At 35.9% G+C, this 72,089-nt stretch overlaps 2 pseudogenes; both read left to right on the top strand.

Moving 5' to 3' along the window:
* The first annotated feature begins 7,620 nt into the window (after positions 1-7,620).
* On the top strand, positions 7,621-20,997 carry LOC149228538 (RNA-dependent RNA polymerase 6 pseudogene; annotated as a pseudogene).
* Positions 20,998-22,153: 1,156 nt separating this feature from the next.
* On the top strand, positions 22,154-59,620 carry LOC149228539 (putative RNA-dependent RNA polymerase SHL2; annotated as a pseudogene).
* The last annotated feature ends 12,469 nt before the right edge of the window (positions 59,621-72,089 follow it).

Genomic DNA, 72,089 nt, shown 5'->3' on the forward strand with positions numbered 1-72,089 from the left:
ACTAACAAGGGTGAAAATAGGAATAGTACATGAAAATAGTTTGAGATTGATCACAATGAAAACTATTTGTAATTGATTATGTCCTTATTATTCACATTTTCTATCATTAAACACTATTACATTGTCACTTTGCATTCAAACTTTGTATTTCATCATTTTTCATTAGTTACATTGAGGTGGCTAAACAAATTTAAAATTAAAATAACTAGATAAATCTCATATATATTTAGCATATTTAAAATGATTATATTAATATTAGATGTATTTACATATTATTAATAAAATTAATCATATGTTTGCTAAATTTTCCTTGGCGGCAGACGATTGAACCCAGCCTAGATCCATCTTAACTCCGGATCTATCAACCACCGAGAGGGATCAAATCTCGTGTTGACAGTGGCCGCCAACGCCGTCAACACTACATTGTTCTCTTTTATTTTCCTTTCTATGTCCTGCATCTGGTCGTATGGAAACAATGCAACAAATGACCTAGCTCCAACACTTTTCTATCAAATTACCTTTGTCAAGTTGATATATTAATACAACCAATTTCAATTAATGTATTAATTGTTAAGATAATAAGTAGTAGTAGAATTTTTAATAATTTTAATTTTTAATAATTTTATTAAAAATTATTAACCAATTAAAAAAATGAATTTAAATTTAAAAAAATAAAAATAAAAATTAATATATATATATATATATAAAAAATTATATATTTTTTTCTAAAAATTTGTAAAATAATTAAAACTCAAACACCATTGCAACGTATTGTCATGGGCAGATTTAATCTCCTTTTATTCGTCCCAACTCAGTCCCATTACATAATTCGCTTAAATTTAAAATAAAATAATAATCTAATAAAAAAATTACTCATTTTAACAATAAAGTCCTTTTTCTATCGATGGTTATAAATAAATAATTTAAAAGACAAAGTTTTAAGATAAATGTGAGGAACATTTTAATGAACATAATAGTGAAGGATATGATGTTAGAGAAAATGCGAGAAAAATAATCCAGAACTTTATGTAATGCTTAAGCTATGAAAAAGTTGACGTATTAAAAATACATATAAAAGCTTAAAATATATTATATATAGTTTACGTTTCATAGTACATTAATATACAAATTTAAAACATATTATATATGGTTTAGGGTAGATTTGTAATGTTAAGGGTATATTATCATGGAAGTAGTTTATGTTTAGATATAAGTTGAGAGAGTACGTAAAAGGATACTTGTAAGGTAACAATAATTTTTTTAAGATGAGTAAAAAGTAAATTTTATCATTTAGGTAGCAAATGATCATAAGACAAATTGTAATAAGGAGAATCAAACTAGCAATGATATGCTCAAGAGATAAAGGGGAACTTATGGCAATAAAGAAAGTGAGGATTTGGTTTGTAAATGATGGGAAACATTTTTTAAGAGAGATATTTTGAGATACAAGATGATATGACCATAAATAGCAATGATAATGCTCAAGAGATAAAAGGGGACTTATGGCAATAAGGAAAGTGAGGATTTGGTTTGTAAAAGATGGGAAACATTTTTTAAGAGAGGTATTTTGAGATACAAGATGACATGACCATAAACAACAAATATATGGTACTTTACTCAATCCTCATGGAAGTAGCTTTTGACTTTTATCCTAATTCTACTAAAAATTACACCCATAAAACCCATTGTTGCCTCTTACCCCATGAATTGATGATTTGATGATTAATTTAAATCCATCCACACAACATCTTTGTCATACCCTTGGAGACAGAGATGCACCTTATTTTTCAGTGTACCTTATACTCTAATATCGAAGGACACTATCACTACCCCTCTAGGGACTCATAGGGCTCCCTCTCTAATTTCTTTTAGCACCAAGACTAGAGATGCTTAGCCCTCTTCATCAGGGAGATTTTCTACCCCAAATATAAGTTCTTGCACACCATGCCCTATAAGGAAAATTTTAAGGATGGAAAATTTTCTTGAAGTTTAAAACATTGGCGAATCTCACTAATCCCTAATATGCAAATTATAAATGTTTATTGATATATTTGTAAAATTAATCAAATTTATAATTATTTTATATATAGTCTCTCTATAATGTTGGCGATTTTTAAGGTAAAATAATTTATATTCTAAAATTTGGCGAATCGTCTTTTATAAAATTGGAAATTGGCGAATCTTTTTTGTGGAAAAATCATGGAAAATTAGCCCACTGGGCGAACATTAGCCCCTAAAATTTTCCATGATGCCCTAGCTTGGGATCACCAGACCAATCACCTCATACATCCTTATTAATCCACCAAATTAGAGCAGCAAACGATGGACAGAGTCCTAGATTGCACTAAACAACATAATGGTGAGACCCTACTTTTCTCCTCAACCTCCCGCTATGGGAGGCCAATTGATATTATCAACATCGATTCATAGGTACTAGTCTATACATCATGCCACATGTTCTCGGAACATTAGAGAGATAAGTTGTATACATATTTACAGTAGAGAACCTCTCACCTATCAAACTACCTCCTAGACCCATAGGAGTAGCTACAGATCCATTTAGAGTTTATTTCCATCGACCTCGAATGCTATAGTATCCCTCACTTGTAAATTTTCCCCAGGATCATACAAAAAGAACCCCTCGATGGCTCTAGAGGACTCTAATAGTGAGATAGTGGCCTATTCCCTTCCTCCCCCCCCCCCCCCCTCCCCCGACCCTCATCCTCAGACATCAGACCGAACAGGCCTTGACATCATCAACTTCATTGTCCAATCTCCCTCTCTCTTGATAGGTTCTTGATTTTTCCAAACTCCCTTAGTGTTTTATATCATCATACCTTTCTCATAGGTTTATACATATGTTTTGATGTAGTATACTTATGTAGATTTATTTCTTTCTATTACTTTGAACACGAGTTATGCTTTCACTGCCACACTACAGCCCCATTGACCTATTGTTGTCATCATTAGTTGGACATTAATATAATTATCTTATCTTATCTAAGTTTGTCCACCTTTATTAGTTTGGGTTTTTTAATAGGAGGAAAAATCATGAAGCCATAACCTTTGTCAAAGAGGGTCTCCACACTATCAAGATCTCTTAGTCTCCTACTATAATTATCAAGTTGGACCTATCCAAAGATTGTGATATGGTTTCCTAGTTGTATCTTCAGCTCTTGTTGAATCATTTAAGCTTTGCTCTTCCTTTGGTAAACTATATTATGGGGTTTGTGTCTTTTCCTTTTGTTGTGGTGAAAAATGGGGTTACCTTTTCATTCTCTACGCCTTCCATATTAATTAGGTGGGGTTTCCCACTATCCCCATACCTCTTCATATTGGTGGCTAAAGGAGGTTAATTAAGGAAGCTAAGAGAAAGGCAACTTTCAAGCATCAAGGTCGGGAGGGGTGAACTATTAGCACATCACCTTTTTGTTGATGATCTATTTCTTTTTTGTTTTGGTATTGATGGTGAAGGTAGCGATTTCAAGGATATTTTAAAATTTTATCGTATTGCTACTAATATGGAGATTAATGAGAATAAACATGCTTTGTTCACATTGAAATTGGATAACGCTCAAATATAATATGTAAAGCATATTTCCATTTCAACATATTGATATTAATAACAGGTAAAATACATTGGCTCTAAAACCAAATAATTATGGAAAAGTTGATTGGGGATGGATTTTGACAAGGATTGGAAATTTCTTTCTTTCTAGCACAATAGGTGGATCTCCAGAGGGGGAAAGTTAGTTATTATAAAATTTTTATTAGAGGCAATTCCAATCTTCTAGCACACTTTAGCCCACATCTCGAAGAGGAGTTTTGAAAGAATCGGGAAAAAATATTTTAGCCTTTTATGGAAAGGAAGCAGTGAGTATAAGGGATCTCACTTAGTCAGATGAAATCTAATAACTACACCCAAATATTAGGGGGGTTGGGGGCTCAAATATATTCACTTGTTCTTTTAGTCCTTTTCTACAAAGTCCCCATGGAATTTATTTAAAAACATAGCCGTTATAGGAAGATCATCATAGAAAAATATGTTGCACCAAATTCACTTTGGATTGCATAAGAATGGAAAGGAAAAGTATTTAGAATGGGTGAAATAAATGGAAAACCATGAATGATTAGCCTTCCTTATGATTGGTAATTTCTTAACATGGATGGTTGGAAATAAGGGTAGGATAGGGATTGATGCAATTATGGGATGTGGCCAGGAGGCCTTTTTTGTTAAAAATATAGCCTTAAGTTTATAGGAGTTGGGGAGGTGCACACTAAATAGTATCAATAATCCATCTGAAACCACCATATGGTCGTAAGGTTGGTTATCAACTCAAGAATTAGGGTGATCCCATATAAGGTTGAACGAGGATGCTAATGCTTTAGAGTGGGAAATGAATTAGACTATGGGTGATTACATTGTGAAGCTTGACTATTTATCTGTATAATCCCTTAGCATTACCAAGATTAGATGGTGGTGGTCAAAATTATGAAAGGTTAAGGTTCCATCCAAGAATATATTGTTCATATGCCAAATTTGAGTAATAAATTTTTGACTCGACTTCAAAAGAGTAACAAAATCTCCCTAGGAAGGTGTTCACTGTGTAAAGAAAATGAGGGGACTGCCACTCATATTTTTTTGTCTTGTACATTACTTATACGAGCCTAAAAGGATTTGGAGATTTTTTTTGGGTATCGGGATTTACGACTTTAGGGACTATGGATATGAATTTCCAAGAGTGGAATATAAGAATAGAGTTTAATCCTTTTAGTGAAGTTCCATTCTTAATCACTTAGGGAATATGGTTGGTCCGCAACTTTAGTTTATTTGAAGATAAATCAATCCTATATTTTCAAACTTTTGCTTAGGTATTGGCTTTATTATTGATTTACAAACCTAATGTGAGTATAAAGAAACATAGAGTTGTGGGAGAACTTCTGGTGGATAGGTTGTATGCTTGGATTTTCTTTGATGAGGCCTGTCAAGGGCTAGGGTAGACTTATAGTTTGAGTTTTATTTTATTTCTATTAGATTCTTGGTTCTTCACTCCAAAGACTAACTTGGGACAAGAAACAAATAATCTTGGGGAATTTAATGTTTTTCTTATCCATATGAATATCCAATTAACAAATGGATTGTCTTACTTTAGATTTATGGGGATTTGGCTTTCACTATAAATTAGATGTCGGAAAAACTCCAGTCCATGGTACTAGTTTATCCCCATTGGCTAAGCATTTGAAGGAGCTTTCAAGGTAGTTTTAGGAGGTTTCTTTCAAACATGTTTACAAAAAGCCCAATATCACGCTAATTCCATTCTAAAAATGATTTATAGTTGATGGAAAATCATATCATTGAAGATGAATATCAAGAAGATATTTTAATCTCTTTTATGTCCACTAATATTTTCGAGCTTTAATTTTTTTCTCATAACTCAATTTCAATATAATTTTTTAATAAACTTAGATTCCATACTCAATAAATATTTTGATAAAATATAATATAATTTCTAATGAATAATTAGTAAAATTACAAAACTATATATAATCGAATAATATATATATAGATAATGGCATAAACTTGATGAGTGTATATCATACATATATCAATGTCAAATGTATTTTAAACTCTCCAGAAATGAAAATCATGCATTATATGAAATGTACTTTTAATTTTCATGTAATGAAATGTATTTTCTATTCTTTTAAAATAAAATTATACATGATATGGAATGTACTTTTAAATTTCCCGAAATGAAATGTATTTTAATTCTCTGGATATGAGAATCATTTATGCATCATATGAAATGAAATGTATTTTAATTCTTGTGATATGAAAATCATTCATGCATCATATGGAATGTAATTTTTGTAGAAATTCCCACTGTAGATCAACAGATTATGCAATATACTAAAACACAATACGAGATCTACTTTTACAACACTTTGCGGAAGCTTAATCGAATTGAGCAAGATCAAGAGAACACATATAACTGAGAATGAGAAATCAATCACACATAACATAGAACAAATAACCCGGGGAAAGCCTCAACCTAAAACCCCAATCTCTATATTATCATACAAGTGGAAATCTTGTTCATGTTACAAAAAGAATCAGCTCTCAAGCTATCTTGCTCTCTCTGCAATCCAACTGTTACTCATAGACAGTCAAAGGCTTCTCACAAACCTTCTCCTCTGCCCTTCAAGCCTCCTATTTCCTTGCGCAGTTTTCCTTGGGGTCCAGTTCTGCCACCTGTGTGAATTGGCCTCTTCACACACTCACTAACCTCTGATCTAACTATGCAATCCTGAAGGAGATAATTCCTTCTGCATGGATGAGTTTCCTATATAGGAAAAATCCTCCAACTGATAATACACTTTCCCTTCCTCTGATCTCAACTGGGTCTCTGACTAAACTAACATGCATGAGTTATTTATGAGAGATTATTCAGTTATCTGGAGAGCAGCAGTTACATGCATGCAAGCATTAACTAAATAAACTCACAATTAATTCAACAAACTATTTAAACTAATCTAACTGGACTTAACTCAATTAACTGAGCTAACTAATTACAACTCATCCTTATCTCTTTAACTAAGGGATAAATTCCTCAATTAATGGAGAAACTGTTGCATGTCTTCACGTAGACTTCATGTTTGATTTCCTACAACTAATTAACTCAAGCTAAATTAATTAATTATTTTACAAACAGCTGCTAAGATCAAATTCAAATTTTTACTTCACTATTTTAGTTCAGGGACTGACTAAAATAGGAAGGTATCCCGAAATCCTATTTTTAGCAATGCTATTTATAGCACTTCCATTTTTCATTCCTTGCTACAATGTCCAACACTAGTACCCGAACTACTATTTATAACAGTGTTATTTTTAGCACTTCTATTTTTAGCATTTCTCGTTGCCATTTTCAACACTTTTAATTGTCATGAAATGAGAAAACACATTATTTTTGGTTGGAAAAATATTTTATCGCCACTTAAGAGAGTGGAGTTTGGGCAACGTGGTTACACTTTGCAATTCCAGATGATCACTAGATTTCCCCTTAAAATTTCAGATTGTCAGAAAGATAAAAATGAGCAGTAGAAAACATATTCAATGAAATAGCCAGACGAATCGCCTGCTTTATCAAATCACTAACTACTTACCAATTATCGATCAGAAAGATAAAAATGAGCAATAAAAAACATGTTCACTGAAATAGCTAGACGAATCGCTTGCTTTATCAAATCACTAACCACTTACCAATTATCGATCAATCTAACATGGCAAACACATTTGGAATTTCAGGAAAGGTGAGGTGTGACAAAAACTTTGCCATTAAATAACCTCAATTTGGCCAGGTATATGTTATCTTACTTCACTGATTTGTTTTAGTATCGAGATCGGATCTAAGATCGCTACTTCTGTGAAAGGTACTATGTCAATAGTAATATTTATAATTTTGTGTTACATTTATATATGGGTGACCCATGATAATTGATAATCAACAACATTTATTTGTTATATTTATATGGGGTGACCCATGAAGAATGATAATTGATTGGAGGTTGAAAAAGGATGGTTTCAAGAAACACATTGTTTGTGATGTTGTTGAGTATAGGATGGATCCAACACAAATAAGTTTGGGTGGATGTAGAGAGGGTGTGAGTGCAAAAGAGCTTACAAAATTCCTAGAAAATAATGTTGGAGTGGTATTTAGATGTAAATTGAAGACATCCTGGACTTTGCCATTTACATATCCAAACTTCACAAACTCTAAGGTCCCTCCCAACAGCTTTGTTCAATTCACAACTCCTCGTGTTGTGAAGGAGGCAATAACTAACAGTGATCATGGGAAGATCATATTCCACAGTCATCTTCTCAAGGTCAAGGTTGGTACTGAAACCCCCTCAAGCTTACACAAAAGAAGAACAACTCCCCTCTTTAGATTTTCTCATGTTATGCATGAGATCAGTTCACTACTAAATCTCAATGAATTTTCAGTGGCCTAGAGAGCACCCACTTCTAGTGTTGATTTTCATGTGGACCCATTTGATAGAAGGTGCGTGAGTTTATTAATTTGGGATCAATTGTTTGGTAATGACACACTAATAAAATGTGATTTTAAGATTGAATTTCTTGTCACAAACATTAGGATTGTGAGCGTTGTCAATGACAAAGGAACTATAGTTATGTTGTTACAACTTTAGGTGTCTTCCTAGATATATTACAAGACCACAGACGATAATATATATTTGGGTGTCCCTTTTGCTTTGTTGGATGACGAGGATCCTTGGTTTCAAACCTTGAAATTCATCCCTAACAATGCATTGGGAAAATGCCTAACCTACAAAATTGTCTTGTCTCTTCGCATGGGTTATACAATGGAAAAATCCATGGATTATTTCTAACAAAACCAGCTATTGGATGAAAAGGCACCTTCTTGTATTTTTAAAGTTAACCAAGAGCTAGATGTGTATGTGTCTAGAAGTGAAATTTTTGTCACCTTGCCACACTGCCTAAGAATTCATTTTGAGACCATGTTCCTTCTAAATTCTCTTGTGCACAAGGGTATTTTCAAATATCACAAAATAATTCATGAGATCTATAGTTTAATAAATCCCTCTGTGACACCATCCAAGTTGAGTATCCTAGCACTCAGGCATATGCTTGCCTACACCAACCTAGTTTTTAATTCCTTTGGAAGATTTAAAGTTATCCTTAGCTAGATTTAAATGAACCTGAAGCTCTGGAAGAACCCTAAGATGTTGAGGAAACAATTGAGGTGAGAAGGTTGGTCATCACTCCTACAAAAGCTTATTGTCTTCCTCCAAAAGTGGAGTTGTCAAATAGAAGTCTTAAACCAGTTCAAGACGTTTGCAGATCGGATTATGCAACTAAATTTCATGGAATTATGATAGCATCCAAGCAATGTCTTTGATGGTGCTAACTATGGCTATAATACCCATCATTAAATATGTTTCCTCCAGTTCTACTACATATAAGACATTTATTTTTAAGTGAGTGAAGTAAATACTAAAGACGCTCTCCAATCCAATATGGTAGATATGTTTTAATGTCTTGTTTAACATTTTGACTCAGTCAAAATAAAATAAAATAAAACACATAAAATTCATAAATATATTTATAATTATAATTAATAACTAAATTAGTCTAGATCCATCTTAACTATGCACCTACCAAGTGCCGAGAGGGATCAAATCTCTTGATCAAGAGATTTGATCCCTCTAGGCACTTGGTAGATCCAAAGTTAAAATTGATATAGGCTAGTACTAAGAATCTCTTAGAACACTAGTTAAGATGATATTATATTTGATAAACTATTATTTAAAATCCTTAGACGCTTAGAGTGAAATCACTTTATAATTAAGAATGGAAAGAATATAAGAAAATAGATATGAAAAGGGAAAGGATAAGATTGAAAAATATTCATTAAAGATAGGGGAGAATAATAATAATTAGATGGAAATAAGTGAATATATATATATATATATATATATATATATATATATATATATAAAGAAAGAAAAAAGGAAAAAAAATTAGGCCAATAGGCATGTCTATTTTAAAATAATGTTTCCACAATTTTAATTTAATTATCAATAATTATTAAGTGGATGGTAGGGATTTAACCTCCATAAAATATTATAAAATATTCATAATAGTATTCCCAAATCAAAAGTTGTTATGTATTAAATAATTATTATAATTAATCTGAGTATTATGAAATTATAAGGATAATTACTATACTGCAAAGTTAGGAGAATTAAAAGTGATTTTACCAAAATTATTAGGGATAAAAAGATTTAAACTTAAAGATAAAAGGAGGAAATCAAAAAGGCAACACAAGGAAATTAAGAAATCAAAATTAGGGAATTATTTATTTTAAAATGTTTGATTGGGATGTTAGTTGACCAACATTTAATTGGTGGCATGATAATTCCATCTTGCGACATGTAACTTTTCTGTCATGGCCATTAAACACTCTACGGAGAGACATTAATGTTTTATAGGTTCTTTTTAACCAGAATGAAAATTTTATATTTATATGCAAGTGAGTGTAAGGACCGCATGAAATACATCATGTGGTACAAAGGAATATCTTCAAAAAAAAAAAATATTGAGCCCTCTTATCCAGCAAAACAATAATTTTCCCAGAGGGACTCCAAATTGGACAACGAAAAAATGACATTTTTTAGGTATATACCTAAAAAAGATCACCCACCAAAACATAAAATTACATGTCAAATAATAATTGATTGATAATGTAATCTTTCATAATTGTGCAATGACAATCCATTCATCTCTAAGGAATAGGAGAGGGCTTGATTCAACCATTGATTTTTAAATCTCCCAATCTTAATTTATACCCTTAATTATCACATAAGTCTACATCCTTATTGAGATTATGGAGAACATGGAAATATGTTATTGAAGAAAACTCTTATGTTGCTTTCTTAATTCTTTTCATAAGATTTTTTGATGTTTTGTCGAGGAGCCCTTCACCAAATGTTGAATAAGGATGGAGTCTCCCAAAACAATGAGAGAAACTACCTATTTTCTTTACCTAATTGTATCCCCTCGTAAACAACATAAGCTTCAACTTGGTTGTTTTTCATGCATCCTAAGCCACATGAATACTCTGTAGCTCTAAATTCATCGAGGTCATGTAACACCCCTCACCATATTGCTAACCCTATAAATATATATTTCATATGTTAATTTCACTATTATTTTTTAATTTCAAAATTATATTTTTTTAACAAATTCCCAACTTTATTATTAAAAAAAAAAAAAAATTCTAGATATATTATATATGTGAAACTCTCATTCCAGGAAACAATTGAATCCTCATAATCCAAAATCATAAATGTTTATACCTCCCACACTAGGAACATTATGCCATCACCAACCTCTTATAAAAGGAAATGAGCTTGATGATGATGATGATGGTTAACGTCCACTAAGACCAATATAGTCTATCGGACCTAGAGAATTAAGTGATTAATTAAGACTCTTTAATATTTATTTCTATGATCAAAAAAAAGAGAGAGAAGCATCCCAAGATCATTGTAGTTTTGTTGACTTAACAAGTCAAGAGAATTGGTAGTGTGGAAAATGTTTTGAAAAAAAAAACGTATATAAATAATGAAATGTATTTTTTCTTCTTTTAAAATGAAAATTATACATGATATTAAATTTATTTTTAAATTTCATGAAATGAAATATATTTTAATTCTACTAATATGAAAAGCATTCCTGCATCCTATGAAATGATATGTATTTTAATTCTTCTGATATGAAAATGATTCATGCATAATCTGGAATGTACTTTTAATTGTCATGAAAATGATTCATGCATAATCTGGAATGTACTTTTAATTGTCATGAAATGAGAAGCACATTTTTTTGGTTGGAAAAAAGATATTATCTCCACTTAATAAATTGGAGTTTGGGCAGGGTGGTTACACTTTGCAAACCCAGATGGTCACTCGATTTCCCCTTAAAATTTCGTATTGTCAGAAAGATAAAAATGAGCAGTAGACAACAGTTTCACTGAAATAGCCAGACGGCTCGCCTACTGGACAAATTTTGTCTCCTTCTTTATCAAACCACTAACCACTTACCAATTATCGGTCAATGTAACATGGAAAACACGTTTGGAATTTCAGGCAAGGTGAGGCCTGAGAAAAACTCTACCATTAAATAAACTTACTTCACTGATTTGTTTTGGTCTCGAGATCGGATATAAGCTTACTACCTCTGTGACACGTATTATGCCAATAGTAATATTTATCATTTTCTGTTAGATTTATATATATGGAGGACCCATGAAAATGGGTAATTAACAACAATTATTTGTTATATTTATATGGGGTGACCCATGAAGAATGATAATTGATTGGATGTTGAAAAAAGATGGTTTCATGAAACGCATTATTTGTGATGTTGTTGAGTATAAGATGGAGCTAATTCAAATAAGTTTGGGTAGATTTAGTAATCTGAAATTAAAAAATTGAAAGTTGCTTGTAAAATTTTGCAAACTAGTTTATGTCTTACGGGCAATGGATCGAAATTGCAAAAGCACATAAACTAGTAAACTTAGTTAACTTTTGCAAATTTTAACATTGAAAAATAGACAACATGTAACATCACAAAACAACAATTTGATGATGGAGTTCACCTCTCCTGGGCTACATCTCCGGGTCCAGCTTCCAATGTTGGCCTTTTAAATTATATGCTCAAATGTCAAATTATATCAACACACAATGCTCAAATCACAAAAATAGCACTGCCATTGTGTCCCGATAACTCAAAAACCCCTTTGTAAGCTCTTCTTGGGCTCAAAAAGGTTGAAAAATGGCCAAGTTAGGCCTCCTTCTTCATTTCCTTGCTAAATGTCCTACAAAATTGACCCTTTGTTAAAATTGGCAACGAATTATGCGTTTGGCATATATGAGAGGCAACAAACTCGCGTGGGTTCGACGACAATTCTGCCGAAAATGGTGCAAATTGTTGGACATTTAAATTGACACTACGCCCCTAACATCCACCCTTTCGTTGGTCCAATGGCATGCAATACGACCAAGGGCATAGGCCAGAGGCCACGCGATCCGCCAACCCCACTCTTGGTCGTGTGCATTGTCATATGGTCGTGTGTTGGAGTATGGACAAAGTGCCATGCACCCCACCCCACCCCTTCCGCGATATTCATCAAAGGTTACGTGGTATACGTTGGAACCAGGTGTTGGGGCCAAATCTCCACCCCTTGCGCCTTGCGCTCAATCATATAAAAATACAAAAAACTCAGGGTTGGGCCGAATGGATGATCCCACCGGTCATCTGGACTACCTCACCCCCCCCCCCCCCCTCCCCCCCCCAAACTCCCACAAAAAAAATAATGGCAGAACAATTAAACAATAAATACTACTCGCCCACAATTTATAACAAGAGACATAGTGTGGTGTAGTGGTAAGTCATTGGTATGTGTTGTTGGAGGTCTTGGGGTCAAACCCCGCCGAGTTTGGTTAGTCGATAACCATAATTTTAGAGCCAAAAATAGAGCCACGTGGCACCTTTCTACAGGGCCACGTGTCGGTCAATGATTGGGCTAGGTGGTGGCCTATAATTGGTCGAACCTGAATCACAACAACCAATATAAACTTGCCACTTGTCCTGTCCTGATTGGTCCTCTAAAAAATGTACTGCACAATCACCTATTGATGTCAATTCGATTTCATCATACGATTTTCCCAATCAACCCTGTAAGTTGATTTTTTTATTGTTTGCCAAAAACTTCAAAACACGATAACTTTCTCATATGATGTCAGATTGAGGTGATTCAAGCATCATTAGAATCAGAACGATGAGATCTATAATTTGGCATTAGTTTCAAGAGAATTTGAGCTCTTTTATTTTTGAGCATATTTTTTATCCCCTAGATCATTGCTCCCCACTTGAAGCTTTTGGTCCTCTAAAAGTCTGTTTTTACTTAGAAAGTAAGCGAGGGTACAAATATATCACTTTTCTTTTATCTCAATCCACCTTACTTTACTTGGATTGGTACCTTTGAGCCCCTCTCGAAGATACTCCACATTGCTTCTACATGAAGTCATTAATCTCCTATCAAGAATTGAGTCTTCATGCAACTCATTTAAATATTTAGGAGCAAAATATTCTATAGATGGAATTTGAACATTCTCTTCATGATCATCAATCATTGGAGGCTCATACAATCTCAAGTTTTCCACATTCACAATAGAATAAATTTTCATATAAGGTGGAAAATCTAATCGGAAAGCATTGTTACCAATCTTCTCTAAGATTTTGAAAGGACCATATCTGATTGGCTTGAGCTTTTTACCTTCACCTTGAAGTATTTCCTTGTTGATGTACAACCAAACTTGATCTCCCACTTGGAAATCATGATCAACCCGATGCTTGTGATGTCTTTCTTTGTACTTTGCTTTGCTGTTATCTAGTTGTTTTTGTACTCTTTGATGCACTAGTTGAATTTGTTCAATGAAATGTTTGGCTTTGTCCTCATCTCTATGTCCATTTAGTACAATATCTTTACCAAAGATGAAATCCAAAGGAGAATTTGGAAAATAACCCAAACAAACTTCAAATGAAGATTCTTTCATAGATTAATGCTTGGCACAATTGTAGGCATATTGGATGTAATGTAAATGCTCATTCCATAGTTTAGGATGCTTACAACAATATCCTCAAAGGAGATGTACGATTGTATTTTTCACTACTTCTCTCTGGCCATCGGTTTGTGGATGAAATACAGTGCTCTTCTTCAACTTAGTGTCCATGAGTTCCCATAAACTTGACCAAAACTTCCCAAAAAATCAAGAAGCTCAATCAGAAATAATAGAAGTGGGAAACCCAAAGTTAACCCATACTGGAAGAACATATTTGTGGTTTTTTCCCCTGTAAATAGTTTCTTACATGGCATCAACACACACATTTTTTTGAAACGATCCACAACAACATATATCTAATCATGACCTTTCCTAGACATTAGTAGTCCTCCTATAAAATCCATAGAAATACTTTCCCATTGATGAAAACGAATAGGAAGTGGAGTGTACAAACCCAATTTCCTATTGCTAGGCTTGCTAGTAGCACACATGGAACATTCTCTCACATATCTTGAAACAATTTCATTCATGTGAGGCCAATAACAATACCTCTGAATATGTGTAATTTTTTTTCCTACACCAAAGTGAACAGCAATAAGAGAAGTGTGGGCTTCCCTTATGAGATTGACTCTTTCACCCTGTGGAACATATACCTTACCAACACGATACAATAACTTTTTATGAACATGATAATCCAACTCTTCAACATGATTTCTTTGACTCAAAGTTGCATAAACATCCTTAAAATATTCATCTTGAGCATATTGTTCAATATAACTTTCATGCATGAATGAGTTATGCTTAAGAATGATAGATGCATTAACATTAGGCCTTGATAACATATCTGCAACTTTGTTGTATATATCTTTCTTATAACTGATTACCAAATGAAATTTTTGTATGAATCCCATCCACCTGAAATGTTGAACTTATTGTAGCTTGGTTTGCGATTGTAAATACTGAAAAGGTTTATGGTCAGTATGAATACTTGTTTCTTTACCCATTAAATAATGCTTCCATTTATTCATGCTTCATACCAAAGTATACATTTCTTTATCAAAAGTTGGATAGTTAATTACTGCATTGGTAAAGGTTTCATAATGATAACAAATAGGCTTACCATGTTGCATCTCAAATGGATGCTTAATATCTGGAAGTGCTAGAATTGGTGTTGTATTGATTTTCTCTTTCAAAGTTTCGAAGGCTTTCTGTTTCTTTCCTCCCCACTGAAAGACATGTTTCACATTTTTCAAAGCATGTAATGGTATTGCAATGAGTGAGAAGTTAGCAATAATTTTTCTCCAATATTGGGTTGCTCCCAAAAACCTCCTAACTTCTATTACGTTTTTGTGTTTATGCCAATTCATAATGACTTCAACTTTTGAGGGATCAATCTTCAATTCACCCCCTCCCCGACCCAAATAAACCAAATAGGTTTTCCCAAATTCACACTTAGACATCTTCAAAGATAAATTCTATTTTTTCAAGACATCTAAAACTTGTTTCACATGCTTAACATACTCTTCATGAGTCTTACTAAAAATCAGAATATCATCTAAGTAGACTATGACAAAATCATCAAGGAATGGTCTCAACACATCATTCATAACTCTCATGAATGTTGTAGGTGCATTGAAAATCCCAAACGACAGAACTAACCATTCAAATAAACCGTGTTTTGTCTTGAAAGCAATTTTCCATATATCATCTTCAGAAATCCTTATCTAATGATAATCGCTTCTCAAATCTAACTTAGTAAAGTAAGAAACTTCCTTTAATTGATCTAGAAAATCATCAATGCAAGGAAGAGGATAGCGATTCTTTACCTTGATCTTGTTCAAAGCTCAAAAATCCACACGCATGTGCCATGTACCATATTTATTTGGAACCAAGACAATAGGAGACCCACAAGGAGATGTGTTAGGCTTGATGACCCCTTTTTCAAGGAGCTCTTGAATTTTCTTTTTGATTTATACATTATCTAAAACTGAAATTCTATACATGCCAATATTCGGAAGTGGTGCATCCTTCCGCAAGTGAATCTCATGTTAGATTCCTCTTTTAGGAGGCAACCCTTTAGGTTCCTGAAATATCTTGTCATAAGTGTTAACAAATTCAACCAATTCATGCTTGAGTTTTGAATCACATCCTGTGAAAGCTTAAGATTCAACAATATCTTTAGCTTTAGTCATCATCAACACACAATTCTTACTGGCATTTACAAGCCTTTTCATCTGACCAACACTAACAAGAGATAAGTTCATCTTCTTGCGATGTGCTCTAACAATATACTCAACTCCATATTTAAAAATATGATATTTTTTCTCATGACAATAGAATATGGCTTTTCGGTCATACAAATATGGACTCCCTAAAACAATTCCATGAATATCAAGTGGTACAACATCAAGCTCTACCTCATCTATAAAATTAACAGTGATGGCGAATTTGAGTTTACATTTTCTTGTCACTTGTAATTTGGCATCATCACATACCCAACCCAAAGGGTAAGGTTTAGTATGAGGTGTAGTTTCTAGATTTATTTTCTTGACAATTGCTTCAGAGATAAGATTGACTTGGGATCCACTATCAAACAATGTATCAACTTTTGTATGTTTTTTAATGACCCTGATATGAAAAATCTCACTTCTTTCTTTATCATTTTGAGATTCAATAGGCTTACTAGAAGAACTAGTACTTTCATTAGAAGCTATAACTTTCTTACCATGGCTGTGATTTTGGTTTCATCACCTAAATCAGATCCTAGATCTTGTTGAGTTGTAGCAACGGTCTTTTGTTTCCCCTTGTTATTAAACTTCTTTGGTCTCATTTCTGGATGTAATTTCTAATAGTGGTATTCATCATGGCCTTCTTTTGAACAATGTTTAAAGGTAAGTTTATCTCCCTCTTTCTTCACTATAGCATTATTTTTGCCTTTGCCTTTAAACTTGCCCTTTCCTTTGTCTCCGGATTTGGAAGGTTTCTTGCTAGTCTCTTGAGGAACATTTTTGAATTTTGATTCTAAATGAGTTTTCTGAACACATACTTCATCTATATTGGTGGGATTAAACATAAGTATAGTATGTCTCAACTAACTATGTAATCCACCTATGTATTTAAGGAGAGTATCTTGTGAAGAAAAATCAACACCCAAGATTAAAGCTCTTCTTCTAAATTATTGTGTGTAAATTTGGACACTCTGACCTTTAGCTTATCTAAATTTTTCTGATCTATAATCTCTTTTTGCATGTAAGCTAATGGATAAAATCGTCTTCTTAATGCAACTATAAAATCATTCCAAGAAGAGATAATTTTACCAATTTTCTTCAAATCTTCTTGAGTTCTGGCCTCCCACCAAATGAAGGATGTGCTTTCCAAACAAAAATAAGCAAGCTAAATATTTTTAACCTATCATCAATATTTTGAATCTTATAATAGACTCCAATTTAACGAACCCAATTATCCAACTTTTCAACATTTACTTCCCCATTGTACATAGGCAATTCAAACTTTCCATCAAGCTTAATCAAAGGAGACTTAGCATGTACTTTTGGATATGGAGGAGGAGAAGGTCTGTGAGATGAAGGAGGTGAAGAAGGAGGTGAGGATGGAGGTGTAGATGGAGGTGAAGGAGGAGGTGGAGGTGGAGGCTTTCTCCCATCACCACCATTACCTTTTGGATGATTAGAACTTTCTCCTTGCAACCTTGTTTTCCTCTCATTGTACAACACTTTTACCATCTCTGACATATCATAGAAAACTTTCTAAAAGCTATCTCATCCTTATACATCAGCTCATGTCTTTCTTCATGTGCCATGACTGGTGGAGTTTGTGGAGTTTGTGACCTCCTTGAACCAATTTGAGGGTTTGGTTATTCAAAAACTCCTTCTCCTCTTCTCAATTTAGACCTTGTAATCATTCAAGAAAACACTTGCAAAAATTGTCAAACCTTCAAAACAACCATGCTCTGATACCAAACTAATATGAAATTAAAAGATTGAAGGTTTCTTGTAAAATTTTGCAAGCTATTTTATGTATTATGGGCAATGGATTGAAATTTCAAAAGCACATAAACTTAGTTGAGTTTTGCAAATTTTAACAATGAAAAATAGACAACATGCAGCATCACAAAACAACAATTTGATGATGGAGTTCACCCCTTCTGGGCTACATCTCCTTGTCCAGCTTCCAATGTTGTCCCTTTAAATATTATTCTCAAATGTCAAATTACATCAGCATACAATGCTCAAATCACAAAAATAGCATTGCCATTTGTCCAGAACACCCAAAAAACCCTTTGTAGGCTCTTCTTGGGCTCAAAAAGGCTGAAAAATGGCAAAGGTAGGCCTCCTTCATTTCCCTGCTAATTGTCCTGAAAAATTGACCCTATGTCAAATTGGCAACGAATTATGCCTTTGGCGGATATACAAGGCAACATACTCATGCAGGTTTGGCGACAATTCCACCGAAAAATGGTGCAAATTGTTAGACATTTAAGTTGACATTGCGCCCCTAACTTCCGCCCTTTGTTGGTCACGTGGCATGAAATATGACAGGGGGCATGGGCCAGAGGTCACGCGCTTATTTGGTCCCGCTCCTAATCATGTTCATTGTCATATGGTTGTGGGCTAGGGTGTAAGCAAGGTGCCACACGCCCCGCCCCTTCCGTGATATTAGTCAGAGATTACGTGGTATATGTTAGAACCTAGGGCTGGGGGCCAACTCTCTGCCCCTTTCGCCTTATGCTCGATCATATAAAAATAAATAAAACTTGGGGCTGGGCCGAACAGGTGAGCCCGCCAGTGAGACCCCCCCCCCCCAAAACAACAAAACGATTAAACAATAAATACAACTCACCCAAAATGTATAACAAGAGACATAATGTGGTGTAGTGGTAAGTCGTTGGTCTATATTGCCGGAGGTCTTGAGGTCGAACCCTGCCAAGGTCGGTTAGTCCATAACCACAAATTTGGCACCAAAACTAGAGTCATGTGGCACCTTTCTACAGTGCCACGTGTTGACCATTGATTGGGCCAAGTGGTGGCCTACGATTGGCCGAACCCAAATCACCACAACTAATATAAAATTTCCACTTGTCCTATCTTGATTGGTCCTTTGACAATCGTACTGCACAGTAACCTACTTACATCAGTGCCATGCCATCATACGATCTTCCAAGTCAACCTTGCAAGTTGACATTTTAGTTGTTTGCCAAAAACTTCAGAACACGATAACTTTCTCATATGTTGTTGGATTGAGGTGATTCAAGCGTCATTAGAATCAGAATGATGAGGTATACAATTTGGTGCTAGTTTCGGTAGAATTTGAGCACTTTTATTTTTTAGCATATTTTTTATTCCCTAGATCATTTAGAGAGGGTGTGAGTGCAAAAGATCTTATAGAATTCCTAGAAAACAATGTTGGAGTGGTATGAAAATGCAGATTGAATACATCCTAGACTCCGCCATTTACATATCTAAACTTCACAAACTCCACTAATGACAGTTACAATTACTTTTTAAATAACAATGGCATCTCTAAGGTCTCTCCCAACACCTTTTGTTTAGTTCATAACTCCCATCGTTGTGAAGGAGGCAGTAACTCTCGGTAATCATGGGAAGCTCATTTTTTGCAGTCATCCTCTCAAGGTCAAGGTTGGTACTAAAACCTTCTCTATATTACACAAAAGAAGAAAAAATCTCCTCTTTATATTTTCTCATGTTCTACATGAGATTGAATCACTACTAAATCTCAATAAATTTTCGATGGCCTAGAGAGAACCCACTTCTAGTGTTGATTTTTATATGGACCCATTTGATAAAAGGTGCAGGAGTTTCCTTATTCGGGATCAGTTGTTTGGTAATTACACACTGATAAAATGTGATTTTAAGATTGAATTCCTTGTCACAGACATTAGGAATGTGAGCATTGTCAATAAAAAAGAAATTATAGTTATGATGTTACAGCTTTGGGTGCATTCCTAGATATATTACAAGATCATACATGATGATATCTATGTGGGTGTCCCTTTTTCTTTGTTGGATGATGAGGATCCTTGGTTTCGAACCTTGAACTTCACCCCTAACATTGCATTGGGAAAATGCTTGGCCAATAAAATTGTCATGTCTCTTTGCATCGATTATACAAGGGAAAATTCCATCGATTATTTCTAACACAACCGACTGTTGGATGAAAAGTCACATTCTCGTATTTTGAAAGTGAACCAAGAGTCAGATGTGTATGTGTTCAAAAGGGAATCTTTTTTTCACCTTGCCACACCGCCCGAGAATTCATTTTGAGACCATGTTCCTCCTTAATGCTCTTGTGCACAAGGGTATTCTTAGTTATCACAGAACAACTCCTGAGTTCTATAATTTATTAAATCCCTTTGTGACACCATCCAAGTTGAGTATCCTGGCACTCAAGCATATGATTTCCTACACCAACCCAATTTTTAACGCCTTTAGAAGATTTAAAGTCGTCCTTAGCTAGATCTAAATGAACTTGAAGCTCCTAAAGGACCCTACGATGGTTGAGGAAACAATTGAGGTGAGGAGATTAGTCATCACTCCTACAAAATTTTATTGTATTCCTCCAAAAGTGGAGTTGTCAAATAGAGTCTTAAAGTAGTTCAAGACGTTTCTAGGTCGAATTTAACAGGTAAATTTCATGGAATCGTGATAGCATCCAAGAAATTCTTCGATGGTGCTAATTGTGGCTATAGTACCCATCGTTAAAGATGTTTCTTCTAGTTCTACCGCATATAGGAAAATTATTTTTAAGCAAGTGAAGCAAATACTAGAGATGCTCTCCAATCCAGTATGGTAGAGATGTTGTAATGTCTTGTTTAACATTTTGACTGAGTCAAAATAAAAATAAAAATAAAAGCACACACACACACACAAAATTAATGATTATATTTATAATTAATAACTAAACCAACCTAGATCCATCTTAAATCTAGATCTACCAAGTGTTGAGAGGGATCAAATCTCTTGATCAAGAGATTTGACCCCTCTAAGCACTTGGTATATCTAGAGTTAAGATGGATCTAGGCTAGTAGTGAGAATTTCTTCGAACGTCGGTTAAGAAGATATTATATTTGATAAACTATTACTTAAAATCCTTAGATGATTAGAGTGAAATCAATTTATAATTAATAATGGAAACAATATAAAAAAATAGATATGAAAAGGGAAAGGTTAAGATTGAAGGATATTCATTAAAGATGTGGGAGAATAATGATAATTACATGAATATATGTGAAAAATAATAAAATAAATAAATATAGTACAACAACAAAAATATAAAGAAAGAAACAAAACTAATAATAATTAGGTGTAGACATGTGTATTTTAAAATAGTGTTTCCTCAATTTTAATTGATGATAAGGATTTAAAATTCATTAAATATTCATAATAATATCCCCAAATAAAAAAATGTTATATATTAAATAATTATTATAATTGTTGTTTGGAGACTTCTGTAGTTGATATTTGAAGAGTGAAATTTCAGAATTGGATCCAACAGTGAGCAGTGAAGTCAGGCAACAAGTAATATTACATCGAAGCAATAACGAATAGTCCCTCTTGAATCATCGACCGATATTTCCAGCAATGAATATCCACATCTCTGTGTTAAAACATCGATTAATTCGCCCAACAAGAAGTCCAGAAATGAGCAACACTTAGCAACAGTTAAAAAAAAATAATGAAATCATTAATAATAAAAATAAAACCATTGATTTGTCATTGACTACGTCCGTAGATCACATTAGCAAAGCACATCCTTCTTCAAGCAACAAAGTGGTCAACATATCTTCACATATATTAAGCAACAATGAAATAGATGTGCTTAATAAGGGCCTAGGGTTCGCCATTGCCCCAAAACAAATCCCCTTTAAAAACATCATATGTAGTGTGGAGAATAACATTCAAGGATTAGATGATGTAGACAAAATTCTCACCATCATCCAACGCAAAAAATGGGGATTTTAAACACACTCATCACTAGAGCCTCAAGGTTATCTGATAAAGAACATTTCCAGCAAGAAATTGACCACCTTACGAAAGTGTTTCTTGACAATGGCTACAATTACAAAGACATTTGCACAGCTATCAAGAAAGCCGGAAGAAACTCTCCTTCTTGCAAGTCCCCTTCCCCTTCCCCTTCCCTTACAGGTAAAGCATTCCTCCCATACATTCGTGGCACCACTGACAAAATTGCAAAAATCCTCAAAAGAAATGGTATTATCACAACATTCAAGCCCCTTGAAACCATTCGACATAAGATGAGATCTATCAAAGATAAAGTTGATCAATTTCAGTTCAAAGGAGTTTATAAGATTAATTGTTCATGTGGAAAGTGCTACATTGGGGAGACTGGTCGGTCATTCAAAATAAGACTCAAGGAACATGGGGCTGACATAAAGAAGGAAATAATTCACTCCTTTGCTCTTGTTGAACACTCATCAAAAACTAAGCACCACTTATGCCTTGAAAACACTGAAATTATCACTAGGGAAGATCATTATTTCAAACGCAAGTTTAGGGAAGCTTTGGAGATCATCAAACATCCCAACAATATTAATAGAGATGGAGGGGCCGAGATCAACAATAGTTGGATACCGTTAATCTCAATCATTTAAGTATGTATTCTCCCATCATGAAACTTTCCTTCCTGCTTTCCATTCTCCTCCTTCCCCTTTTTCTTCTTCTTTTGTTTTCTCCTTTTCACTTTTTCTTTTTCCTCCTTTATTTTCATCCTCTTTTTTTTTCTCAATGGGAGTGTACTACTTCCTCCCCTTCCTCATTCTTAATTCTTTATGTTTCCTTATTATCTTTATCTTAGTCATCCTTCTTGTTTCCCCTTTCCTTTTAAGACTTTATTCATGTTAATTTTATTGCTTGATTTTTCTTCGAGGATCCTTTTTTCAAGTGTTTCTCCTTTTCTTTGGCTTAATTCTATTAATTTATTTTATTTTTATATTATTTTATTGTTATATTATTTTATTTTATTTTGTTCTTATGTTTTGCTTTATTGTTATTTGTTATGGTTTAATTGTCTTTTGCGAGTTTCTTTTCTTACTCTTATTATTCTTATTATTAATTGTTTATTTTGTTTGATTTCAATTTTTATTTGATTTGATTTATTTTGTTTTTGTTTTATTTTATTTTAGATTCTAGCATTATTATACTTTATTTTTGTTTTTGTTATTTCAAATTATTTTATTTTTATTTTTATTTTATTTTTTAGTAATGTGTTTCCATTCTTTTTATTAATACTTTTTAGATTTATTGTTTTTTGGATTATTAATTCTTCATTAAATTCTTTTAATTATTATTATCTTTTGATTTTTGTTTTTTTCTTATTTTATAACCGATTCTTTTATTTTCTCTTCTTATCTCTTCCTTCCTTATCTTATTTATAACCTCGTCATTTTTCTCTTCTTCTCACAGCATAATTGTTTTGATGAAAAGTCCAATTAGTGACTTGAAATGTAGACCTTAAAAATAACACGTCTAAATCCAATTCTGAAATTTCACTTTTCAATTATTATAGTTAATTTAAATATTATAAAATTATAAAAATAATTAATATATTACAAAATTAATAAAATTAAAAATGATTTTACCATAATTATTAAATACAAAAGGAGCTAAACTTAAAGGTAAAAGGAAAAAAACAAAAAAGTGAAACAAAGAAATTAAGATTAAGGTATTATTTATTTTAAAATGGTTGATCCTACCCAGCAAGGGCGTTGGTTTACCAACAGATAATTGGCAGCCTGATAATTCCATCTTGTGGCATGTAGGAGACACTACTAGTTTATAAATAAAATCTTAAAAATTCAAATTTATTTTTAATATATTTTATATTATCTAAATTAGAATTTGAAATATATATAAAATTTAAATTTATCTTTAATATATTCTATATTATTTAAATTAGAATAAAATTAGAATTTGAAATATTTGATTAGAATGATAATTTTGTATTTATATGTAAGTGAGTGTTTGGATCGCAAGAAATACAAAATCATATTTTCAAAAAAAAAATCTTGAATCCTCTTATCATTCAAAACAACAATTTTACTAGAGGGACTTTAAATTGGACAACAAAAAATATGGTTGTGTAGGTATATACCTAAAACACTCACTCACCAAAAAATAAAATTTACATGTCATATTATAATTGATTTTACATGTCATATTATAATTGATTGATATTGCAATCCTTCATAATTGTGTAATGTCAATCCATTTAGCTCTAAGGAATAAGAGAGGGTATGATTCTCCATTGATTTTTAAATTTCCCAATCTTAATTTACACCCTTCATTATCACATAAGTCTACATCTTTATTGAGGTCATGGAAACATGGAAATATGCTATTGAAAAGAACTCTTATGTTGTTTTCTTAATTATTTTCGTATGGTTTTTTAATGTTTTTTCGATGAACCCTTCACCCAATGTTGAATATGTTGAGAGAAGCTACCTATTTTCTTTGCCTAATTGAATCCCCTCGTAAAGAGCATAAGCTTCAACTTGATTGTTTTTTATGCATCCTAAGCCCCATGAGTACTATGCAACTTTAACTTCATATAACACCCCTCACCATCTTGCCACTCCTATAAATATATATTTCATATGTTAATATCAATATTATTTTTTAAATTCAAAATTATAATTTTTAACAAGTTCCCAACTTTATTATTAAAATTAAAAAATCAAATTAAAGATATATTATATGTATGAAACTATCGTTCCATGAAAAAATTGAATCCTCATAATACAAAATCATAAATGTATATACCTCCAACACTACCAACATTATACCATCACCAACATATTTTAAAAGGAAATGAGCTTTATGATGATGATGGTTAATGTCCACTAAGACCAATATAGTCTATTTGACCTAAAGAAGTAAGTGAATAACTTAGACCCTTTAATATTTTATTTCTATGATCAAAAAGAAGGGAGAGAAGCATCCCAAGATCATTGTAGTTTTGCTTACTTAACAAGTCAAGAAGGTTGGTAGTGTGGAAAGTGTTTTGAAAAGAACGTATGTAAGGGTCGGGCTATCCAAGAGAAATTGTTTTTCATCTTCCACTCTCTTAGTATCACAAAAGGGTAGATTCTTTCATCCCAAGGTGTTTTCAGAATAGACCAACACTCAGTTTCACTCCGAAGCTCATGAGAATTAGTTCTTATTTTCGTAATGTTCATTTTCTTCTTAGTACTAGTCAAAACAAAAAGATAATTTTGGTTACCAAAAGTGGGGTTGATTACTTCCCTATAATACCTTAGCTTCATTTCACTCTAACTCCTTATCATCCCACATCGTATCCTGAAATTTGGAAGTGATAGTGTTTTTAATATTATCCTTATTCTCCCAGATCATCTCCTCCTTTACCCCCTAATAGTCGAGCTAGAACTGGGCATCCTTATGCCCACTACTTGTGCCAAAAGTGAGGAGTCGAGCCAACACTAGACATCCTTATACCCATTACTTGAGCTGAAAATGCGGGTTTTGACTAGAATTAGAAGTGATTTATTGATTAATTATCATTCTTAATCTTTAAAGATATAGAGTGGAATAAAACCTCATTTTCATGTTTATATATCCATTTCATATTTATATATCCCAGGGGTGAGTCTCTGTCCTCCCTTTTACTTTTTGCATTTTAATTTAAAAATAACAAATTAAAAATAATAAAAATGAGACGTGAATAGTAAATCCATAAAATAAAATATATGTGTACAATTATCCATTTTTAATATAAATACAAAAGCATAAAAGAGTTGTCCCACGTTAACACGACAGTGTTCTCTTCTATTTTCCTTTCTTTATGTTGCATCTGGCATGGGACCTGCCCAATAAATGTCCGCATGCTCCACCACTTATTTGATCAAATTGCCTCTGTCAGATTGATGTATTAATCCAATCAAAGACCGCCACCGAATCCAATAATGCACAATTCAAGTAAGAATACAATGAGGTTATTATATACATAATGTACAACCTTGTGCATAGACAACTTTAATTAATGAGCTAATTAACTGTTAGGACACTAAACTCGGTTGTATTAAAAAATTTTAAATTTTTAAATTTTTATATAATTGTATTTGTAATTATACTATTTAAAATTCGTTAACCAATTAAAAAATGGAATTTAGGTTTTAAAAAAATTATTTTATTTTTATTATTAAAAACTTAATTTTTTTTATAAAAAACTCAGTTAATTTTATATATTTTTCTTAAAGATTATAAACTAATTAAAAATCAAACACCGTGTTGTAGTGGCTACAACCATCTTTTAAAATTTTGCCTTCATTTCGTTTTGGAGCTGTCCTACTAAAATCTCAGCAGCTTGTCTTACACTGCCCAGGTATTTGTGCTTTCATTGAGTTTTATCTTTCTCTTTACAACTTGTGTTTGCTTACTTGCTTTGTCATCTAATCACAAGCTAACTTCGTGACTTGGTTACAAACCGGTTCTAGCATTGCCTTGATGATCTGCGTAATCCTTGAGGGCAACCAGCCTTGCTCTCAGGAAATGTGCAATGCAACCCAACAGTGAGCTTCAGCTCCATAATTGCGCAGACCCACCTGGGAGCTTCTCTTCAGCAGGGAAACTGCGCAGAGCAGTCTAAGCTGGCAAGTGAGCCTTCAACTCCAGAATTGTGTAGACCCAACTGGCAGCTTGCTTCAGCTGGGAATTGCGCAGAGCATGAGAGGCAACCATAGCCACTCAGCCCAAGAATTGCGCAGAAGCATTCCCTCAGCTATTGTCTGATGCATGTGTCGGTGAGTTACTCAGTTCCCCAAAATTACGCAATTTTTCCATGCATGCATGGCAACCTTTCCCGAAGAATCAAGAAGCTAAGAGGAAAAGAATCCATAGGAAGTAGGGATCTATTATTAGTTTCTCGAAGGTGACACATTGCCATCTTTAGAAGTTTCTGCCAAGTGTCGTTGTTGTCCTTGATCTCAAGCATACGCATCATGAACTCCATTTTGCTCAAATATATGTAATGGACGCCTCTAGAGCTCTCTTATACATTTGATCATCAAGTTTTAGCTTCCCTAGGAGATCAAGGAGTGTTTGGAGCATTAGCATCGTTTTTCGGGGTGAGTTTTGCTTTTATCGCCTTTTGTTGCTTTTCATGTCGCTTTTGTTCATTTAGTTTGTGAGAGTGTTGTTTCACTCGTTTTGTTGAACAATCATTAGCTTTTTCACTTGTTTTAACTTGTAGAAGTGTTGTTTTAAGTTATAGATTGCCTTTCTTAAGTGTTGCATGAGTTTTCATGTTTTTGCACCAACGGTCGTCGTTGCGGTGACTCCCTTCACATGCTTCATGTTCCTTTAGTTTAATCGATTGTTGCACTTGTTTTACATGCATATATCTACACTTAGTTAGATCTGCACTCATCCTTACACCATCTGTTAGATCTCCTTGTTTGCACACTCCCCAAGGATAGATTTGGGCTCCCCTTGCTTGGATCTCACACTTCACTGCATGCACTACGTAATTTGGGAGCTCAAGGCCTCTGCCTTGGATTCTGAAATTGCGCAGATCATGTCCTGGGCTGGCTCCAACCGCGCATTGCGCAGTTCTAGGAGCCAATCTCTTAGCTTGGTCACTGAGAATGCGTAATGTGCAGTCTCTCACGGGCCTTAATCCAGACTAAACTGCGCATTGCACAATTCCAGTCATCAAGCTTCCTCACTAACTATTGGGACTGCATAGTGTGTAGTCCCCGCAATGACGCAAGCGAAAGCAGAACTCAAGAAACCTCAATAATCACCCTGTGGTTCCCCTTTTAATTATAACCCGACCTTTTTCTTTTATATCGGAATACCTCTGAAAACTGTAGAAATTTTGAATAATTTAACACATATTCAATGGAGATTATCCTGATCATGTACTAATGCGGAAAACATACACAATACATAAGCTCCTCTACGTTGATCAAGAATATAGCAGCATCAATAACAATAAAACATCAAGAGCATTCACACATTAACACAGTATGTATCACGGGGAAAGCATCTCGCTAAAAACCCCAACTATCTGTATATTAATGATTGAGTCATGTAACATTACACAGCATAATACTTCTCACAAGTATCTCCACCTCTGTTACACACAATACAGCTCAGATCTGATCTCCAAATCTCTTCCACTGCTTGCCTGCCTCCACTGCTCAATACCTGCTCAAGAACTGATGAGAATTGCTTCCCAAACTCGATTTTCACCTGCAAAATAGTCACTCACTCTTTGTGGACGTGAGCAAAGGCTAAAATGCGGGCCAAATACGTGAGCAAACTCATTGGCATACTCAATCCTTTGATTGTGCAAGATCTGTTGCACAACTATAGTCACAACTGATAGCAATCTGATTCTCTACCACCTGTCCCTGTTGAACTGAACATGCACTGACATGCAACTGAGTTAACTGATGTATTCTTTAGTTGTATTATGAGTTAATAATTAGTTTAACAACTCATCATTAGTCTATCTGCAGTTAGACTAACTACAACCAGTTTAACTAAGTTAAACTGAACACAACTCCATCAACTGTACCTCCAGTCCACTAAACTCAACTCACTTGAGTTCTAACTGAAGTCATGCATGCAACAACTCAACTGACTCATAAGAAAAACGAATTTCCTTCTGACAGCTGCATGTGCCACTTCCGTAGCTCAAACTGAAGTGCTCCAAGAGAATAAGATTAAGTTTATAGTCCAAATATTATTGTGAGATAATAATATTTGACTTTTCTATTTTTGACAGCCAGTCTAAAAATAGACTTGATCACTCACACTGTGATCACTCACACTTTCATCAAAAATAGAAGTCCATCTATTTTTCCCAACTTGATCAATCATCCATAAACATAGACATGATCCATATGTCTAAAAATAGACATAGTCTAAAAATAGACTTGCGCCAAAAATAGCCTGCGGGCCCACTTAGTGAAGGCGACTCTTTTCACTAAGCTCCATCATCTTGTTGCAATCTCAACACTCCCTCTCAACAAGATATGGATTATCAGCAACCCCTATCCTGCCTCGGTGGTACTCGAATTTGCTCCTGGTGAGAGCCTTCGTCAGAATATCAGCATCCTGATCCTCCGTTGGAATGTACGAAAGTAACATGATCCTCCGCTGCACACAATCTCTGATATGATGGTACCTGATGTCAATATGTTTAGATCTATCATGAAATACGGGATTAGCCGAGAGTTTAATGCAACTCTGGTTATCACAGTAAATCACAGTAGGATCCAAATGAGAACCGAACAAACCAACCAGGATCTTCCTCATCCATATAGCCTCGCATGCAGCCAAACTTGCTGCCATATACTCGGCCTCCGCTGAACTGAGTGCCACAGATCTCTGCTTCCTGCTGTACCAAGAAACTGCTGTCGATCCGATACTGAAGACCCCTCCTGATGTGCTCTTTCTGTCTGTTGGGCTCCCTGCCCAATCTGCATCCGTGAAGCCACATAGCTTCACCTCATCCTCCTGTCTGTACCACAAACCATATCCCGATGTGCCTCTCAAGTAGCGCAATACATGCTTGCCCTCCTTCCAGAAGAGCTTGGTAGGCTTAACCATAGCTTGTGAAAGCTGGTTAACTGCATAGCATATATCAGGTCGTGTATTGACCAAATACATCAGCGACCCCACCAACTGTCGATAAACAGTGGCATCCACTTCTTCTCCCGAAGTGGCATCCTCCTTCCTCCAACCTCCAGGAAGAGGAGTATCAACAGGCTTGCAGCCATGCATGTTGAACTTCTCCAGTATCTCCCGAGCATACTTGCCCTGAGAAACAAACAATCCACCACTGCGCTGCCATATTTCCAATCCTAGGAAATAGTGAAGGAGGCCCAAATCCTTCATCTCAAACTCTGTAGCAAGATCCTTCTTGCATGACAGTATCAACAGCTCATCACCCGTTAGAATCAAATCATCAACATACAGTACAATGATAAGCAACTTACCCTCCACCACAATCTGGTATAGGTTCGGATCCGCCTCGCTCTTGGAGAATCCAAGTCCTGTGAAATAGCTGTCTATCCGTGTGTACCAAGCACGTGGTGCTTGCTTCAACCCATACAGCGCTCTCTTCAAAGCCTTCGGGTTGCTCAATGTACACCTCCTCCTCAATGACTCCGTTGAGGAACGCAGTCTTCACATCCATCTGATGAATGTGCCATCCCATCTGCGCTGAGAGAGCAAGAATCGTCCGTATGGAAGAATACCTTGCGACAGGTGCAAAGGTCTCCTCATAATCGATCCCCTCAATCTGTGAAAAGCCTCGGGCAACAAATCTTGCCTTGTTCTTCTCCACACTCCCGTCAGCTGCCTGCTTAACTTTGTAGATCCATCTCGAACCTACCACTGATTTCCCTTCCGGTCTAGGAACAATCTCCCATGCACTGTTTCTGACAATAGAATCATACTCTTCCACCATGGCGTCTACCCATGCGGGATCCTCCACAGCTTCCTCGAAAGAGGATGGCTCAGTCACAACACACTTGCTCATAAGAGCCATGTATCCAGTGTACCGATCAGGTGACTATCTCTGCCTGCGTTGGGCTGTAGGTGGTCCTACAACTTTCTCTGCATCTTGAGCCAGTCGCTCAGCTTCTGTCAAGCGCTTTCGCCCTCTGATGGTTGGCGCTGCATGAGTGGTCTCTTCCACTCCATGAACCTCGTCCTGTGGCTGATCCACGTCCTGAAGCTCATCCTTAGGAACTAATAGCTCCTCATCTGCATGCAAGTGTAGCTCCCTCTCAAGCGAACACTTCATGGCTTTCTCCTCCTGAAATTTTATATCCCGTCGCACAACAGTTTTACCACTATCTGGCAAATACACACGATAGTTGTGGGGCGTATCAGTGTACCCCACAAATATCCCAACCTCTGCAGTCGGTTCCAACTTCTTTCTGGCATCCTTCGTCACATGCATGTAAACGTTAGCACCAAAAATCCTCAAATGAGAAAGATCAGGCTTCTTACCAGAATAAGTCTCCTCAGGTGTACTCATGCCAAGTATCCTATGAGGACAACGGTTCTGCACATAAACTGCTGTATTGCATGCTTCCGCCCACAAGTGAAGGGGTAGGCCCTGATCATGCAACATTGCCCGTGCAGCACCCACAATCGTTCTGTTCTTCCGCTCAGCTACCCCGTTCTGCTGTGGGTTATGGGGAGCTATGAACTCTCTACGAATCCCTTCTGCCTTGCAGAAATCCTTGAACTCGTCCGAGATGTATTCAACACCATTATCGCTCCTAAGAGCCTTCACCTTCTTCCCTGACTCCTTCTCGACCAGTGCTTTGAATTCACAGAACTTTGAATATGTCTCGCTCTTCTTCTGCATGAAGAAGATCCAGCACTTACGAGAGAAATCATCAACAAAAATCACATAATACCTGTGTTTTGCTGTCGAAGCAACTGAGAAAGGTCCACACACGTCTGTGTGAATTCTCTCAAGGATCGTCGTGGCGCGACTATCCTTCTCGTGAAAGGTGGCTTTCACAAACTTCCCCAAAGTACACCCCTTGCATTGATCTGACTACGCAAGTGTGCCTTTAGGAAGCCCTGTAGTGATCTGCTGCAGTATCTTCAAGGCTCCATGGTGAAGGTGACCCAATCTCCTGTGCCACAACTCGCCATCATCCCGGCTCACCAATCCTTCTGCCTTGCCTGCCATTGCTGCGCATCCATCTACATGCAACTGATAAAGGTTCCTCACTCGAACCCCTATTTTCCGGGTCTCACCAGTTGTCTTGCTGCGCAGGAAGGCCTTTCCCTCGCTGAAAACAACATCATACCCCTTGTCTTCTAACATCGCCACTGAGATGAGATTCTTCTTCAATCCTGGAACATGCATGACTTCCTTCAATACAAAGGGTTTACCAGACTCCCTCTCAAAGGAAATGGTACCGATACCGGTCGCACTGTATCTACCATCATCGCCCATCTCGATGTGCACTCCAAGATCTTTGTCCTCCAGATCAGAGAACAAATCTCTATCTCCCGTCATGTGAAAAGACGCACCACTGTCCAGAAACCACACTGATCCCATCACACTTGAAACCAAGCATGCGATCAATGAAAAATCAAGCTCAAACTGAGAAGCTAAAGCTTCTCCCCCTGCAGATCCAGCAGCTTGCTTGTTCTTCTTCTTCTGCGGACAATTTGTGGCATAGTGTCCATGCTGGTGACAGTGAAAACACTTCACCTTGGACATATCCTGCTTCTTGCCTTTCGCACCAGACTGAGAAGCTTTCTTTCTCTTCCCTTTCTTTGCTTTGGCAGCCAAAGCACAATTCTCTTCATCAGCTCCCTTTGACGAAGATCCGTCCCTGGTACTCCGCCTGATCTCCTCCTGCACAAGATCTGACCATAGTCTTTCCCATCCTGGCAACTTCTCCCGACCATTGACAGAGTCCTGATAGGAATGCCAACTCTTCGGAAGACCAAGGAGAGCCAAGCTCACCAAGTCCTCATCATCGACAGTAACCCCCACACTTCCCAGCTCATCTCGACACTGAGTGAACTTCATGAGATACTTGGGAATACTGTCTCCCTTCTCGCATTTGATGTTTCTGAGTTTATCTTTGAGCGCCAGCTTCCTCTGATCGCTCTTGCTTTGGAATAATTCTGTTAATGATTTCCACATCAAATATGGAGTAGCCTTTCCATGGAGGCTGGACACAATGTGATCCTTCACGCCCTCCAACAGAATTCTTCGACATTTTGCGATCTTCTTTTGCCAAGCATCAGCTTGAGTAGCATCAGTAGGCTTTGGGATATCCGTATCTATGAATTCCTTCAGCCCGTTATCATCCAATACTGCCTCCATCCTGTCCTTCCATGCAATATAGTTTGAGCTGCCCTCAAGAGCATACTCCAATCGTAATCCGTTGAAAGACATTGCTGCGTTGTCACCAAGAAAACACTGTTGCAAATTCGAATTCCACCAGCAACCAACTCAACTGCTTCCGATCAACCCTCGCTTGATATCCTGTAAAAATCTCTTCTACAAATCAAGCTGCTCCGATACCATGTAGAAACTTTTTCTACAATTATCTAGCTCTGATACCATGTAGAAATTTTGAATAATTTAACACATATTCAATGGAGATTATCCTGATCATGTACTAATGCGGAAAACATACACAATACATAAGCTCCTCTACGTTGATCAAGAATATAGCAGCATCAATAACAATAAAACATCAAGAGCATTCACAAATTAACACAGTATGTATCACGGGGAAAGCATCTCGCTAAAAACCCCAACTATCTGTATATTAATGATTGAGTCATGTAACATTACACAGCATAATACTTCTCACAAGTATCTCCACCTCTGTTACACACAATACAGCTCAGATCTGATCTCCAAATCTCTTCCACTGCTTGCCTGCCTCCACTGCTCAATACCTGCTCAAGAACTGATGAGAATTGCTTCCCAAACTCGATTTTCACCTGCAAAATAGTCACTCACTCTTTGTGGACGTGAGCAAAGGCTAAAATGCGGGCCAAATACGTGAGCAAACTCATTGGCATACTCAATCCTTTGATTGTGCAAGATCTGGTGCACAACTATAGTCACAACTGATAGCAATCTGATTCTCTACCACCTGTCCCTGTTGAACTGAACATGCACTGACATGCAACTGAGTTAACTGATGTATTCTTTAGTTGTATTATGAGTTAATAATTAGTTTAACAACTCATCATTAGTCTATCTGCAGTTAGACTAACTACAACCAGTTTAACTAAGTTAAACTGAACACAACTCCATCAACTGTACCTCCAGTCCACTAAACTCAACTCACTTGAGTTCTAACTGAAGTCATGCATGCAACAACTCAACTGACTCATAAGAAAAACGAATTTCCTTCTGACAGCTGCATGTGCCACTTCCGTAGCTCAAACTGAAGTGCTCCAAGAGAATAAGATTAAGTTTATAGTCCAAATATTATTGTGAGATAATAATATTTGACTTTTCTATTTTTGACAGCCAGTCTAAAAATAGACTTGATCACTCACACTGTGATCACTCACACTTTCATCAAAAATAGAAGTCCATCTATTTTTCCCAACTTGATCAATCATCCATAAACATAGACATGATCCATATGTCTAAAAATAGACATAGTCTAAAAATAGACTTGCGCCAAAAATAGCCTGCGGGCCCACTTAGTGAAGGCGACTCTTTTCACTAAGCTCCATCATCTTGTTGCAATCTCAACAAAAACAAGGCTAAAACAATGAATTTTACCTTTTTAATCTGCGCGCTCATCGTACACTGAAAGTCAATGCACCGATCCTTTGTGACCGTCGATCTGGATCTATTTGATCTGATGGTTGTCGGAGATTTCGGGCGGAACAACAAACCAGGTTTTAACTGCCCAATAAACGGTTTTCTATCTCTCCTCTGCTGCTACGTGTCGAACGTTCAGTGGGATCGGGTGGCTGCCCTTCGAAACCACTTACAACCTTTAATGCACCCGAAATACCACTCACTGTAGCGAAACTACTTTCGCGATCCAACGGTTGTGATATATCGTGATCTAACGGCCACGATTTAATCGCCTGATCGCAAGTCACAATGTCCACTTGCCAAGCTCCTTCCACTCCAATGCGCTGATCCGATCAGTCTTATGGACCCGATAAGGGTATAGGTTCCCGTCTATAAATTTTCAAGTCCGGATTTCAAATCCGACTATGTTTTGCACCGATTCTTAGTGTAAGTTGGGTTTTTCACTTGCGGAACAAAATTTGTGTAATAAACTCTACCGATCCGATATGGAGGATCCAACGGCTGGGATTAGACAATGAGATTTATGATAAAGCCTGCGGATTCTATCAATCACATGATTTAGGCATGAACATAGAAACAAAGGGAATAAACACTTTGCGTGAATACGAATAATCTGAAAGCATCACAAGGGTTTCCGCAGGTTGATAATCAATCATACACACAATATTATTCATTCACAATAAAATACTTACAGAGTCTTAGCCTTGGCCCGATTACACAAATGAAAGACCTTTGTTTCAAAATACAATCCACACTATTCTTGCTCTCGCTCCACTTAATCCTCTCTCTCTCTCTTCATTACATCTTTTCTTCTTTTTATCAATCAAATATCACTCTAACCGTGTCTAACAAATCAATCCCTATTTTAATCAATCTAACAACAAATCTTCTAATTCCTAGCTCTACCTCACACCTATGCTAACAACTTATCTCTGAACCTAAAATAAGACAATTTCTAACTATTACAATAATAAAATACAACTCATTTCTTGAGAGATCAAACCCTCTTAGTAAAACTGACTTTTGACCAATCAAGTCAATGAAATTCAACTTGTTTAGCCACAACATGTGAACAAACTTTCACATTGCTGGCTAAGTCTGGATGCTCCTGCATCAGACTCCCGAGGAAGAAAAGAATCATCCTTCAAACTTTCAGGACTTACTCCATACTTCTGCAACTTTGCTATTGTCAGCCAGCTAGCATCTTCCACTAGCTGTCCTTTCCATTTGACTAGATATTAGAAATAAGTTTGTCCTCTGGTTCTTTTGGATACTCTTTTCTCCAAAACAACTTCCACTTCTTTCTTAGCTGTCTTTGGCATTTGTTCTTCCCAGTTCACAGTTTGAACTTCATCTCCTGTAGTTTCCTCCTGTAGCTCTGTCTCTGCCTCTTTGTATGGATACAAATCTGCAACATTGAAGATAGGTGATATTCCAATCCCTTCTAGCAACTCAATTTCATATGCATTAGCTGAAAACTTTCTTACAATTTTACATGGTCCTATCTTTTTCATTTTCAGTTTATTGTAAGTTGTAGCAGGAAATCTTTCTTTTCTCAAATACACCATCACTAAATCTCCCACTTGGAATTATTTCTCTCTTCTTTTCATATCTACCCTCTGTTTGTATTTGTTGTTGCTTTCCTGCAATCTGCCTTTGACATCTTCCTGTAGTCTCTGCATCTGTTCTACAAACTCTTCAGCTTTTGCACTTCTTGTCTCCTATTTACCCAAATTCCTGAGCTCATACACACCTCTTGGATTCATTCCAAAAACAATCTGAAATGGACTCATTCCAGTACTTCGGTTTGGAGTATCGTTATAAGAAAATTCAGCCTGAGCTAGTGCTAAATCCCACTGCTTAGGATTTTGATACACTAAACTTCTCAATATGTTTCCCAAGCTCCTGTTTACTACTTCAGTCTGTCCATCTGTTTGAGGATGGTATGCTGAACTAAAACTGAGGTTAGCTCCCAATTTCTTCCAAAGAGTTCTCCAAAAATGCCCTACAAACTTTGTATCTCTATCAGACACAATACTTACAGGCAATCCATGTAATCTTACAATTTCTGAAAAAAATAGATTAGCTATATGTGTTGCATCACTAGTCTTCTTACAAGCAATGAAATGTGCCATCTTAGAAAATCTATCTACCACAACATAAATAGAATCATTCCCTCTCTGGGTTTTTGGTAATCCCAAAACAAAATCCATGCTAACTGCATCCCACGGTCGGTCTGGTATTGGCAATGGTTGGTACAATCCTGTATTCTGGCTTCTCCCTTTAGCATGTTGACATATCCTGCATTTCTCAACAAATTTCTTAACATCAGTCTGCATTTTTGGCCAATAATAAAAAGCATTCACCTGAGCAAAGGTTTTATCTTGTCCAAAGTGACCAGATAATCCTCCACTATGTTTCTCCTTTATTATGTTTTCCCTCATAGAACATTTGGGAATACACAACTTGTTGCTTTTAAACAATAAGCCTCCTTGAATGAGATAGTCCATCCACTAACTTCTGTTATGAACTATTGGATTCTAAACTGTTGCATAGATATCTTTGAAATCTGCATCATCTTTGTACATTTCAACCATTTCCTCAAATCCTACAACACCCACTTTGAATTCTTGCACAATAAAACTTACCCTGCTCAATGCATCAATGACTTTATTTGACTTACCACTCTTGTGTTTTATCACAAAAGTAAAGCTTTGCAAAAATTCTACCCACTTGGCATGTTTCTGGTTCAATTTCAGCTGGTTATTAATGAACTGTAAGGCATGATTGTCTGAATACAATATGAATTCCTTTGGCAGAAAATAATGTCTCCATTTCTTTAAGGCTTGTACAATAGCATAAAATTCTTTAACATAAGGAGAATACTTCTTCTTAGTTTCATTCAATTTCTCACTAAAGTATGCTATTGGTCTCTGTTCTTGACTCAGAACTGCGCCAACTGCAACTCCACTAGCATCTGTTTCAACTTGAAATACTTTTTCAAAATCAGGCAAAGCTAAAATTGGTTCCTCTGTGATTTTCTTCTTCAGCAATTTAAAATTTCTATCTGATGCTCCTGTCCACTTGAATGGTTGATTGATCTTCTTAATTGGTTCAAGAATTGGTGCACAAATTTGACTAAAGCCTTTGATAAACTTTCTGTAAAAACTTGCAAGACCATGGAAGCTCCTTACCTCAAATATATTTCTGGGAATAGGCCAGCTCCAAATTTCTTGGACTTTCTCTAGATCCATCTTCAAGCCTTCTTTAGAAACTACAAATCCCAAGTAAATAATCTCTTCCTTCATGAAACTACATTTCTTCATATTTATCAGTAGTTTCTCTTTCTGCAGAGTTTTTAGAACCAACTTAAGATGCTCTAGATGTTCTTCTTTACTTTTACTAAAAACTAGAATATCATCAAGATAAACAATAAAAAACTTGCCTGCATACTCCTTCAAGACTTCATTCATTAATCTCATGAACGTGCTAGGTGCATTAGTGAGTCTGAAACGCATCACTAACCACTCATACAACCCACTGTTTGTTTTAAATGCAATCTTCCATTCATCGCCTTCTTGAATTCTTATTTGATGATATCCACTCTTCAAATCTATTTTAGTAAAATATTTGGATCCACTCAAACAATCCATCAAATCATCCATGCGTGGTAAAGGAAATCTGTACCTGATAGTGATCTTGTTGATGGCTCTGGAATCTGTGCACATACGCCATTCTCCTCCTTTCTTTGGACTGAGTATTGTTGGTACAACACATGGACTAAGACTTTCTCTGATTAGCCCCTTATCCATCAGCGCCTGCACTTGTCTTCCGACTTCTACATTCTCTTGAGGAGTTAATCTGTATGCTGCTTTGTTTGGCAAGCTTTCTCTTGGTACTAGATCAATATGATGACTAATACTCGTGATCGGTGGCAATGCATTGGGAAACTCATCCACAACAATATCAGAAAAATCATTCAATAAAGTTTTGATTTCTTCACGTAAATCATCTAAGTTTGTGGAAGTCAAAATTACCTTAGGTCTCCCTATGACAACAAAATGCATTTCTTCACCCTTTTCAACCTCTTGTAACAGCTCCTTCCCACTCATCAGCATAACATTGTTTTCAAGTGCTCCCTTGTCAGCTTCATCCTTCAATGGCAGTAGTGTATGTTTAGTTCCATCCTTCTCCAGAGTATAAGTGTTTCTCCTCCCATCATGAATAAATTTTCGATCAAATTTCCACGGTCTTCCCAATAATACATGGCATACATCCATGGGCATTACATCACATAATATCACATCTTTATATGTACCAATTTGTATCTCAACCTTGCATTGTTCTATCACAATAATCTGATGTCCCTTCTGTAACCATGACACTCTGTAAGGAGTAGGGTGTATTGTCTTTACCAACCCTAGCTTGTCCACCATCTCTGTAGAAACAAGGTTATCAGTGCTTCCACTGTCAATTATCACTTTACAACATTTACCTTTAGATTTGCATGTAGTTCTGAACAAACTCTTCCTCTGAGCTGGTTCTTCAATCTCCTTCTCTGTCTTAAGCAAGGTCCTTCTCAATAACATGGATTCTCCTACTTCAGGGGGTTCTTCCTTTTCCATAAGTAGAGGTGGTTCTGGCTTTGCCTTAGCCACATTTGCATTCCTCTGACTTGCTGGTTTATTATGAGGACAATCCCATGACACATGTCCCCATTCTCCACATGTGTAACATCAAACATCTCTTCCTCGGCCTCTTCCTCTAGGTGAAAATCTTCCTCTGTTAAAATCTCCCCTCTGTGGTGGTCTGCTACTTGAGCTGCTTGCTTCATGTTGATGTTGTTGTCCCCTTGATACGGTAGTTCCTCTACCTCTTACTGAGCTTCTTCCTCTATTCCTCTGAGTATGTTTTCTCAACATCTTCTTTTCTGCCTTCAAACCTGCGTGATAGGCATCTTCAATAGTCTTTATACTCAAAAAGCTGATCTCATCTTGGATGTCATACCTTAAGCCATTGATATATCTAGCTACCTTCTCCATGTCATCTTCTGCATGTCCTGCTCTAATACTCAATCTATAAAACTCTTATGTGTATTCCTTAACATACATTCCTTTTTGCCTTCAATTTTGCAATCGTTTAAAAAGATTTCACTGGTAGTCTTTAGGCATAAATTTGGCTTTCATTTTACTTACCATTTTGTCCTATTGCTTGATCTTGGACTTTCCTGTCCTCATTCTAGATGTCTGTAGTTCATCCCACCAAATAGCTACATGACCCTTCAATCTGGTAACTGCAAATTTCACCTTCTTTTTGTCATCAGTTTCCTCTTCATAGTCAAAATATTTGTCCAATGAATTGATCCAATCCATTAGCTCTTCTATATTGAGACTCCCTTCATACATAGGAATTTCCATCTTTGCTTTTCCTCCTACTTTCGCCAACATCTTGATAACTCTGGTAGTTTCATTGTCCTCCTCTTCTTCTTCCTCAGAAGATTCTTCTTTAGCACTGTCAGCTCCTTCATCAGGTATTCTTCTCTGAGCAGTCTCAATTGTTTCCATTCTCGTACGCAGACTTCGGATCTCTTCTAACAGAACTGCATTTGCTTCAGGTCTTCCTCGACCAATGCCAGCTCCTCTCCTTGGCGGCATTTTTGCTGCAATCAACCTTAACTTCTGCTCTGATACCACAAATGACACAGGCGGAAGCAGAACTCAAGAAACCCCAATAATCACCCTGCAGTTCCCCTTTTAATTATAACCTAACCTTTTTCTTTTATGTAGGAATACCTACAAGCCCAAAACAATGAATTTTACCTTTCTAATCGGCACGCTCGTCGTACACTGAAATTCAACGCACCGATCCTTTGTAACAGTCGATATGGATCTGTTTGATCTGACAGCTGTCGGAGATTTTAGGCGGAACAACAAACCGGGTTTTAACCGCCTGATAAATAGTTTTCTATCTCCCCTTCACAGCTACAAGTCGAACATTCGGTGGGATCGGGTGGCTGCCCTTCAAAACCACTTACAACCTTTAATGTGCCTGAAATACCACTCACTATAGCAAAACTACTTTCGTGATCCAACGGTTGCGATATATCACGATCTAACGACCACGATTTAATTGCCTGATCACAAGTCGCAATGTCCACTTGCCAAGCTCCTTCCGCTCCACCAATCCGATTAGTCTTACGGACCCAATAAGGGTATAGGTTCCCGTCTATAAACTTTCAAGTCCGAATTTCAAATCTGACTGTGTTTTGCGCCGATTCTTAGTGTAAGTTGGGTTTTTCGCTTGTGGGACCAAAACTATGTAATAAACTCCACCGATCCGATATGGAGGATCCAATGGCTGGGATTAGACAACGAGATTTATGATAAAGCCTCCGGCTTCTATCAATCACATGATTTAGGCGTGAACATAGAAACAAAGGGAATAAACACTCTACCCGAATACGAAGAATCTGAAAGCATCACAAGGGTTTCCACAGGATGATAATCAATCATACACACAATATTATTCATTCACAATAAAATACTTACAGAGTCTCAGCCTTGGCCCGATTACACAAATGAAAGACCTCTGTTTCAAAATACAATCTACACTATTCTTGCTCTCGCTCCACTCAATCCTCTCTCTCTTCATTACATTTTTTCTTATTTTTATTAGTCGAATATCACTCTAACTGTGTCTAACAAATAGGAGAAAAGGAAGGTGAAGAGACACAAATTTGCATGCAAGGGAAAATAGAGGGAAATGAAGGAAAATGAAGAAAAAGTGGAGATCAATAACAAAAACACATCATAGAATTAGTTCATAGCTTTTGGTTCATTTTAAGTTTTTGTCAGTTTATCGTTTGGTTCTCATACACTCTTTCACACTTAGAGCATCCTTGGAGAATTATAGCATTCACTTGGATTGGAGAAAGAAAGCAAAGAAAAGCAAGGGAGCACAAGCATATAGTTGAATCAATAGCTACAACATGCTTACTTTGTAGGTAATAGGTTGCATGTGTGATCTCCTTACTGGTTTTTGGATACCTGGTATATGCATGTGGTTCCTTGGTTATGTGTTGTCATTGGCATGGAGAATTTCCTAGAGTGACAATGGTTTCAGCCTTGCCTTGCCATTTCTTGGATATTCATGGTGTAGTAGGTTCCCCATTTAGTTTTCTGATTGGTTCTTAAGTTTCCTATAGTTGTGGGTTGGAACAAATTCTTTGGAGCCTTGGAACAGCTTGGGTTCCTTATAGGTTGTGGGTTGAATTACTAGTCCCTAGAGCCTTTGTGTTGGGACAAATGCTCTAGAGCCCTGAAACAGCTTGGGTTCCATAGAGGTTGTGGTTTGAGTTACTAGTTCTTAGAGCATTGGACAATTTGAGTAGAGACCAACTTGGTTGATGTTAGTGATCTATGGATTGTATATGTGAGATCATTTTGCTTGAGGGTTTAGGTGGTTTGGCCTCTGGAAGTCCTGGTTGGTTATATTTTGGTTTAACCCTTATGATCCCACATTCATGCTTGGAATATGGCACAGGGGTAATTGGATGAAAGAGAGATTTGGTTCAGCCCAATTCACAGTCAGGTGGTATGTGGAAGTCCCTGACTTGGTTACTATTTTCATATCTTAATATGATATATTTTCCTATTGTGATATATGAGTGCCTGTACCGGTATTATGGTGATCTTATTGTTGATTTTCCATAGTTTCTATTATGGTTATATGTTGGTTATATGCATGTTTTTATGATGTGCTTTAGCTATGTATCTATCTCATGATTTGATAAATTATTGAATGGTTGATGAATGTGTGGGCTAACAAGTGTTGTTGCAGTTAGATTGGGAGGGTATTGAACCTTCTTGGTGATTTTCATATGAAGTTTAGAAGTTTATGATCAGATATGCATTCGTGACCTGTAGCTTCTATGTTTATCATGTGTTTGACAAAATGTTTATCTTACATTAGGCATGTCTAGGTCAAGATAATTCTCAAGCTCCGATTATATAGCATAATTATCATCATTGTCATGATTTTGGAAAGTTACATGCAATTTTTGGCAGTGGTCTGGAGGCTAGCCTGAAAAAGTGCATAGATCTTGCGACTGCATGCATTGAACTGAGGAATTTGGGTCATAATGGCATGCAGGCAGGCTTATGGGTGTGGTTGGAGCCTCATAACTACATGCACAATGTGTCAAGGGTGTGTTTGGGGAGTAAACCTAGCGAAAAAGAGTCCCAACTCAGGGATTGATCACCTAGGGTGGTTGTTAGGATCCTGAGTGATCTACAATCTCTAAGGGATATCAGTACATGTTCTAGTTTGTAGGCCCCATCTCCATAACTAGAACTTGGAGTTTGGGTCATATCATAGTGACACTCAGCACATGTTTACCATAGAGCGCTGATAAAAGTGGGTAAATGTGGGAGGGGGAAAATAGTTGTTTCCAAATGAACTATTATCGAACCAATTTTTAATTATGTTTTGATGCTTGGCATAAGTTTGATTTTCCTTTTTTTTTCTTCTTCCATTTTAAAAACCTGTAATAATATTTTCAGTAATGCAAAACATGGTTGTTCTTAAATGGACTAAATCAAAGCTAAATATGGAAAAGCAACATTAGGTGGAAGTATAACTTCTTTACCATACGCTAAGTAGTATAGAGAGGTTCCTAAATATGCTTTGAATGTTATCCTACCTGCCCATAGGGCGTATATTAAAGCCTTATTGTTATAGACATTTTTGGGCACTGCAACCCCAATCAAACATGTCCATAAACCAAGGGCTCCTAAGTCCCTAAAAGTGTTGTTCCATACCCTAAAAGCACAAGGTCAGCTGATTACATCATCTCCCAGAAGTTCTCCATGAAAAACTGCTCAGAACTGGTCAAAACTAGACTATCTCACCTGCTCCATGGTTAAAGTGCGATGCATCCCACCTAATGCACACGGGAGGTGTGATGCATGCTGAAAATCCCTTCTATGGGGTGCGATGGGCGAGAGTGGACAAATGGCAGAGGTAGTTTGCGAGGTGGATGATCATGGAATCTTCCAGAAACTTCTCCTATGACACTTGCCTCTTTGAATTCGCCCAGGGATGAGTAAGAGATCATCAATCTCCAAGTGGAATCAAGAACTATCAGAGAGAGGACACTAATCAAAATCCCAGAAGCTGACTCACCCCCCTGCAATCATCTATATATGGATCCCTCATCCCAGAGATCCAGAAGCTGGAATTTTGTATCTTGTAAGGAAGTGCTGTTGGTTTCTTGTTGGAATATCATAGTGTTGGGTGATCTAAGATTTTCATGAGGTGAAAGAAGGGCTTTCGTGCTGGAGGATGACGCCAGGTCAGAATAATTGGTTGTAATTCTGTTTGCTTATTCTTGATATTAATAAAGCTATTCAAGTTTTCTTCCACATTCTTGTATGTTTGATGATATATGCATTTGTGTGGTCAATATACATCTGGTCCTATATTGTTTATAATTGTAGATCTCTGTTCTTCGATAGTATTATGCTGCTTTGATTCCATAGGTTCTCTTTGAAGCTGGGTAGACGAAGGAGAAGCAGCAAGGATCTGTCAGAAAGGAGAGGAATCGAGCAAGGAACCAAGCGCAAGACTGAGGTTGGTGTCCTTCGTTCCACTCTTATCTACTTCTCATAAAGGAAAATGAAAGTAGTTTTAGTTTGTTTGTTTCTAAGATAGCTACCAGTCTTAGTGGGACTAGCAGTTCCGAGTGGACACTAGATTTCCCGATAACACTAATGCCAATTTTTTATGATTATTGTCTATGGTCCTTTTAAGAATCCTCAACATATTTTTATTTGTGAATTCAATTAATCCATTACCCTGAGGGTAATAATTAGTAGAGTATTTGAGTTTAAAACCTCTTTCTAGAGCAAATTCAGCTAAATAATTTCTAGAGAAATAAGAAGCATTGTCAAACATTAATGAGCTTGGGAGACCTAATCTAGTAATAATATGTTGATCAATGAAATTGATAACTTGCTTAGAATTGATCACTTTCAAGGGAATGGCCTCCATCCATTTAGTAAAACAGTCGGTTGCGGTCAAAATATATTCAAAATATATATGTGTTTCTTAAAGAAATGAAGAACAATCTCACCAATTACGTCCAATCCCCATTGTTTGAAAGGTTGTTCAAAGTTAACTAGCTATAACAGCAAGGTTTCTTTCCTGACTTTTCCTAAATTTGTTTGACAAACCTTGCATCTTCTAACATAGGCATGAGTATCTTTAAACAAGATTGTACAATAGTAGCTTGCATGACAGATTTTATGTGTTGTAGTGTCCCCACCATAGTGTCCTCCAATAGCTCCATCATGCATTTCATGCAAAAAAAAATCAACTTCAGACTTTTCTAAACATCTAAGTAATACATAATCATATTTGTTTCTAAACAAAACACCATTTACAAGTTGGTATCGATTAGATTTAATTTTTAGGGCTCTTTTCTATTTAGGTTCTGAGTTGGAAGGTGCATGACCATGAGACAAAAAATAAATTAGATCGGAATATTATGAATAAGAGGTCATGACACATACCCATTGTACATCTTCATGTTCATCTAATACATTTTCTGATAAAGAGTTATTAGAATTAATAACTAGTTTGCACAAACCTTATCCCTGCACAATTTTAGCAGGATTAATTTCCAAGTCATACTCTTGGAGATCAGCGACCCAATGTGTTATTTTCTCGCCAAGGTCTCGTTGTATAAGAAAATTCCTCACTGCTAAATAAGGTACAATCACCTTGGTACAAGAATTAAAAAAAAAAGGCCTGAAATGTCTAACATACTTGAAAACTACAAATTCCTACTTCTCATCCTCGGAATAATTCAGCTCTGATCCATGTAATCCTGAACTGTTAAAAGCTATTGGTGCTTCTACCCCTCCGTCGTTCTTTTGTGTTAATACTTCAGCATAAGACTTATCAAAAGCAAAAGTATATAAAATGAATTTGTTAGTGTAATTAGGAGAAGAAAAGGATGCAGCTTGTATGATTGCTTGCTTAATTAATTCAAATGCATTTTTCTCTATTGGCCCCCATTCGTAAGTTGCATTCTTTTTTATCATACTTGGAAAGGTGAAACTATTAGTGAGAAATCTGGAACAAAGTGTTTTACAAAATGAATTTGACAAAGAAAAAGATTGCATGGATTTCTTATTATGGGGAAGGGCCACTTCAAAAATAGCCTTAACCCTATCAAGGTCAATTGTATTTCCTTCTTTGGAAATAGCATATCCTAATAGTTTACCCTCAGTTGAAACAAAGAAAGATTTATTTGGATTTAAAGATATGACATAATTTCTACAATGCTCAAATATATGTTTTAATTCATGTGGATTATGACCTCGTTTCTTATAATAGATGGTGATATCTTCAAGGTATATTACCATTGATTTGGTTACGAGACCTCTAAATGTAATTTCCATGGCTCTTTGGAACATTTCACCTACATTGATCAAACCAAATGGCATTTTCTGATAAGTGTAAGTGCCCCATTTGGGTCTAAAAGTAGTCTTCATCCTATCACTAGGATGAATCAGGATTTGATTATAGCCGAAAATGCCATCTAGGAAAGACATAAGTTCAGAACCAGTGACTGATTGAAAAATATGTTCCAGTGGTGGCAAAGAAAAATTGTCTTTCTCAAAAGCTTTATTCAGATTTCTAAAGTCAATACATATCCTAATGTCACCATTTTTCTTCCAACAATGGAAACTTTGAAATGGGAACTGATACTGTTACCCGTTTCGTAGAGATAGCAAAAAAGTGACCTGATTTTGAAAATGGGTCTGCAGAACACACATGTTTTTTTCAAAGCATAGTTTTTGGCACTTTAATTTTTTTTTATGTACATTGCGTTTTAGAATGGTAGTGATTTTCATGCTGATTTAAAAAAGTGGTGTGGTAATTCTGCATCAGACCCTTTTTTTAAAAGACCTATTTTTTGACTTTAAATTTTCTAATGTATGAAATGTAAATAATTATTTTTTAAATTTAATAATTTTTGAAGTGGTCATTTTCTTCATATTTTCTTGGTTTTGTTTTAATTTTAATTTTTTTGTAGTGAGGTTTTATTGTTTTGCATTTTTAAATTAGAAGGTCGATATTTTGAATTTTCGATAATCTACATATTTATACATCCTTAATTAATTTTTCAATCCACATGAAATAATTGTTTCTAAAAAACAATATTTTTTAACAATGGACATAAAAATAACCATTTTTAAAATAAATATAACTAAAAAACTACACGTTTTGATAATTATTTGCTAGAATTGACATGTCAAAATCACAATTTTTATACGAAAATTTTAACTAAAAATGGTTAAATAATAGTTTTCTTAATGAATTTCATGAATAGCCATCTCATGGTCATGCACTAGGCGATGGCTATTCGATTCCGAGAATTAGATAGCCACCCCCACGGGCATCCGGGCGATGGCTATTCGATTCCAAGAATCGGATAGCCACCCCCACGGGCATCCGGACGATGGTTATTCGATTCCGAGAATTGGATAGCCATCCCAACGGGCGGTCGAGCGATGGCTATTTGATTCCGAGAATCAGATAACCACCCCCCGACTGCCCTTGAGCTAAGAATCAGATAGCTACCGCTCGGCCGCCTCCACTAGCGGCTGAGCGGTGAATATCCGATTATGAGAATCATATAACCACCACTCGGCCACCCCCACAGGCGGCTGAGTGGTGCCTATCTAATTCCGAGAATCAGATAGCCACCGATTAATCGCCCATGGGGTGGCTGAGAAGTGGCTATTCGATTCTCGGAATCAAATAGCCACTGTTCGGCTGCCCATGGGGGCGGTGGCCGATAAAATTGTTTTTTTTAAATAAAAAATAAATTTTGTTAAATATGTTTATTGTATATATATATATATATATATATATATAAATGTTTTTATATATATATTTGTAACATATATATATATATATATATATAAAATGTTATTTTAAAAATATCAAAAATATATTTAGCTTTTTTTAATTTTAATGTTTTTTTGAAAATGATGTTTAATTTGAAAATATGTATTTTTTTAAATTTTAATTGTTTTTTGGGTTTTAATTTTATTTTTAATTTCAGCATATTTTTGTTTTTTAGGGTTTTTTGAAAATGTTTTTAATCTTAATTTTTGTAGTTTTTTTAATTTTTTTAATTTTTTTTTGTTATTTTCTATTTTTTTTTAATCTAGTTTTTTTTAATGCTTTTTTAAAATTTCCTATTTTTATTTTATTTTATTTTTATTTTTATTTTTATTTTTTTAAATTTTTTTTCCAAAATTTTTCGAGGTTTACCACATTAAAAAAAATGTTATTTTTTTGAAAATATGTTTTTCTTATTATTTATTTCTTTAAATTTTTTTAATTTTTTAATTCTTATATTTTATAGGTTAATTTTGTTTTTTTTTTACATTTTTATGATTGAATTTTTTTTTTTAATATATATTTTTATTTACATTTTGGTATTTTTTTTGTTTACTTTTTTTTCCATTGTTTTAATTTTTAATTTTATGTTTTCATTATTTTTTTGAAATTTTAATGTTTTTCGGAGTCATAACAAAATCTTTTACACCATTATTTCAAAATGTTGAAAATTTACCCAAAAAAAAGTGTTATTCGAGCATCAACACTTTTCATTTTGAGGGTGTTTCTTGCACAATTTTTGCACATAAAAATTCGGTTTTACTGGCATTTCTTTAAAATGTTGAAAATTAATCCTAAAAAAATTCATCGTTCCATTATTAGCACTTTTCATTTTCAGGCTAGTTTTTGCACAATTTTTGCACAAAAAATTCGTTCTCACTGCAATTTTAAAACATGTTCAAAATTGACCCTAAAAAAAAAACCATCGTTCTAATATACACACTTTTCGTTTTTAGCACTGTTTTTCATGTTTTTCCGGGGTTTTTTGGGCAGAGTTCTCGTTTTGAGTTTATAGTTCCCGTTTCAAAGTTTACATTGTTTTCCTTACAAGTACTATGTTGGAGACCCATTTAGAATGTCTGGGAGGGAAAATAACCTTGGCTTTTAACAATTTATTTGGTTCAACTTTTATCCGAGGTTCCAAATTAGGGTGAATCTTTCTAAGCTTTTGTTGGACTAGCTTCACATCACGTAGCATTGGAATAATATGTTGTATAATTGAGGTGTCATATGTTCTGAGATCATCATAAATCCAAGAAAACACATCTTTATATCTTCTAAGAAAATGGATGAAGCCAAGTCTTTCATCAGGGGACAAACCAAGACCTAAATTGATGTTTTGTGGTTTATCTGTAGTGCCCAAATTAATAATTCAAACCTTAAATATGAGATTTCAATTTTGCAATTGGTTGGATGCTTAAATCAATCTTTAAGTTCATAAAGATATTCTAATTTCACTACAAACTTAAGAAATGCATTTTCAAACTTGTTTCCTTCAGAATATTTGTTCAGCGCTCTTTCATGTGAGCCTTCATCAATTATTTGTTCATTATAAGTTCCTTCAAATGTAAGAAAGCTAATGTTGTCTGCATCATCATTAAAAACTTTCCAATTTGTGATGTTATTAGGGATTTATGGGTTAAAAGTAAATTCAATGGATAATTGATCAGGACTAAAGTCCTTAGGTGGAATTAGTTTGGAAGTAACGTTGGCCAACAGAGCAGCAATTGCATTTTGAAATAGGGTATAGGGATAATGTTAAAACCAAGAAAATGTGATGCCAAGTCTTGAACCAATGATTGATAGTGCTTCAAATGATTAGAAACATAGTGTATTGTGTTTCTTGCCTGTTTCATGACTATTTTTGAATCACTGAAGACCTTTAAGTATTTGAAATTCAAACTGATCACTTTCTATAAACCCTGCACTAGAGCTTCATATTCGGCTAGATTATTTGTACAATAAAATTCCAACGTACAGGTAATCATGGTTTTCTCATTATCATGGTTGATTAGAACACAACTTGCACCTATGCCATCATTTGATTTTGATCCATTGAAATAAATAATCCAAAACACATTATCTATAGGATTATTTAAATAATATTTCACAGGTAATTCTACAATATTTACACCTTCGGATGTATATGTTTGTGAAATATTTTCAATTTGTGATTAAACATATTCCAAAGGATGAGGAGAGGTTTAGGCAGGGGAATTTCCAAAGAAATATTCAGCAAAGAAATTCCCTAAAATATTATTTGTGAAAACATTTGGTTCATTTTCTTCATCCAAATCAGTCACCATGTATTTCATGTGTTTTTACCTGTCAATTCTAATTTGGTTTGGTTTACCATTATACGGTATCCAAAGACGAGACTAATTAGTAGCAAAGTATCCATTGATTTTCTCATACCAATCTCTTCTTAGTATTAACCATAGAATTCAGGGATATCAACAACTATAATATCAATGATTTGGAAGACCTTAGGATTGAATGACAATCTAATTAATACCTCATTCATTTCACCCAAAACCTTCACATTTGTTCTTTGTAATTGGACTATCTAAGTAGTAGACTTCTGAGGCTTCGCATTAAATTTCAAACATATTGAATAAGGCATAATATTCGATGAAGCACCATAATCGATTGAGTAGTTGTGAACATTTTATTAAAGAATTCAAAAGTTAAAATGAAGTGTGGTGTATGAAAATTTGACCTGTCACCAATGAGAATGGCATATGTCTGATTGATTTTACTTGAAGATGAAGAAGGAGGTTTAGACTTTGTTTCTTAGAAGCTTTATTTGTAACAGCAGTTAATGGTAGAGGAGAATTTAGAGTTGCATTTAAGGCATTCAATAACAACTTATGATGTTGTTTTAACTTACTAACTTCATAGAGAGAATTGTTTGCCTTAGTCTTATCCATATCTTCAACAATATTGTATTTGATATTATCATACATAATCAATGTTTTAGATGTAGAAAGATTTAAAGAAGTAGCTTTAGGAGCACTAGACGAAGGACTAGAAGTCTGACTAGAAGTTTTAGTAAGCAGACCTTTTTCTAAAGGAGAATCATTTGTAGTTTTTTGACTTGCTAAAGGTGTATTTGCAGAACTTTTACTTCTAGTCGTGACAGGGAGAGCTTTTTCTTCTTCTTCAGATGAGTGAAGAATGTAATCCTATTAAATTTCATTATTATAGTTATTATAAATAAATAAATTATTATTAATAATAATTGTTTATTTATAATAATCGTTATTTATTTATTTGTCACAATGAATAAATAAATAAATATTAGTAAAAAATATGTAAACAATTATTAATAATAATTATTTATTTATTTAGTTATAATAATTAATAATTAATTAACTAATTATTCACTTATTTAATTAATTAATAACTATTTAGTAATTATTATTATTATTAATTTAGGCTTTATAACTTATTTATTAGTTTTTTAGGATTTTAGTCAACCCTATTTTTTGGGAATTTATTTTTGTTCTTTTATTATTTATTCATCCTCCCTTTGTCTTTTCGTTCATCCACTTCCATTCACTGTCCAGATGATGGATCCCCTTTGAGATTTCAAATGTCAACAAGATTCATGTCATACTGTGGAGAATTTGAACTATCTTTATCCAAAATAAGACCACAAAAGTTTAAACTCTAAAATTCTAGAGACCATTGACTTATGATACTTCTGCTTCTTCAATTTATTCTTCAGTTGTTTGAACTTATTCTTCATCTCCTTCTTCAACATCTTCACTAGTGGTTGAGATCTTTGTAGGAGGTGAAGACTGTTGTGCCCTTTTGAAGGATTTAAAAGACCTTTTAAAAGAGGAACTCTCAACGACTTGTTTCTTCAAATATGTAGCCACACTTCCCACATTTACCCACTTTTACAAGCTCTCTAAGGTAAACATAGGTTGAGTGTCACTCTGATATGACCCAACCTCTAAGTTCCAGTTATGGAAGTGGGGCCTACAAATCGGAAGTAAACTGACATCCCTTAGAGACTACATATCACTCAGGAGCCTACCAACCACCCTAGGTGATCAATCCCTCAGCTAAACTCTTTTTTCACTAGGTTTACCTCCCAAACGCACCCTTGACACATTGTGCATGCAGTTATGAGGCTCCAACTGGACCCATAAGTTTGCCTACATACGGTTATGACCAACATTTCCCTATTTTCCGCTTGCAGTTGCGATATCTATGCGCCTTTTTTAGCCTAGCCTCTTGACCACTGCCTAGCACTGCCTATAACTTTCAAGAATCATGACAATGATGATGACAATTCTAAACAATCAAAGCTTGAGCAAGATCTTGATCAATACATGTAAGATAGACATTTATTCAAACATTATAGTAAACATATAAGCTACATGTCATGAATGCATATCTGATCATACAATTCTGAACTTCATTTGAGAATCACCAAGAAGGCTTTATGCCCTCTTTATCAAGTTGTAATAACACTTGTTAGCCCATGCATTCACCAACCATCCAGTAACTTATTAAATCATGAACAAGATGCACAGCTAAAGCACATAATAGAACCGTGCGTATAACCAGAATAGAAACCATGAAAAAATAGTCATAAGATCACCATAATAAACAGTACAGATGCTCATAGATCAAAATAGGAAATTAGATCATATTAACATATAAAAATTCCAACCAAGTCAAGGACTTCCACGTACCACCCAGCCATAGGTTGTGTTGAACCAAATATCTCTTTCAGCCAATCACCCCTGCACCATATTCCAAGCATGAATGTGGGATCATATGGGTTAAAAATAAATAAACCCAAGTAGGGCATCCAGACACCAAACCTAAAGCATAGTGATCTCACCTATATGGTCCAGAAATCACTAACATCAACCAGATTGGTCTCTACCCAAGTTGTTGAGGGATCCAGGAACTAGTAACTCAACCCACAACCTTTAGGGAACTTGAGTTGTTTCATGGCTCCAGAGAATGTATCCCAACCCACAGGCTCTAGGGACTAGTAACTCAACCCACAACCTCCAGGGAACCCAAGTTGTTTTAGGGCTCCAAAGAATTTGTTCCAACCCATAGCCATAGGAAATTAGAGAACCAATCATAAAACTAAATGGGGAACCCACTACACCATGTTTATCTAGGAAATGGCAAGGCAAGTTTGAAACCATTGTCACTCTATGAAATTCTCCATGCCAATGACAACTCATAACCAAGGAACCACATGCATATAATAATGCATCCAAAAACCAATAAGGAAATCACACATGCAACATGGTACCTGCAAGGTAGGCCTGTTGTAGTTGTTGATCAAATTATCTCCTTGCACTCCCTTGCTTTCCTTTTCTTTCTTTCTCTAAACCAAGTGATTGCTAGTATGCTCCAAGAATTATCTAAGTGTCCAAAACTATATGAGAGATAGAGAAAGAAGGGAGAGATCCAAAACCGAACTAACAAAAGCTAAGACAAAAATCTAGAATTGACCAAAACCTATCAATTTTTTCTCTGATGCCTTTTTATTATTGATGTCCCTTTTTTCTTAATTTTCGTTCATTTTTCCTCTAATTTCCCTTGCATGCAAATTTGTGTCTCTTCATATTCCTTTTCTCCTATTTTCCTTTATTTTCATAATTAAATTCCATTTATTGTCTCTTTTCCTTTGTCAATTTCCATGGCCATTATTAAACCATAAGTGATGCTCACCATAGTGTTTTCCCACCATTAAGCTTTGAATATGTGTCCCATGACATTGATGTTATTTTTATTTACATGGAAAATCAACGAGGGGTTGTTATAAAATCAACCAATTCATTACACATTATTTTGAGAACCTTATGTATTCCTTCCATATTTAATGGATCTTTAGTGCTTTTATTCTTTGGTTCATCCTTGAATGTGACTTTCTTGGCAGGTTTCTTCTCTTTAGCATGGGTTTTCTTTTTGAGTGCAAGCATTCTCTTTTCATCTACCAAGGCTTCCTTCATTTTATCCACGAGTATTTTCTTTTGTGTTCTATCTATGAAAATGGCTATTGAAGAAGGAAGAGCAATGATATACTAGTCAACACGTACCTCTTATTTAAAATTTTGTTAAATCTTGAGTTAATACCTTTGATCTTTTCATTAGGTTCAATTTTAATGTTAGAAAAATCATTTATCAAAGCAGGAGTTTTGTCATCTCCAAAAATTTTAAAGAATAATTCTTCGAAAGTATACCAATTATTAATTGAATCCGCAGGCAAAGAGAAGTACCATGATCTGACCGAACCTTCAAATGTATAAGGAAAAAACCTACATATGACATCTTCTTTACAAACACCATTAATATTGATAGCTAACATGAAATTTTGAATGTGCTCTTCTGCTGGAAGGTCGTCATCTAGATTATACTTGAGTAGCCACCTATCTGGATGCTTAATAAGAGGATGTAAAGGAGGGGAAATATTTATAGCCCTTGGGGTTATCCAATGTCTATTTTCCATTCTGGTAATAGTAATGGAACAAGAGGTAGTAGCACTAGTAGCGGTAGCAAAGGTAGTGACAGTAAATGATAACGATGCTGCAAAACTAGTGGCAATAGCAAGAACTATTGGATGAGTAAAGATAAAAACAATGGATGAAGTAAAAAATGGAGAAGTTTTTGTTGATTGTGTAACTAGGGGGAGAGTAGGTGTAGGTGGAGGTGAAGTGGAAGGAATGTTCTCACTCACAAATGAACTAGTGGATGCAATACGTTTCTTTTTGCAATGAGTATCTAAAGGAAATTTGAATGGTTTAAATCCTAATCTTTCACTTTGATCTCTTGTTGATACTCATGAACCTTTAAGTGAGGAAGTTATACTTATGAAGCTTTTGGATATTCTATATGTTCACCATAAATGGAAAATCCTTCAATTTTGTGTATGATGGTTTGGATCTCTGGAGAAATAGGAGGTTAATGGGGAAACGATGTGGCTATCAAACATTCACTAGAAGATCTATGAACAGTACTAGGAGAATCATGGGATGGCTCTGCAACTTTAGATCTAGGTGGAGAAGAACGAGATGGAGATCTGAAAGTTTTTGGAGAGGTTAAGAATAGAGGCTGACTCTTTGAATGACTAGCAATTTTTATTTGAGATCGTTTTTCAATTCATAGTCGAATGACCCTCCTTCTAGTGCCAAAAATGTTGATGGCCAAAAATGACTTCATCAACATTTGGGGATACCACCCGATCAGGATCCCAAGTTAGACCCTTTTCCATTGAAATGGTGGTTCTGATTGGTTTAAATGGGTCCAGTTACTTGCAATAAAAGGTCCTAAGTGAAGATGGAAAAGGAATGGGTGAAATGGGATTGATTACTATAATAGAAAATAAACTTAGATTAACTAACATAATATCTAACTTATATCTATTTTGCTCGAGTGTTATAAAAACATATGTGATACAAAGATAACACTATAAGGATGCAAATAAAGATTTTGAAGATATAATGTTAATAATCACAATTTAAAAATATTAATTAAATTAAATAGTTAATCAAATTAATGTTTTAGCACAAACACATATGATAAAGTACTCAATCATTCAATGCATTGTAAATAAACATATCTACACACATCAATAGTAATTTTGTTTCAATTAATGAAAGCAAAGCACAATGAACAATATATATCAATCTAAATATATTGATTCCTTTTAAAAATAAACAAAAAACAGAGGAGATAGAAGTACCAATTCTGCTCTTGGTTTTTTCATACTAGAAGAAAAAATGGTTTAGATGAATTAATACAAGGAATTGAGTACAATAGTGCAATTGAAGCTCTTTTTGAAAAAATTCAAAACCCTTTACATGAGTTCAAGAGCCTTATTTATATTTTTTTACAACAAAAAGGGAGAACTGAGACTATGATATTCTCTCAACTAAACCAAAACAAACTAAGCATAAAATAGTAAAAATTTTACAATTTGAAAATAAAAATCCAATCAAAAGACTTTAAGTTGATGTCAAGCTAGTAGCCTATTTCCATTATTGATAAATATCTAGAAGGGGTGCAATCTCTTAAGGGGAACGAGGCTTCATATTTATGTGGCAACTGAAAACAGGTTCAAAGAAGTGGAAGCATCTAAATTTTCAAATCTATGAGAGTCTTGAGGACTCACTAATGACCACGAGGTTTAATTAATAGCTTCCAACTTAATTCAATATCTACCTCGGATAGTTGTTCAACCCTTTTACCAAACTTTGCTCTATCATCTGTCCAACTCCTTTGTAGTGCTTCAACATCTAGAAATGTATTATCTTCATAATTTGAAAGCAAATTTGCCTCCAAAAGAGGTCGGGTGGTAGATTGCGTAATAGAGCATGAAAACTCTTGAGTATCACTTACCAACTTTCTAGCTAAACAAATCTTGTCCTTTTAGTTCCCCAAAACAATATATTTTTTCATTTCATCTATCTTGGGTAGGTTCAGGTGTACTATTTTTTTATTTGTTTTCCATTCAAGGAGATCATTCAGGATTTTTTTAGCATCATCATATTGACTTTCCATATCGACCAACTCATCCACCAATGTACAACTCAACTTGTGTTGCACCTGAATCAAGCTTAATTTTTTGCAAAATATTTGTTGATGCTTGATAAGTTATACATTGAATTCAAGAGCCTCATGTTTGAACTTAGTGAGATTGAAAGTTTCATATTTTGCTTGTTCTAAGCTCTGCTGCAATTCTTTTAACTGATTATTTCGTTGCTTGAGTTCCTCTGAATGTTAACTCTTGATTACCTTGATTTTTGCTTACAGCTCTGACTGAGATTTTGCCACTTGTTGTTCTAGTTGTTGTATATTTTCATCCTTCTCTTGCAAAACTATTTCACATTTGCTGCTTTATCAATAGTATCCAATGCATATGCTCTTGCATATTTAGCCAATTCCTATAATTCTTCATGTGGGGAAATAAAAGAGCCTCTTCAAACCACTTCCAAGGAAACAAAGTTAGGAGGATATGCTTCACTTTATGCCTTCCTTTTATTCTTGCTTTTCTTTATTATGGCCTTATGTTGAGGACTATAAAATATTTCAATATGAGGAATTTCCTCAACATTCAGTTGAATCTTAGTAGTAGGATGAGCATGGATGATTTCCACATTGACCCAAGTGTTAAGTGGAGTTTTAGCAAGGGGGACAAAGTCTACGAGAGTAGTCTTTGTAGATTCGGGAGTGATAAGAATTGTATGTTGAGTGACCATATTTGAAGCATAATCTACAAGAGCTTATTTTTCCTTACATGTTTCCTTTTGAGTTGTTATCCCATGCATGGAATGTTAAGGGAGAAACAAATGGCATCCATAACATATTCTGACATGTAAAGAGGTGGCACAGTATCAACAATCCTTTTCGACCAGAAATAAAGAATATGTTGGGCCATATTTTTTGATAAAATTTGTACCCATTCAAAGACATAGCCATGTGAGGTGTTCTTAATAAGGGGAACCCAATCTTTCATAAATTGTGAGTTATTTTGATTGGCATATAAGCGACAAAGAAAGCAAGCAATGTAGAAAAAAGGAGATGCAAGGGAAGTGACTACATACTTTCTTGTATATTCTTCTACGAAATTATTAGAGTTATGAATCCACCCTCTAATCATTCGGGGTAAATTATCATCGTTTCCCTCACGTTCTCCCTTAACAAATTTCTTTGGAAATTTTTCATTATACTCAAACTCTGGTTTTGGTAAATGATACATTCCATAATTGATTTCAATGCTAAAGGATCCAATTGTGATACATCTGCTAGTAACAAAAATTCACTCACTGAGGTTAACTTCTTCCACTACCCAACTTATCATATATGTGTATCGTAATAACCTTGGGCATGTTGCGACTTTGTGAAGGTGGGACCTTGTAGCGTCATTAATTGTTGTTGTTGAATACTTTAAACCACCTTGGTCAGTTGTTATGAATGTTTGTGCATCCTCTGACTCTTTCGATAATTATTCTTCGAAAATATCATAAATGGTATTCCAAGATTTGCACCAATCTGTGGTATAAATTGTATCAGAAAAGAGAAATGTGTTTGACAATTTTTTCGTTAAATTCCTCTCTAAAGGGGTGATGCCTAAACAACAAATTTCTTCTTTCCTTTCACCATATTATCCTGCTAATGAGTGATGCACTTGAAATTGACCTATAATGGAAAATGCAAAGGGTAAGGATCATTACCATGAATAAGGTATAAGCAGGTGTAACAAGGGTTAATTCAATTCTTTAAGATAAGTAAGAAAAATGTTTTTAATGTAGTCATTAACATTACTATCCATATCAAGTAATGCGAATTAAAACAAAGCTACGACTTTAATTTAATAAGTAATGCGAATTAAAACAAAGGTACGACTTTAATTTAATATTTTATAACTGCGGCGAGCAGTTGAGACAGGTGGTGCAAACCTATAGGGTTGATTTGAAAGCTTGGCAGGTGACGTGGATTCCTATGTCATCTCGCTAAAGGGAATCCAGAAGGTAAGGTTAGGTTTATCATTTACGCTTCACTTCTAAAAACAAGTGAGCTTACGAGGAGCGGGCATGTGTGGCACTCGTAACATGGTGCACCGATGAGGGACAATTTATATGTGAGGTGGGGCCTAATGAGTCAACTTTGACACTTAAATCCTATAGTATAGTTGAAACACTTATGGCGCAAAAAGAATTCAAACGAATAGGCAATGACGAAGGAGGAAATGGTAGCCATAATCAATGAGTTGTTAATCCGCATGATTCTTAAATAAATCATTTGGGTTATAAGCAGTGGGAATGTGATTATTGCGCCCAATCAACTTTCTATGCGCGCACCTTACGTGTGGGCCCTGGACACATCATCTCATCTCGCTAAGGAAGGGAAGGGAAACCCCACGAAAACAAATATATGCACAAAGGGAAAGGGTTGGGGTCTATGTGTCAAGCCACATGCCGAATAGTTGAGAAGTGAGCGTGCATAATATATATATATATATAAAATATAAAAGCATGCCAAAAATCCTGAAATCAATAAAGTCTCGGCTACGAAGTTATTCAAAGGACTTTACTTATTTGTTTTGTCCATAATAAAAACTATTAAAACCAAAAGGCTTTATTATAATGGTTTTATTTAAAATCAGAAGTTTAAAAAGAAAAAGGGTCCTCATTATTATTTTGGCTAAGTTCAAAAATGGGGGTTCGTTTTTTCCACAACAGGTGGTGGATACAAAGGTGTGGTTGCAACTTGGGCAGCAAAACCAAGATGCAAAGTTAAGTTCTCATTGAAACTGAGTAGGTAGAAATTTGAATATGAACATACAATTCTTGAAATAATTACTTGGACATGTTTATTAATTCTTGAAATAATTACTTGGACATGTTTATTACTTTGTTGTCATCATTATTGGTGCCTGATAGTGCTTTTGAAAATTTACAATATTCAATGGTTGAAAATCTCAATCAAATGCTTGAAAATGTCAAAGTGGAATTTGACGTATTGACAACATCATGGATAGGAGATTTGCAAAACATTGTTTCCATAATGCTTAGGGATGGTTTTACATCCCAAAGTGAAGCTCATTTAAAAGACATACTTTCTTATATAAGAGTTGTGTAGTTAGAATAGCTTTTGACAAAACGCATAATTTTCTTCCCCAAGGTAGGTGGTTAATGGTTTTACTTGTTGAAATAGGGGAGTTGGAATATTGGCATTGTTGTGGTAGTGTTTCATCAAAGATTTAGGGCCTCCCTTGGAGGGTTGTTTTCTCAAACATTGTTTTAGCTTTGGAGAAAGGTAAACAAGTTCAACAATTGTAACAAGGAAGGTAGTTGTGGCCAAGTATCCTTATTAGCATCAAGGTTATGTTTAGATTCTAGAAGTTATAGATGCTCCTAGATTGCATCATTTAGCTGAATCCTTGGTTTTCCCACAGAATGGGTGTAGGCCACATCCAAATGAAGCTTCTTGAAGTGAACCTGATGGAGATATTTACTTTGTTTCTTGGGACTCTAGCTTCATGCCTCCAAGTGGCAAGAGTTGGGAGCCAGTGGACTATAATGCATGTGAAGTGAAAGGATTAAAAGAGTTTGTTAAAATTGAGGTATAACAATTGTATCTTCCTTGGATTTGCTAAGATTGTTTAGTTACACATTGTAAGTTGTTGGAAGCTATGTTTGTTTAATCTTGTTATTACTAGTTTCAAAACATTTGATAAGTTATGGTTGCATAAATGATTCAATCATGTATTTCCATTATTTTTATCCATGTCACTAAAAAATAAAGCATCTGGGTACCATATAAAACCCATTCACTCTTTTTTGGTTAAAAATTGAAGCATTGAGTTTTTAACATTAAAATTATGGAAAACTTTTAGAGTTTATATTGAATTATTTCCTCTTTGACAAGGAGAAATTTATGAATTTCCAAGACTTTCTAATTAACTTGAATGTAACAAACTCTCTTATTGAATGATGAGATTTCATAGTCAAATTCAAGAGTCTGCATACGTCCACAAATGAAAAGTGGCTGTAAATACTAAATATTGTAAATAACTTTGAGGACTTTTTATTTTATATATATCCTCATCCTACTTTAGTTGTTTAACTTTTAGTCCCTTCTCCTTTTGCATACACTCTTAATTCCATCTTATGATGTTGATGTTGAGCTAGGGCCTCATGCCTCTTAGGTTTTTTCACCATGTTTTTTTACCTTGCCCTTGCTATGTTTTAGTTTTTTCTACACATGTTCATGCTTCATGTATTTTGTTAGATTGTCTTATATTATGTTGTTAGAGTAGCCTTGTTTAGTCTCACATATTTGTTTTGTTGATTGTGAGGTAAAAATACATAAGGTAAAGTATCCATGTATAATTATCCATTCTTAATATAAATGCAGAAGCATAAAAGAGTTGGCCGACAATATAGACAACATTACACTATTCTCTTTTATTTTGATTTCTATGTGTTGCGCCTGGCATTGGAACTGTGTAATAATAACACCATGCTCCAACACTTATTTTAGCAAACTGCATCTATCAGATCAATGTATTAATCCAATCAATAATGCCTCTACTGCAAGTCCAATAATATACAATTCAAGTAAGAATACAATAAGGTTATAAAATTCTATGGAAGTACATAATGTACAAAATTGTGCATAGGCAACTTCAATTAATGAGCTAATTAATTATCATAATAAACAACTTGTTGGTAGTAGATTTTTTTTTTTTTTAATTTTAATTTTAATTTTTTAAAATATTTTTATTTCTAATAAGTATATTTAAAAGCGTGTTGGGGTGGTGGGAGGGGGAAGGATTCTCATTAATCCCAAAGGAATCATTGAATTTAGATATGCTTGGGGGCTTGGATGAAAGACAAACAACCAAGTTGAACGTATGGTTTGCTCATGGGCCTTACCCTGGCACAAAGAATGGGCATAAAAACAATTCAGGTTTTAGGAGATTCCATGATCATTTTTAGGCATATGATGAATACTACAACATCTAATAACACTACCCTGAAAAAAAAATCATTAAGAGAGATCAGAATTTTCTACCCTCCTTCGATTTGGTGTCCTTCTACCATGTTTTGAGAGGAAATAACCAAGAAGTTGATAGGCAGGCCAATCAGGCATGTTAGTTGGGTGAATAAAAATGCATATTGAATGAAGTCGAGAGCACGATCAATATCCCATAATAATGTTGAAGAGCGACATTTTCAGGATGACGATAAAGGTTTGAATCTTGTGGTAATATTGCTTCTCTATCCTTCCTTACATTCCTACTATAGGGATTAATGCATGGGTGGTTTTGGCTGGAATTCCCTCAAGGATCTTCCTAGGATTCAAGGCAGACAAACTAGAGTAACTGGAGCTGGCACAAAGAAGCATATACATATCCATATTAATGCATGATATTCAAAGAAGGAGGGAAGAGATTAACTCAAATCTTGATGCAGTTTTTTTGGAGAACCCAATGTAGCGGAGCAGAAGACCCCTTTTCTATCTCCTAGATCAACACTTGCATATAAACAAGACAAGAAGTAATACTACAACATATAAACTCTGATAATCAAGACATTAATATATAAATATATCAAATAACATGCATCTAAGCTACTCATAAACTATGGTATTGCATCAACATGTAACAGAACACAATATAAACACCATAGAGTAGACAACACAATTGTAGGTCTATATTATTAATAGGAAAGGATGATTACAACCATCTAGTGAATCAAGCTTCCCTTAATCCTCCAACTCCTTTCTCTCTCTCTCTTCTTAACCTCTTGGTAAACAACTATATCTCATACAAAGTTTCGACAATTATTTGACAATCCTTCGACCTTTCGACCTCTTTCACAATGCCCCAAGCCTCCAATATATAGATGATGAGAGGCTTATCCTTGCCAACTCTCTCATGAGTTCCCTTTGGAAAAATGTAGGATGTTTCCTTGCTTTATTGTTATTTCCCCTTCTATTAGACTCCATTAGAAATCAAAATATCCTTAGACAGGTTGAAGGTAGATGTTTCTTGCTTTTCGGGCTGACATTTGAGTAAAAATTGGGATATTAGTTAGTCAACCCACTCATTTGACCTCTGAAATATCACAAAACTTGACTAACGTTGTACCTTAGGCAACACAGTGAGTTACCCTAGGAACTAACGCCCCTGGCTCATACATGGGGAGTGTTATAACTCTTCCTGCTAGTTCCTAGGGAGAGTTACCTTGGAAAATAGACCTGTGAACTTGGTCTTGTCTTTAGCGAAACTGTCTTTCTCCTCTGAGTTAATGAGGAGGTCATTTTCCTGTATAACAGATGCCCCTAAAGTGTGAGGTCAGAGATGAATATGGTGGTTGAAATACTTTAGAATTGTCTTATTGGAAAAAAGAGAGAGAGAGGATCAGAGATTCAGGACAATGGAAACTTGATACAACCACATATGTTAAAAATATAAAATCATGTCCTGAGTCGGGCATTCCCAAGCTCAGTAGCTATGTCAGAGTGATTTATCAAAAATAGGTATCACGTTCATGTCCACCGATAAGCATAATGTGGAACTGTGTCATAATATGATCATCCTGATGAGCTATCTCCGGAAACAATATACGCAACTTGGGAAAAGAAACAAGGCTGAGTGATGTAAGCCTCTACCCAAGGTCTTGATCATTGATTTATCTCAACAACATATTTCAACACATGTGAATAAAGGCGTTAAGGTCGAACATGTGTGAAATCGTCTAATTACCAGTCAATAATGAAAACTGTTAATAGACGCGAGAATGGCCACTGATAATGATGATGGTCTCCAAGATTCATAGTATAATCTAGCGAGTGTGAATAATGATGTTGTCGTCGAACACTCATAGAATCATTCAACTAGGAGCCAATAATGAAAACCCCCAATCAAACACAAGGTAACCTGCCACTAATGACTGCAAGTTCCAGGGTATTGATATGTTTCTGGATATGCTTCCTAGATAGAGTGTTGAATTCAATAGGAAGAGACATGTCGAAATGTAGGCAATAATGTGTCCTACATTAGTCAACACAAAATGGGACAAGAATGATTTCTTTGAAGATAAATTTTGAGCAATGGGTCAAACTGACGAAGGGCATGATGGAAGTATATGAGCGACCGTTGATACAAGAAGTAGAGGATAAAGGAATCCCTTGAACAATAGAAGGCATGAAACAAAGGTTTACCATGCATTTTTAGACTCGTGAACACCAAAGAGTGTTAAGATATAGGGATGCAAGAACATCAAAGTATACAGGATAAACTCATATGATGGTAAGGTTCATCTGAGAGGCTGACAAAAAGGAGGTTTTGTTGACGGAGTGCCATGTTCAAGGGAACGACTACTGCCAAAAAAAAAAAATCTAAATATAGACATAAAGCCATGTGTTGTCCAATTCTCCCCATCTGATTAAGTTTAACGAGTCCATATGGGTAAACTCGGTGGTATTTTCATATTTAGAGAGTTTGAAAAGATCATAAAGAGCAACTCCAAGGGGGTTCCTTTTTCATAGTTGATAACCGGATGTGAAAAAGGTTTAATAGTATACCCGGCACAATTCCTTTTCCGTAAGTTAGCCTATTGAGTCTGGATAAAGTGATAAACCTATGCTCAATAAATGTTTGCCTCATTTTGTTACGAGTACGAGTGGACAAAGTAAATTCGATATTCTTCGTGAAATTTTAATGAGTCATGCGAAGACAAACTCAATAGATCTTCATCAAGTTTTAATGAGTCAAATGAAGAAAACTCGATATATCTTTTCAATTTAATGAGCGAGGAAAAAGAGATAAAAGAACTGCTCATGCCTTCTTCGTAGATTTAACGAGCCTGAAGAAGGGGAAAACTCTGGGATTTTCCAATTTAAGAGCGAGAAAAGGTCCTGAAAAATAAAGTGCTCATATCGTTGTCGTAGGAGTTTTACGAGCCCAAAGATGATAACTCGGGGATTTTTCAGTTAAATATCGAGACAAGATCTCATAAAAGAAAACGCTTATATTGAGTCAAAAATGGTCACTTCTACAATTCAACACTAAAATTTTCATCAAAGCATAAGTAATATTGACGGAATATCAAAATGGCATATGATAAAGGATATAAGAATGAAAAACTTTGATTTCAATGACTAGCTAACGTAAGTCATACCTCGAGAGTGACTATAAGAAGGGTTTGAAAGCCTTCATTTTCACCATTTGAGTTCTATGAGAGTGTTTTGGAGTGAAAAAGGAGTAGATCTTCCCCGAGCGATTGCAAGCAATCCAGGCAACCATTCAATGCGTTTTTTGTTCTAGGTAGATGGTCTAACCCTCATCTTGCATTCTATTAGCATTTTCAACTGTTTTTGGGGTGACATCTTTGTTTTTGAGCAAGCCCTAGTTAGTCTACTATGCCTAACGCAGCCTCCCAGGATAGGGGGAGCATTAAATGCTCTTCACAACCTGCAGGGGTGCGTTAGCATGCCCTGTGGGCCTTGGGGAGCAGTGTTAGGCTGCTTGGGCACAAGTCAAAACCCCCATGCTTGTTTTCCTAGGGTTTTCAACAGCAAAATGACTGATTGATGGGTGATTTGATGCAGGTTTTGAGCCATCAACATGAGTCTTTGGAGGGAAAGAGCTCACAATAATGAAGAACTACAAATGCTTAATGATCTAGCATGCTTACTTGCTTTGCGTAGATGTGGTTTGATGAAGTATGCCAGACTTGACCTGATGAAGGGTCAGGAAGAAATTCTCAGCCTGGATTATCCAACGATGGGATGAACAACAAGGTGTGTTTTGGATTGGGGATCATGAGATTGCAATCGAAAGAGATGATATTTACTTTCATATAGGTTTATCGTGCAGAGGTGCACAAGTAAACTTGATCGGTTGCAAAGTAGATCCACGAACCACCCTTGAGTTGGTACAGACTCATTATAGGCCAGGTAATGGATTAGTTAGTAACGTGGTCCCCATTGAGTGGATCAGGACTAGGCCTATGAGGGCCATTCTTTAGATAATCGTGTGCTTGGCGGGGTCCAAGAGCCAGCACGTAGTGACAAAATCTCAGTTGTTACTAGCCATTAACTGTTTCCAGCCCTAGATATTCAACTGGTGGTTGGGAGTTCTTCGCTAGGTGAAGGCAGAACTGATAGCTTATAATACTCGGGACCAAATATAGTTTGGACATGGTACTCTTATCATATCCCTTTTCCTTGAGAGTGCGCTCGTGCTGAGGCATCGCATGAGTTTGGGTCTAGATGGTCCCAAGGAGCCAATGCAGGGGCGATGGGCTTCCCTAGTACCTCGGACTAGAGGGAGGCAAATTAGACACTTCTTCGAAGATGATTTCTTTGAGGGACTCATTGACTAGATTCTCATGATCTATGATTATGCCTATGCAGGAATGGATTTCATAGGAGATCCAAAACTAATTTTTCCACCTGGAACTCAATGGGGGCCATAAGGTAAGAGGATTTGATTAGAGTACACAAATTATTTTACTACTTTTGAAATTTATGTTATGTTTTTTATTTATGGGTGAAAAAGTATTGACATGAAGCATTTTCTTGAAACAGATGTGGCATTAGTATGTCTTGCGGGCATGCCCCGCCATGCTAAGCGGGGTGATCAACTACCTGGGGCTAGAGCAGGTGCGACAGCCACCGAAGAGGGAGATGAACCTTCACGAGGTTGTTGGGAACCTCGAGGGTTTGAGCATGGGTGTGCCACCTCTTCCCATGAGGAAGATACCAGCTCATATGCAGCGACACATGGTGGGTGTGCCCGAGCGATTTATGGTTCCTCTTAAGAGGTTGGCTAGAGTTGTTTTGAGTTATCATGAGAAACAGGCTTAGCAGTAGTATGGTATAGCCAACGAGTGTTATAGTGAGGCTTAGTAAAGCCATTTTGTACTTACAAACACCCAATTTTTGGGAATTTTTGATGTAAAAGGATTGGACTCAATATATATATATATATATATATATATATGGCAATTTATGATGTAAATGTGTTTTTTAATTTTTTGTAAATTTTTAACTCTGTAAAATTTTACTTTCATGCATGTATCTATAATGAATGAGATAAATGCCAATCTAATACGTAATTTTCTAACGAGTCAGCGACTGCATTAAATTCTCGAGGAATGTTTCATATGTAATAAACTCAAATTGACATTCCAAGATTCGTACCCTTAAATAATGATGTAACAAGATTGGATTGTGAATGTGATAATGATCTGTCAATTGTATAACGACTAGCTGAGAGTCTAACCTGACCACAAGATTGGAGATGTCTCAATATGACACTTTAGTAAGAAGTGCAATTACAGACATATACTTAACAATATTGTTGGTGGAAGTGCCAAAAAAAACTCCCCCGGAACTAAGTAGTTCTGACTCAGGTGTATAAATGACCCAAGCAGCTGATGAAATGTGTCGTGTGTGACCACTGGCACCATCCACATATCCTACGTATGGTAAGGGTAATGAATACATCTATGCAACAAGAGATATGCATGAGATAACTACTCATAAAAAGCCAAAAAATCTTGCCATAACAAATGAAGCAAAACTTATAAATACATAAAATTACAAAGCAAATGCCTAGTGCAATACTAGGCATAATACTTTTTCAGATAGAGCTAGAAAGATGAATGCCACATGCCCCATCATGGAAGTCATTTAAAACATGTTTCGCCTCTTCATGAGTGAAGCCACGTCGAAGAAATGTATCAGTGCCACGATGATATAAAGTATCTTTAAGAAGATCATTTTCGGTAGAAATCACATAGGAGAAAATTTTGCCGATGCATTTCGAACCAGCTAGTGTGATTCATCATCAGGACCAGATGAAGATGCAGATCATGACATGGGCTTAAATAGAGGGCGATGCAAAGACCAAAAGATCATATAACGTCTAGTTTATGAAAACTACTATTTTAATAATGATTATTAAGATAAAATAATATTCCTATAATGGCTAATATAACGACTAGTTTAAGAATAATAATATTATAATTTATAATAATAATAATAATAATAATAATAATAATAATTAGAAATATCAGAAAACATAAACATTAATAAGAAACAAACAATCCAAGTCAACCAAATATAGGGAATAGAGTCAAAAAATAAAAATAAATAAAATAAACAAATAGGTGTCAAGACCTGATTAATGAGTCAAGATCCTATAAGAAAAATAATAATTAAAGGAAACTAAAATTAAAACAAAGAAATCGAAAGGGAGGGTAAAATTATTATTATTATTATTTATTTATTTATTTGCTGAGCTTGGTGGCAGAAGCAACGACAGTCACCTGACGATAGATCATGTCAGAATCATTGCGCTTGGAGGTAGACAAGAATGTCTTTATACCAAGGGTTAGTTGATTCAATCACATAGACAGATTCATCCAGGGGAAGATCATGGGTTATCTCATTTGGATCAACTATGGGAAGATCGAACAATAATTCTGCGAAGACTAAGGATTTTTTCGCCTTGGCAGTACCGAAAACCAAATCAAATTGTTGGAGGATAACAATCCATTTGGAATATTTTACTCCAATGACTTGACGAGACAAAATGTGTCTCATGGGATTCTCCAAAGCGAGGACGGTAGTCTGTCACAATAGTATATAGTTTCGAAAGTGATTGACAGCAAAGACAAATGCCAAGGATAGTTTTTCCACATGTGAATATTAGAGTTTGGGCCCAGCTAGGCCTTTCGAGAGATAATATATCACATGCTCACTAAGATCATCATGGGTTTGAACCAACACCATACCAATGGAGGATGGTGAGTCTTCCAGGTATAGGAGAAAGTCGCGCGAATAGTTGGGAGCACTAAACAGTAGTGAAAATATAAGTGCCTCTTTCAAGGCATCAAATTATCATTGGTCTTGATCATCCCACAAGTATGGTACTCCTTTCTTCAATAGGCGCATAAATCCTTTCGTCAGCTCGGGATAGTTCATGATCAATCATTGTAAGAAGCTTGCTTTCCCTTCCAAACGTTGGAGCTGTAAAATGGATTGTAGTGTGGGAAATTGAGTAATTTCCTTTACCTTATCGGGATCAATCCTAATCCCATGTTTGGATACAATGAAACCAAGTAGGTATCAAGAATTGAAAAAGAATATGCATTTGTGCAGATTCACACATATGTTATAGAACCTGAACCTAAGAAAAATTTCTCAGACATGAACTAGATGTTGGGATCACTTCTTGGAAAGTAATCTTGAATAGCGTGTCTGATATCATGGAATGCGTAGTCCATGGCCCGTTGAAAGGTTTCTCCAACATTCTTTGGACCGAATGGCAGTCTTCTATATGAAAATATTCCCCAAGGGGAAATGAAGGCGGTTTTGTGCTAATCCGTAGGTTTTATGGTGATTTGGTTATAGCCTGAGAAAACATCCATAAAGGATAAGGATTCGCAACTGGCACAATCGCTGATTATCTGGTCAGTGAACAGGGTCAGATAATTATCTTTTGCACACGCAATGGTCAAATCCCGGTAGTTGACACAGACCCGGATGGTACCCTGTTTTTTATCTACAGGAACCAGATTGGAAACCCATTCTGTCAAAGGAACGGGGTAAACGAAACCAACACGTAATAATTTTTCCACCTCAGTCTTGATGGTTGCAGTTTTGTGGGGGTGGACTAGTAAGAGTCTTTAGCGGATAGGCCTGGCATTATCATAAACCTTGATCTCATGCTCGACAATAGATGGATCTATGTTGGTCATTTCCTCATAAGACCAAGCGAATACATCATGAAATTCCTTGAAAAGGCAGGTGAAGCTTGCAATTTCCTTGGGATTGTAATTGGCTCAAATATGTATATTTTCCATGAAGCATGTCTTGACCGAGATATCGATGAGCATTTTATTTGAAAGATTTCCCATGTTCCCTTCCGAATCCAAAGTTTGGATGGTTGTATAACTCGAGGGAACAAACTCAGGTGGTTTAAAGGATAAGATTTGTATAAGGCTTGAGTCTGAATCAGATATCGATATGCGATGGTGAGAATTTTCCCAAGGTCACTCCTCTAAACACATGATCTCTCGAATAGCTTCGTCCGAAGGTAGGAATTAATTGAGGAGATCATTAGAGGGAGCAGTTGTGGGAGAGGAGATGGTACCATTGGTCATCGCCAAAGTGAAAATAGAATTGGATGCAGATTGAATGGATTGATAGGCCAATTCGACTGGTGAAAATGGCATTTGTTCTCCATAAGAGTCAATGTCTTAAGGGGTCAGGAGGATCCAGGGATCGGTTGGGTCATGAGGAATAATGGAGACCATAGAAACTATCTATGGAACCATGGACAACGGGAGAGGAAAGAAACTCATCAGGGAAGAACCCTTCAAAAGACCGATACCAATACTGACATACGAGTCAGGTATGCCACCCACAAAATGTACAATGCTGTTAGGCAACAGGGAGTAACCTGGGGTGCAGAAGGACAGTCAGTCCACCATGACTATTCTTCCATCCAATGGAAATAGGATGATGCAGAAAAACATAGACACAATGGAAGTCATAGCGTAAGTCCAACTATAGCCCAAAAGTATATTATAGTCGAGTTCTTGATCCATGACTTCAATGTCCATTGTTACCTTTTTCCCACTCAAAGTGATGGGGTAATCAGCAAGGTAACCTTTTGGGGCGAATGTATGGCCATCGAATGCTTTAAGGGAATTCAATGGCAGAGAGAGGGTTCGAGAACCCAAGGTGAGCCAACATGAAGTAGACTTGATGCAGGTCGAAGCACCTTCATCAATGACAGTTCTATGTACACCTCGACCTTTCGAAAAAAATTACACCTGAATGCAAGCTGGTGGGAATGGGGGGGTTTACATTTCTCCATGTCGAATATTTCTAACATGGAATTTTGAGGGTCAATCGCACCAATAGCCAAAAGAAAATATTTCTGATGTACTAGACAAGTTTGCAATACTTCGAGTGCAGACATAGTTGACAGTGCTTGCAAAAGTCTTCTACAATACTGTAGTTCTGGACAACATGTGCAGATGGATTAAGTGTTGTGCGACGAAGTTCCCCTTTTGGGGGGCTAATTACAAGATCAACAATATGCCTTTCGATATGAATGTTATTGGGCGGTAGTGGGTTTGAACTCGAGGCAGCGCCCTGAGTGTTAGCGACTAGAGTTCCATGAGTTTTGGCTCGCGTTTGAAGATCAATCGTTTCAAAGGTGTAAACATTCGACAATATTTCACCAAACGAAGGATAATTTGAACTGCCATTGCCCCCTTGCGGCGGTTGAGGTGGGTTCACAATAATATGTTGCTGTTGTTGTGCAGGGAAAGGGTTGTGTAGGATCGCAGGGGTCTGGCCAGTATCCTTTTGAGCAAGAATATCTGTGCATTCTTGGAGACGTGGACATCGGCGTGTCATATGGTCTTCTGCATAGATTTTGCAAGGGAACTTGAAAACTTTTTCCTTTCCACTGTTAGGTGGTGCAACAACTTTCTTCTTGGGGTTGGATTACTTGGTTGGCTGCTCTTTAGAAGGAGATGTCCTTTTCTTATTCTTCTTATTCTTGCCACTAGGTTTTTGCATAGACTGCACAAAATTTATCACGGTGGTAGGAAGAGCAGCTGATTTGGTAGCGAGATCAACAAACAATTGGGCAATGTTCCTATTAAGTTTTTTTACAGAAGACCCAGAGGTAGTGCCAATAATACCATTAGCGTGCACACCGAGTTGCTGAGTAGCGGGAGCATAGGAAGTTCTGGGGGAATTGGGGATTACGTCATATAATGTGATAGACTACGAATAAATCAGATCTAAGTGTTGGGCACGATGAATGGATTGGTCTTCAGTGACTGCACTACTTAAGGCAATGTCCTTGGTGATTTGGGGAAGAAGAGATTTATAGAACCAATATGCTAATAGATAATCTGGAATGGGGGCTTTGACTAGCCTTTTCCTACGTCTCCATTCATGAATGTGATCGAAGATTTGGTTGGAGGTGTCTTGGCGTAAGGTAGCAAGGAGTTTCATCCTAGTTTTGTAGTAGATGGGCAACTGAAAGTGCTTTAAAAATTCCATCGCCAAGGCGCCACAGATATTAACTGACGCGCATGGTATCTCAATGTACCACTTGGTGGCATAGCCAGTAAGGGTGTGGCGGAAGAGTTGGAGATGAATACTTTCATCCACCATGGAGTTTGATACACACCATAGATGATAGGTGGTGACATGTGTACCCAAAGTATCACCTTGTTTTCCTTCAAACTTCAGGATGTCGGAAAGTATTTTGTTCGGGATTGGGGGCCAATGTAAGTTATGTCAGATGGGGTCATTGGTCAGTTTATATAGATTGGGGATGTTGAGTGTTGCCAAAAAAGGCAAAGTATTTGGTGCCCCGAGTCTGACCAGGGTGATGAATAATGACTTGAGGGACCCTGTGGCCCTCCCATCATATTGTTCCCAACATTATACATAGGGTTTGCTAGATAATAGTTTCCTTGTAGTGGAGGAATAGTAATATAGTGTGGTTGTCCATATGGGATGTTAGGCTGGGGGATATAAGCTTGATTTCCCCCAAGATAAAACTTGCTCCCTTGGCTCAATTGAACTTGAGAATGGGGTGCCCAAATGGATTGAGCGAGACTTGGTTGAGGGATCCCGCCAGCCACTTAGTTGGCCGTAGGCACATGACTAACACTAGGGTAGTGTAAATTTGGAGGGTTGATGTCAATTAATGATTGTCTAGCTTGTCCTATAAGTAGATGGGGAGTGGTAATGCCCCCTGTCGGTATCTGCATGTTGGGAACATTTCCCCCCAGAATTTGAGCCTAGGGGTTTGAACTAAATAGAGGATTTCAACCAAAGGGATTACTGAAGGGACCCGTGCTAACAACACTATTTGGAGTGCTAGCCAAAGGTCCAGGAGCAAACACAAAAGGGGTGGAAACCAGTATGTACGGGGTTCTTCTCATGTTAGGTGTAACTAAGTTGCTTGGACTTGGCATAATTTGGTTAGCGGGGTTACCAATCAGTTGTGTATCACTGACTATCGGCCAGGGAAGTGAGGG

The sequence above is a fragment of the Pinus tabuliformis genome, chromosome J (genome assembly GCF_031772625.1).
Source record: "Pinus tabuliformis cultivar Carrire ecotype Pingquan chromosome J, CPIR1, whole genome shotgun sequence".
NCBI lineage: Eukaryota > Viridiplantae > Streptophyta > Pinopsida > Pinales > Pinaceae > Pinus > Pinus tabuliformis.